The sequence below is a fragment of the Tetrao urogallus genome, assembly GCF_951394365.1.
Source record: "Tetrao urogallus genome assembly, chromosome: 6".
Lineage (NCBI taxonomy): Eukaryota > Metazoa > Chordata > Aves > Galliformes > Phasianidae > Tetrao > Tetrao urogallus.
Window position 1 is genome coordinate 9,728,952 of NC_136819.1, and position 66,904 is coordinate 9,795,855.

At 44.6% G+C, this 66,904-nt stretch overlaps 2 protein-coding genes across 2 annotated transcripts; both read left to right on the forward strand.

Moving 5' to 3' along the window:
- Positions 1 to 201: 201 nt before the first annotated feature.
- On the forward strand, positions 202 to 34,838 carry SCUBE2 (signal peptide, CUB domain and EGF like domain containing 2; the record flags this gene model as incomplete). The annotated part of the gene is made up of 22 exons (XM_079536789.1): positions 202 to 607; positions 1,870 to 1,992; positions 2,971 to 3,096; positions 5,742 to 5,876; positions 10,376 to 10,501; positions 10,868 to 10,984; positions 11,851 to 11,940; positions 12,950 to 13,066; positions 14,042 to 14,164; positions 15,419 to 15,535; positions 17,848 to 17,970; positions 18,437 to 18,553; positions 19,206 to 19,292; positions 20,002 to 20,106; positions 20,842 to 20,997; positions 21,342 to 21,545; positions 28,866 to 29,033; positions 30,624 to 30,785; positions 31,945 to 32,142; positions 32,924 to 33,076; positions 34,090 to 34,169; positions 34,686 to 34,838. 22 exons carry the CDS (start codon positions 202 to 204, stop codon positions 34,836 to 34,838), a joined length of 3,186 nt encoding a protein of 1,061 aa, XP_079392915.1.
- Positions 34,839 to 48,761: 13,923 nt separating this feature from the next.
- On the forward strand, positions 48,762 to 56,937 carry NRIP3 (nuclear receptor interacting protein 3; the record flags this gene model as incomplete). Its single annotated transcript, XM_079537077.1, has 6 exons — positions 48,762 to 48,935; positions 53,858 to 54,037; positions 54,284 to 54,366; positions 56,333 to 56,472; positions 56,694 to 56,746; positions 56,836 to 56,937. 6 exons carry the CDS (start codon positions 48,762 to 48,764, stop codon positions 56,935 to 56,937), a joined length of 732 nt encoding a protein of 243 aa, XP_079393203.1.
- Between the last annotated feature and the right edge of the window lie 9,967 nt (positions 56,938 to 66,904).

Below are 66,904 nucleotides of genomic sequence, written 5' to 3' on the forward strand. Positions count from 1 at the left end.
AATTTACAGCTCCCATTAAGGAACCGGGGACAAAGGCTGAGGGAAAGTTCCACTCGGAAGATTTACTAACGTGTATCCACCGCCCTTACAGCGAGACGGAGCCGGGCATTTCCCACAGAACAAAACAACGGAGGGCTGCAAAGGAGCACCGCCCGCCTTCCAGAGCGCCTCAAAGGTCGGAGCTCTGCTCATGCAGTTATAATGGCAGCGCTCGGCGCCCGGCCCGGCGGAACGGGCTGGGGGCGGCCCGGCCGAGACGCGACGGTTCCGAGAGCGGCCGCCGGGACACCTGCGCGCGGGGCGGCCGCAGGTGCTGGGAGGGCTTCACGGGGGCGGGAGCCTCGGAGCCGCCGGGGCGGGAAGGGCGGCCCGGCCCCCGCACGAGGCCCGCCCAGCCCCGCGCCCGCTGTCGGCGCGAGGCGGTCCCGCGGCACCTCCCTCCGCCGCCTCCTCCCGCCCGGCAGCGGCAGCCGCAGCGCCGCAGCCTCCGCCGCCGCAGCGCCACCGATGGGGTCCGGCGGCCGCCCGAGCGCGGCGGGGGCGCGGGCGCTGCCGCTGCTGCTCCTGCTGCTGCCCGCGCCGGGCCCCGCCGCCCCGCCGCCGCCCGGTGAGTGCCGCGCGTTAACGCCGCGCTCGCTCGCCGCCGCGCTCTGGATGGAGCCCGTCGGTGCGCTCCGGGGCCGCGGGCCGGGCAGGTGCGCCCTCCCGAGCCACGGGGCCGGGTCCCGCGGCCGCCGCAGCCCGTGTGCTGCGCTGCGCGCACCTGAGCCCCGCTGAGAGCCGCCCGACTCCGCGAGGGGTTAACGAGCGCTTCCAGAAGTTGGCAGCGCCGCGGTACCTACAGGCGTGTTCCGTGACTGCAAATGAAAGAGAGGGAGATGAATGCTGTGATTGTGAACGGGAGAGGTGTTGGCTGAAATTCCCAGCTAGAAAGCGATCCCCCTGTAGAAGTGGTTGGCTACGGAAGGAGTCACCTTCTGCTGATGTTCTGCAGCCCATCCTGCTGCTCCGGCAGCCGCTCTCAAAAATGCGTGGGGTGCGCCGGCGCTCCTCCCGCGGCTTTGCTTCTCTGCCGGCTGCTGGAAGCCTCCTGTGTGCGTCTGACCTATGCCGAACGGAGCCGATGTCTCTGCTGCCCGTGACGGCTCTTCCCCTCCTCCTTCTCTCTGTGCTTCTCCATCCCCAGGACTTGCTCCTGTCCGTGTTTCTCTCTCTCTCCCCATTTCCTCTGCCCCGAAGCTCCCACGCGGATGTGCCGTGCTCTGATGGCTGCCGGGCGACGGCGGTGCTGCTCACACACACCGCTTTTGTATTTAAAAAGATTGGCACCGATAACGGCTTTTACGCCTGTTCAATGGTAAGTCGGTGTTCCAGTGCGCTGGGGTCGGTGCCACTCAGATATCTCAGTTCTGTAAAGTCTTTCCATCGGTTTGAGGTCAGTGGCATCCTGAGAGCAGTGGCATGGGGGTGTCAGAGCTCCTCCAGCAATTGTGTTTGATGCCCAGGAGGATAACTGTGCTCCTCCTGTTCTCCATTGCTCCGTGAAGAGGTACAGCCATAGCTCCTTCTGCTACCTGTACAGTCTCTGTGTAACTGTCAGCTAACCCTCGTGGAGATCCCAGTGAAGATGTATTTATCCATGAGTACAAAATCTTAGTACAGACTGACCTGGGTTGCTCGCAGATGCATTGGTATCCACGTACAGCCAGCATACGTATGTAAGCTCAGATACAGCCTCTGCATGTTTCTGCCTCCGAATGCAAACACGTGCATGTGTGCATGCCTGCAGCCCGACACCACGTGGCCTGGATGTGTGCAGGCCGTGTGCCCCCATCCCTGGCACCCTGTGACCCTGCTGTCTCTTTGCAGATGTGGATGAGTGTGCCCTGGGGCTCGACGACTGCCACCCGGATGCTATTTGCCAGAACACCCCCAAGCTGTACAAGTGCATGTGCAAGGTTGGCTACACTGGTGAAGGGAAAAAATGCGAAGGTAACGTGACAGAAGCTCTGAGTCTGCAGTGGCATCTCTTCTCCCTTCTAATACAATAGCTGTCTTCTCCCTTATAATAGCTAAGGTTCTGAGGTGTTTTACAGAGCTATCTGGATATGTGAGAAACATTTCCTGCCAGCAGCATAGAGGCAGAACGTGGGTATTATAACTGTGATCTCCCACATTGTAGCACATCTTTTATGAATATTGCTGTTCTGAAGCAAATTATCCATGTTAAATGTGTGTTAACAGATGTGGATTTTGAGTACTTTAAAGATTTTGGTGTGAGTGTTACCCTTTAGCACAAAGTTCCCCAGAATAACTGTATGATGTGTTCATATGAGCTGTCAATCCATTTGAGTTCTGCTGCGATGGGCCAGTGATCTGGTGATACAAATGTTCTGACTTTTACTTGTGTACTGTCCCTCTTTGATCGTGTCATCTCACTCCCGTCTGCTGCAGGAATGCAGCCTTTGACTGTTCAGAGGGCCTTTAAATGGAGCTTTCCTCATCAGGCAGCCTTTTAAAGATGAGATCACTGGAACTTACTATGATGTTACACGTGAAAAAGTGAGATACTCCTAAGGCAAAACAGAAAATTAAAAAAATGTGTCTTAAAACAAGGAGGGTGATTTATTCTTCAGGATGGTTCTAAAATCGGAATACCTTCTCTGTTTCTTGATTACAGAATGAAAGAGCACCAGTTACATGGCTTTTAACCTAGCATTGTTGCTTGGTCTGACTGTTAGTTTGTTGTTTAATCAGCAGCCTTGAAACCTTGGGCTATGAGGTAAATCCACATGGCAACTGCGGGGTATTCTGTCACGTTTTGGAGATGTTCAGCGTGTAACGTGTTAAGCATGGTCTGTTTGCAAGACAGTGACAATTTAGGGCATCACTTGATGTTGACATTTATGTGGTCACGTCACAAACTGTCTGTAGCACAGCCGTAATAGTGACTTTTGCTTTGTTCATTAGACATTGATGAATGTGATAACGACTTCAATGGAGGCTGCGTTCACGAGTGCTTCAACATCCCAGGAAATTACCGCTGTGCCTGCTACGATGGCTTTATGTTGGCTCACGATGGCCACAACTGCCTGGGTAAGGAGTGTGCTTGTGAACGTGGTGGCTGGGGATGTTAAGGTAACAGTAACTGCATCTCTGGGAGGTGCACTTCATCAGCTTGGCAGGTGGAGAGTGGTGCCCACAGATCTAGGGCTTACGAGGCCTCGCTAGCACTGGCTCCAACTAAGTCTGCAACTCATACTCTCTCCCTTCTTTTTTTTTTTTTTTGGCTTTTTTTGGAGTTTCTCTCTCCTGCTGCACACCACACGTGGATGTTCCTTGGCAGACTTCCATGCCAACATCAGTTTTGGGAAACTTGCTCCCAAAGCATAGTTTTAAGACTGCGGTTGGCTTAGCTGTGTCATTTCTCACTGGTTAATGACACATCAGAAGAAGGTCAGACCATCCCTGGGTGACAAGAGAAAAACTCTGGAGTTTCCAGTGAGATTGTTGAGCTTTACCTGCTGCAAAACCACAGACTGATTTTGTTATGGTGCAAGCTGAGCAGAGGATGAAGCTGCCAAATCCCAAGTATTTCCACAAGAGAAGGCAGAGAGGGAGGCAAAATATCTGCTGATGCTTTAGCATATTAGGAAGGACGTCTTGTTTTTCTCTGGCGCCTTTGTGTAAACACACCGGAGTTCAGATGAGGTTACCAGGGAGGGCTGAATGTGAGCTAACGCATTGCCTCTTGCAGTGGCACCAAAGGGTGCCATTCTAGAACGTGCTTCGGCTGACTTGTTTGGGATCACTAAGGCACAGGCATAACTTAGACCAAAATCTACCACCTGTTACAGTTGCTGGGAAGCTGCTCAGCATTGCGTGGCAGACTTTTCAAAATAAAATGCCACTGACATACAATGAAGTCTTTACCACTGACTAGCCGATTTTTGAGATGTGATGTAAACTTTAAATAAATATTTTGGCATGCAGCAAATTGGATCACATCTTCTCTTAATCTATTTATTTACTTTGTTCACACCATGGTCGTTCCCCTCTCACCCTCATTTTTGAAGATCTCTGCTGTGTGCCTGGGTTTTAGCCAAATAGACAATTACTTGTTGGAAAGAGATGATATTTTGTAAGCTTTCCAAGCCCTGTAAGACAGAAACATCTGCTGGAGTTCAAAACCGTGGTACTGAAGGCTTGTGGTGGCTGTTTATTCACGATTGTTTGCACATTCACATCACTGTAGAGCTCTAGAATACTCTGCTTCTCTGTGATAGGCATATGTCAGCCACCGTCGATGCTGTGAGCAGGTCACATTCTTTGGCATCCAATTGGCTTACTCACTGCCTTCAGCAGAAATTAAATCTGTTGTAATGCTACATTATGCTTCTTACTAAAAGCCTTTCTCTTTCTCCATTTTTTTTTTTTTTTTTTTTGGAAGGCAGCTGTTTTATGCCAGAAATACCAAAGTGTTAAATTAAAAACATTGTGCTATTATCGCAGGAACAATGAACAGAACAGGGAGCAAACATGCTATTCTACAGGAACTTACAGATTGAACCAGTGCATTCCCTAAGCAATGCTTTGCCTTGTTGATTGTTTTTAAGATGCTGAGCGTTTTTGCTTCCTGTCCAAACTGGCATCTATGAAAATTGGGGTAGGAATTTTTAATTAATTATTTAGTTTTTACTGGTGGAGGTTACAAAAGCAGTAATTATGAGATAAATTGGAAGAACTGGAATTCTGATGAACATTCTGTTGTTCAGAAGGTTTTTCTACTCTTTGTTTCTCTTGGTTGTCTTGCAAGTGGAGCGTTTCTATAGTCTCTAGTATTGTTGAAATTCCACGTAATTTAAAATCAACATTAAATCTATTTTCAGAGCATATGCTTTTGTCCTTGACTATGGTTAGGCAGCACAACAGCTCCTTGATGGTAAGCAAATGACCTAAGTTTGAAGATAACAGATCAAACTGAGCATCAGAACTGATGTGATGTGTGACTTGTATCCAGAGTGAAGGTAAGGAGGAAGAAGAGGCAGGTTTTATATTTAAGCCAAATTGATTTTTGAGTCGGTGTTTGATTTTGTTGCACCTTTGCATCAGAATGAGGATTTTACTGAAAGCTACCTGATACTGCTTGCACCGTTTGGAGCTGAAGTTGTGTCCTGCAGAGACAGAATGATGCATGGATGCTCAGACTAGATGTAAACATGCTAGGTTCTTTAGTGGTAGTACTCTGCAGCTGCTGAAGATGAAGCATATGTTCTACACGGAGTATGGAGCTGTGCTGGTGCTTTTCTCCTGGCTGCCCTGAGACTGCTCTGCTGTTGGTTTGATTGGCCAGCCTGGTGACTTACTGGGCAGACTGCAAGCAGCAGGAACAAAAATATACTTTTGCAATGGTGCCAGAACAACAGACTGGTCTAAATTGTCTTAGGTGCCTGGTGGTAATGGCCTTAAGTTGCACTGGAGAGGTTCCAGTTGGATATTGGAAGATATTTCCTCTCAGAGTGGTGAGGCAGTGGCACAGGCTACCCAGGTAGGTGGTGGAGTTGCCATCCCTGGAGGTGTTCAGAAGCCATGCAGATGTGGCACTGAGGGACGTGGTTAGTGGGCACGGTGGGGATGGGTTGGCAGTTGGACTGGATGATCTTAGTGGTCTTTTCCAACCTAAAAGATTTTCTGATTGCTACAGGATAGGTATAAAGCTGATCTTTTTCTCTGTCTTCCAGATACAGATGAATGCATGTTCAACAACGGTGGCTGCCAGCACGTTTGTGTCAACACGGTGGGGAGCTATGAGTGTCGCTGTAAGGAAGGCTTCTTTCTCAGTGACAACCAGCACACGTGCATCCACCGCTCAGAAGGTACTGGCTGCCTCCCTCCAGGCACCAAGCAGGAGTTTCTGACAAAAGTTCACTGCAAAGTCTTTACAGCAGCTTCAAAAGTACTTTGAGTTTTTAAAGGCTGAGAAGGGTCTTGAAGTCCTAATTCCTTTTGAAAGGAAACGTGTGTCAGGATCTTCTAAGTGACTTTGAAGGCACTTCACATCCCTTCTGTCTCTTTGATCCTGTCTGTACGTCTGTATGTTGTACCTCTTAAAGACAGTACTACTGTTCCCAGTGTACCTTATGCTCCATTGGATAGCTGAACTACATCCTGATACAGGGAATGGCAATACACTGAAGAAGAGTGAGCTCAGGCCATTCTCACTTTGGTTCCAGTACCTACACTACCCCTAGGTACCTTCTAGATTCTCAGCATAGTGTTTAGGTTTCAGCTAGGAGATTTATAGTTTGTCAGCCCCAAAGGTATTCAAATCCTGTTCTTTGTTTTGAGTAAAACCTTTATGAAACAACCTTTGAGAGATCAGAGATCCTTGGATGTCTAATTAGATATCAGGTTGAACAAAATTATTTTGGATGCCCTTGAGGAATACTTTAAAGTGGTTGCTCAGAATGGGGATTTGTCCATTGAACTGTATGGTGAATATCTTGCTCAGAAGTATTTAAGGCTGGGAAGCTTTCTTTAATCTAAGACTTATCGTTGGCATGACTATAAGAGGAATCTGAGCATGAATAAACAAATCTCACTTTAAAAATCCCCATACTGAGAAGATCAGCCTTTATAGACATATATGGCCATCCAGAGATGCATGCACCAAGATGGCTGTCATCTGATGTAACTGAATTGATCTGTTGTTTGAATTTGTATTATCAGCTTTTCTGGTACCGGCTTGGTCTCATGGAGTTTGGCTGATACAGGATGATTTATTTCTCAGGCCATTGCTCCAGAGTAGCAGGCTGCAGTGGCAGGGCAGGGCTTTTCCCTTCATGTTTGCTAGCAGTGGTGTATGTTTATGTGCATAGATGATGAATGCAAGAATGAAAATCAGTTGCTTCAACTCCTCACCTTGGCTGATGCCAAGAGAGGAGAAGCTTCCAACTCTTCTTATTTGCTACTTCTTGAGTATACTCTACTCCCTCTCTTGATCTAACGGCACTAGTATTTCCTGTCATTAATAATCATACCTTTGGAGTTCTTGATATTGAAATATAAAAGTGGTGTTTTTGGTTTTTAAAACAACTTTTTTCAGGTCATAGCTCTGTGACTGTTTACCCTTTGCCCCTTCCTGCACTATTGTGAAGAAGCACTCCATGGAATTCCCCACTGTTTTTTCTCTTGGGTGGGCAGGGCTGCTGTAAGCCAAATCTCACTGCTGTATCTCTTCCCCTCACTTTGTTGTCTCCTTTTCCACTCATTGCTAAGTCTCTGCCTTGTGTATTTATCTCTCAGTGCATATCCTTTATTAGTCCTCTCTTGAGACATCGCAGCATCGATCTAAACAACATTTGCCACCTACGGCCTAGCCCACCTGTTTAGTTCTGTTTCTTATCTGTAATATAAGTCAGTATCTCCTTCCCTGTCTCTCAGCTCGGTTAAGAGTGCACAATCTTCTTAGAGGTTTGCAATATAGGAAAACAAGTGAACTGTAGATCCAAGAAGTGCACAGGCTTGAGGCTGCCGTATTTCTTCTGAGGACCAGGGTAATTAGGAAGCCTCAGGCCTACTAGTCCTTCTGAGTTTATTTGTTCATATCTTCTGGGTTCCCTGTCACCTATTCCAGGACTGTGACATGGAACTGAAGGTTAGGTAGCTATCAGAGGAGAGTTTGATAATTCACTTGACTTGATTTTCAGCTGATGTGTTGGTCTAGCATGTGGGATGCTCTGAGGTTCATGATGGTTCTGCCTAGCCCCTGCTTAAACTAGTTGAACTCTATGCCTTGAAGTTGTGCAAAATCATATTTTTCCCTGGGATGTCTGCTCTGAATGAGCTATTTCTCATTGGTGTGTGAGAGAATGGGTTTACACTGGGAGGCAGTTGCTGTGGATGGCGGGACAGCTGTACCATTGTAGCTTGTTTCTGTTATGTTTATGTTAGAGAATACAAAAAAGGAAAAAGGAAAAAGAAGGAAAGTGTAGAATTTTCACTAGGAAAAAAGTTCATCTTGAAGTGGCTATTGATACTTATGACAAATTTTACAACTGGGTAACATCCCAAAGGGCATCGGAAAGGACTGCTCTCACTAATGGTCCTCTGGATTCTGTTCCCTTGTCTAGGGTTGTGGCAGTCCAATGACTCACTCCTCCTTCTCCAGGTACTTCTTCCTTCCCAGGTGTGTCACTAGGGCAAGAACTGCTGCTCAAGAATTATGTGCCTGGGAAGTACGTGGTGTGGGACTGGACCACAAGCTGACATGAGAACGGATCTGGAACAGTGTGACCCAGGAGACTGTGCATCTGTGATGGAGTTTGCAGGCAAACGGGGCTTGGAGTTGTACACTTCTGTGATAGATCCTAGTAAAGTAGGGCCAAATGGAAGATGCACTTTTCTACCACCTTTGGAAATTTGTAGAAGATTCATAGTAAATGCTAGGAGGTGTATTTCTCTTCTACAAAATGCTCTCTTTCAGACCAGCTAGATTTTGGTGGATTTAGTCATGTACCTTGTTACATAGTGGGCGCTCTGATATTAAAATGTGTACTGGTTTGGAAAGTGCATTTCTAGCTTTCCGTGGAGACATGATTGAACTCTGCTAGCTCAGAAATGAGCAATCCCCAGATCAGCATTTAAACCATTTGTCTGATATCAGTGAACCTCACTGAACTACCTGCTTGAGCAATTTGCCCTTTGATAGCTCAGTTGAAACAAAAGCAAAAAATTCCGAGCCAAACAACAACAACTTTGCTAACAGAAATTAAGCCACTAATTCTCTTAATGCTTTCTGACAACACTGAGCTAATGGACCAAATCATTCTGCATGTTTAAGTACAGAGATGTCACAAAAACACAAGAGGTAATGAGGCTAATTTGTGGTCTCATGGATTGTCCCATTTCTTGAATGACAGCACTTAATGGATGGCAGCTTTCATGTGGGCTCCTTGGGCTGCGTCTGTATGCTGCAGGATTTAAGTGTCATTGTCTTGTTAGACCTCTAAGGAATCTCACTGTGGGAAAGGAATCAAAAAGCCAGTAGAGCAGAATAATCCAAGCTCTGCAACATCCATTCTTTTGTTACTTTAAGCTTTCTTAACAGAGAAAGGGTGCAGTAGTTGGCTGTGTGCTGAGCAAGGACCTAACTGAAGTGTAATGGGATAATGACAAGGAGCTGACCTCCGCTCGCTAATGCAGTGGTTTTATTTTCATTTAGGAGCTTCCTTGTGCAGTTTTGAAGCAATAGAGAAGGCATCAGCAAAACTGTGATCCTAACTATTAGTGGCACAAATGATGTGATGGTTTTATGAGGCGCATCAGGAAGAAGAAAGCCACTGGTGTCACCTTGTTTTTAATTTGGGTTTTAGCAGATACTGGGCACCAAATCGTGACCCACTGGGAGGTGTGCAGAAATAGAAAATGATGTGATAATCCCCAGTGGGATTATTTAGACAGTTTTTTTTGAAATAAAGAAACAAATTACCATACAGCGTAGGTAGAGTTTGCACATCTGCCTGGTCACCACTTGGTCGTTGCTCTGGGAGTCAGCTGTGTAGGACAGTGATTGAAGTGGGAATGATAGAGGAGACTTGATAGCAACCTTTCAGTGTCTAAAGGGAGGCTGTAAGGCAGAAGGAGACAGACTCTTTAGCAGGCTCTATTGTGACAGGACAAGGGGAAATGGTTTCAAACTGAAGAAAGGGAGATTTAAACTGGATATAAGAAAAAAGATTCTTACAATAATGGTAGTGAGGCACTGGCACACGTTGCTCAGAGAGGTAGTGGATGCCCCATCCCTGGAGACATTTAAGCTCAGACTGGATGGGGTGCTGAGCACCTGACTTAGCTATGGGTGTCCCTGCTCATTGCAGGGGAGTTGGACTAGCTGGCCTTTAAGGGTCCCTTCCAACTCAAACAATTCTATGATTTGTCTGACATCTTAAGATGTTCCTGTGACTGGCGAGCCTTCGTTTTAATCAGAGAATTAAGAACTTCAATTTAGGCTTTGAACGTGCCATGTACCAACTACCTTGCATTTTTTATTCAAGGTTTTGTGAACACTGGTATAAAGTGAGAGGGTTAGATGAGAATGCTGCACAAACCTAGGGCTGTTGCTTTTTGTCTTTGCAATCAAAGAACGTGGATACAGGAAAGATCACTGCTGGAGAAGCCCTTGGTGTCACAGGCTTTGCAGAATTGGACTTTCTGCTTTTCTAGTATGTAAGCTCATGCTTTTTGCTTTAATGCTGTGGATCCTTCCCAGAAGTAGCAAATGATGGCTGCCTACATTGGGCTGATCGTATCTGCTTGTTGCCCACACTTGGAATTGCTGAGGGTGCTGATGCTCTTGCCTTTGTCTGTTTTGCAGAAGGCATGAGCTGCATGAATAAAGATCATGGCTGTGCACACATCTGCAGAGAAACGCCCAAAGGAGGGGTTGCTTGTGAATGCCGACCAGGATTTGAGCTGTCCAAGAACCAGAGAAGCTGCATTTGTATGCAACGTTCTGCATATGGTTATGGTTTTCCAAAGTAAACAGTGTTCTCTTTGTGATGATGTGGGATTTGATATGTTACAGCAAAGCACACCTCAAGACTGCTTGTGGGGCTAAACCAGAATCAATAGCTTTGCTGAACACTCTTGCACCAATCTATAGTTTGCCAAAGAATACTAGTTTGGAAGTTGTACCATCATTTAAGTTCGGCTCCACAAGAGAACAGTGCAGTGCTTGAGTCAGAGTTTTTGAGGAAGTGGACATGATAAGAAGGTGTATTGAATGGCCAGATGGAGACAAAATGGGATGCTGTCTTTTAAAGGTGCTGGAAGTACTTGTGAAGTCTAATGTGTATTTTCTTCCTAGTAACATGTAATCATGGAAATGGTGGCTGTCAACATACATGTGATGATGCTGATAACGGGCCTATTTGTGGATGTCACCCCAAGTACATCATGCATATGGATGGGAAAACCTGCCTGGGTCAGTAGGAGGAGTAGTGTTTGCTGATGACCAACTCAAGAGTGGTTTGATATTACTGTATGTTCATGACTTACGTTCCTCTTACTAGTAGAGCTAGAAAACGTCAAGGAATCCAAAACTGAAAAACATGCTAGTGCATGAGTGAGCTGGTTGGGTCCAGGCAACTTATGCTTCTCTACTTAAGTAGCTACCTCATATTACTGCAGCCTGTAATTAGTACTGGTCCCTTTGAAGCACAAAGCTTGTCACTAACCAAAGAAGATTCCCTTCTTTCTAGGATTTTTAGATCAAGTTTCTTGACAAGCATGAGCCAGAGAGTGTAACTAAAGCAGTACATATGTTAAAACCAGAACTCTGAATTCAATTAAAGGACAATTTTTGAAAAGCAGTTATCCAGTAAGGAAAGTACTTGAGACCTATAAACCAGTCCCTGAGAGACTTTGTTGCCTGTTGATTGAAATCAATAGCTCAGTCAAAACTGCTTGTCCTTGCGTTAGTCTGTAATGGATGATGACAGCGTGATCATAACAGAGCAGCTCATGACAGTTCAGTTAGTTCTTTCATCTTGTTACTGTTCACCACATCAGTACTGCATTTTCTGTTTACCAAACTTGAGGATACTGAAACAGGCATGAGTTACATGGAAGCAACTGTATATTCCCATGGCTTTGGCTGAAGGGTCTTCGTGGTTTTCTTTCTTACTTTTTTATTTTCTTTTTAAAAATTTTATTTCTGCCTAATTGGATCCAACTGTCTCCGATAATTCAGTGCGTGATGTTGCCATTTTCTTGTCTGTACATATGGATATGAAGCGTCTGGTCAGGCCATATTTGCTCATCTGCTTTTTTGTTGTTGCTTGCTTCTAGAGAGGGAAGAGGCTGCTGTTGAAATTCCAGAAGGCAACACAACAGCAGGAGCTGATGTGGACAAGCGAGTTAAGCGACGGTTACTCATGGGTAAAAGTGCTTATCCAAAATAATTCTGCTGTTTGCTGAAACTTTTTACATTGAATATTTGTTCTTTTTTTTTTTTTTTAATTTGGCCAAATCAGTTCCGGGCTGAATTCTCTGTTCATGGAGGTGTTAAAGGCCAGCATGGATAGGGCCCTGGGCACTATCTAGTAAATGGCAACCAGCCCACAGTAGGGGAGTTGAAACTGGCTGATCTTTAAGGTCCCTTCCAATTTGAGCCGTTCTGTGATTCTGTGAGTTCTGCTCATAGTGGCACAGCACCCTTTAAGGACAGACTATTATTACATAAACCATAAGAAACTTTGTACGTTGTTTGTGATTGTCAGCAGGAAGATCAGGAACTTGCCCTCAAAGTACCATGAGTTTCCATGGTTCTACTTCACCATGGGAACACAGTGCAGTCACCTGTTTCTCTTCAGTTAAAAGTACACTTGTGCATGGAAGAAAACTGGCCCTAGTGATGAAAAATCCAGAGGCAGTACGTCAGTCTGTGGAGTCTCCATGAAAACCTGTACGAAGCTGAGGCAGCATATAGATTTGGCAGTTGCTTGTGTACAAGGGCTGCTCTGAAAGTATTGCCTCCTGTTCTGTGATGCTGGCCCTCAGTGTCAGAGATGGATATCAGTGATCTGGCAGTAGAGGTCAAACCCTCCCACCAATATCCCATCACATGTTGTTGCTGTGCAACAGATGGCTGCAGAGGGGCAGTCTGACAGAATGGCGTCTCAAATGGAAGTGAGGATGAAGCAAAGTTGTGTCGCTGAGATCCTTCACGAGGGGGAAAAAATGGCACACATTCATCAATGATTGTTCAATTGTTTCTGGAGACCAAAGTGTGGATGTGAGCAGAGTGAGGCTTTTGGAGTGAACTATAGGCTGAATGTGATTGAACGTCAGTGTGCTTGGAACTGTGCCTCGTATCGCGTGATGTTTCTTACCATTATGATATCCCCGAGCAAACTTTAGTAGGTTTTTGTTTGTTTGTGTTGGCTAGAAACATGTGCAGTTAATAATGGTGGCTGCGATCGTACGTGTAAAGATACATCGACTGGAGTTCATTGCAGCTGTCCTGTTGGATTCACGCTCCAGTTTGATGGGAAGACATGCAAAGGTGGGTTTTGTACTCGGATGTGTGTGTACTAACAACGTGCCATGAGGTACTCGTCTCCAAATGAAGGTAATCCAGTGTGTGGAGGAAGGCTGGTATTTGTAATGTGATCCTAGGAGACACTGCAGCCAGGAGCGATGCGCAGTTGCCTTCTGAGAGCAGTGCAGAAATCATGTGCAGAAATCCACGCTGCTCTCCCCTCACCAAGATGGCCTCATTGTAGACCTGTGAGGGTTGGGAGGAATAAAGCTCAGAGGTGTAGGTTTGTAGGTTCTTAGAGGTATACGGTCCCACTGTCTGCTATCCACATTCAACAGGCTATTACATAAATCCGTAAGTAAATATTAGAATGTAGTTCAGAGCAGCCTGAGTAGAATTATGCTGGTTCAAGCAGCTCTAAGGATAATTAGAGTACTGGCAAGGAGAAAAAGGGTGTTTGGTAATATATTGGAACATATTTTTCTTTAATTAAATGTTAAGATGATAATTAAATGTTCTGCTAGGCAAAAAATGATGGAATCCCCATGCCTGAGTCAATTAACCTTAGCTAAAGGACTCATTTTAATGTTAGCATGGAAAACACAAATCAGGAATTCCCTCGAGTCACATTTCTGCAGGGCTTAGGAGGAGGAGAATTAGGAGGAGAGAATTTTGAAAGGGCTGAAACCTGCTGGAGATCATTTAAGTTGAGTGTTTCCAAACAAAGCTTGGGGAAGTGGTCTTATGTGCATATATGTACTGAAACGTAGCTGACAGAAAAAAGGTGAATGAAAACAGTAACACAGTCACGAGGCTGAATGGGCCAGGTCATTCTTAAGAGCCAGACCTAACTTCAACATTTGTAATAGGTTGGTTAGATTTTGTTTCCAGGCTTCTCCCCATCAACTGAACGTGACTATTTTCTGGAGCTGACAGTGGGAGTATGTGGAATATATTCTGCTTACTCATGGTTTTTCTGTTTGCTTGTTTTTGTTACAGACATTGATGAGTGCCAATCCAATAACGGAGGCTGTGATCATTTCTGTAAAAACACTGTTGGCAGTTTTGATTGCAGCTGCAGAAAAGGGTTTAAATTATTAACAGATGAGAAGTCTTGTCAAGGTATGTATGCTGGAGAGAGGCAATAAAAGTAGGACAAATCAGCATGGTTTGGACATCTACTACAATGATGAAGTGATAATGGACTCCAGAATAATTTCCATTCCTCAGTTTTTGGTTGTTTTTAAATACATATTTTTTAATTTCTGAAGAAACTGTTAATACAGTTGGCTTGATACTATTGTAGGAGGTATTTTTAGTGGCATAATGAGATAGCATCATGTTAAAAATATCCTTGTGAGGATAATTCTTTTTTTTTTTCTCCCTACTGCTAATGTTCTTAGTATAACTTACAGGGAGAAATAAGCCAGTATCTCTCCGTCCACGCATAATCATAGAATTGCTCAGGTTGGAAAAGACCTTAAAGATCATCAAATCCAACCACAACCTAACAGTACTACCTAACTCTAACAACCCTCTGCTAAATCATGTCCCTGAGCACCACATCCAAATGGTTTTCAAACACATCCAGGGATGGTGACTCAATATACTGTCACAAGATCTTTAGGTGCCTTTGATTAATGTAACAAACATTTAGTGCCCTAGAAAGTGATGGAGATGTTATCCTATTACCATTCAGTTTACTGAGGTCATGATTAGACATTTTTACTAACTATACAAAGAGGATGTTATGCAAAGTGGTTGTAATGCCAAGGAAAGTTTTCACTGGAAAAAACAGATCTCAGCAGCCTTTGGAAACCGACATTGAAATCTAAACGTGTGATATAGTGGATCCATGGAAAAAATAATAGAATCATAGAATGGTTTGGGTTGAATTGTTCCAGTCCTCTCTCTTCAGGTGTATCTCAGAGAACTCTGTGGTTGTCAGCAGCCTTAACTTGGGCACTGCGTATTAGTGCAGAATTAAGGATTTAGCCCCCACTTTCACCTCTGGGGAAACATGAGGACAATACTTTCATTGGTAAATCTATTTCTACAGATTGCGTGCGGACTTTTCTTAAAAGGGTTTCTGCCAGCTTTTTTTTTTTTGTTGTTCTTCCCCGTGGAGAAGAGGAGCAATTTATTTTATAACATAATTGTTAAAATGCAGCAACAGTTGTCATATTTGCCAAGAAAAAGCTTGTTTGGCAAAAGTAACTGTTCTCTTGAAAATTGTTTCATGTTGCTGCATTGTTTACTTTAAAAGAATTTGCTTAGTTTACATAATCCTACACATCTTTCTGTCCAGCTTTATTAGCTCATAAGCTCTCCCTGCTCAGGCTGAATGGTACTGATGTGTCCCCTTAAAACTCACAGACATCGACGAATGCTCTTTTGAACGGACGTGCGACCATACATGCATCAATCATCCGGGCACGTTTGAGTGTACGTGTAACAAAGGATATGCTCTCTATGGCTTCACACACTGTGGAGGTGAGGTACAAAAACTTAATACACTATGCTGCCAGAGTGCACTTAGAGTTTGCACTTAGACCAAAGCTGTAATTTGACAGATTCTTCACACGCATAAGTGTCATTGACTTCAGTGAATAGGCAGTTGGGTAGGACTTTAAGAACAGGGTTCTCTGGGTGATTTCAAGAATTACAGTTATGTGAGTTATCCTTGTGTGTGTCAAATCATTACATGATGCAGATTGGAGTTCTAGCTGATGTTAATTTACATTGGCCACGAACAATACTCCTAAATGTTCTGCTGTGTGAAAAGTTCAAGAACAGATGAAGATGGAAGCTTAGTGTGTGTAAAGCATTGATGTTTCTGTGGCAAATTTATCGAATTACCACATGGAAGCAGGAGTAACTGAGCACTAAATAGAAATGAACCTATTTCACATAAATTTTTTAGGCAAGACCTTGCTGACTACTTCTGCTTACTTAATTCTGAGTAAGATCTATTTATTTCTGAGGTGAAATGAGCACACTCGTACTTGAAGTTAACAATTCAGGGGTCTCTTTATGTCTGATCTGTCCTAGCCTCTGCTTCTAAAAAGCCTGTGGAGAAGATTAAAGGGTTGCAGCATCGCTGTTTTATACTGGTAATCAGGGAATCTATCTGAGTAGATAGGGAGTAAAGCTGTGTGTTCTATTTGCAAAGGAAGTCTTTTCTCATAAACTCCTCTGCACTAATTCAAGTTCTTTTGAGCACCAGTGGGGAAAAGGAACTGAAGTTTATCTCTTGGGTGTTAATTGCTCCTTCATGCCATATTCCTGTGCAGATGTTAATCCTTGTTACCACACCAACTCCTCCATTTGCAGGCAATTACCAGCTGTTGTCAGTGCCGTTAAGTGTACTGAGTTTGTACCTTATGACACATATGGAAAACATTAAGTTCTGGACATAATAGGATGTCAGTGTCTCAGACCCTACCTAGAAGTCGATCAAAACCAAAGATTTGAGCCAATTTTGTGGTATCATTGGAAGCAATACAGATTTCAGGTGTAGCCTTTTTTCATTGTTCCTCACCTGCTCGTTAGTGTGCCTGCTATCCTCATTCTGACAGTAGCATGTGTTTACACTGAAACCAGCTCAGTTTGGTAATCTATTTCATAATGTTGTCTCCAAATGATTATTTATCTAGAGGAGGAAACAAATAACTGGGGAAAACAGCGTCACGTACTCTGATTACCATTGAGAAAAGTAGAACTGAATATATTCAGTTGTGCAAACTTTCTGGGACTCTTTGGGACTGACTGGGAATTCCATGGTGACGTCTTTGTAGTTTTATATATAATTGCCATAAAGATACTGGAGATGAGACGAGCAGGCATCAGAGTGGATCTGAGAAGCAGAAACAGAACTTCGCATTTCCCTTTGTTGAAATTCATGAGATTCCTGTCAGCCCATTCCTCTAGCCAGTTGAGGTGCCTCTGAATAGTGGCACAACCATCTGGTGTATCAGCCACTCCTCCCAGTTTTGTATCATCTGCCAAGTCGCTGGGGGTGAACTCTTGTCCCATCATCCAGGTTTAATGAAGAGGATAAATAGCATTGACCCCTGGGGTACACTGCTGGTAACTGGCCTCCAGATGGACTTTATGTCACTAATCTCAACCCTTCCAGCCCAGAAATGCAGTCAAAAGTCCAAAAGTCTTCCTGAAAGTAGTAAAGGAGGGAACTGCCAATCCGGTTCCAACAGAGCTCAGGGTTACACAATGGGAGTAATTTTATGCATCAGCCAACAGCAGCGCACCAAGAGCAGTATGTTGTGCTGTTGATAGTTCCTCTTTCTCTATTGGCAGTTACTGAGCTGGGCAAGGCTCTGAAATTGGCTAGTTGGCCAGAAGGGGTGGTGGTGATTATCCCCTTGATATTAAATAGGGTTCTGTGATTGACGTCTCTGAACACTTAGTAGGATTGTCAGTATGAATCCTGTCTGTGTTATCTATCTTTATTCCAAAACAGAAATATTAATTATAATTATTATTAAATATTATTAAACACAGAGCAACAAACAGTTGATTTGTTCTCCTTTTCATTAATTTGTTAACTTATTGCTGAGGCTGGATGTATCTTTTTCTAACGTGTGGTTTAAGAATCAACTCTCCCCAAGCATTTGATTCATTTTGACATTCATTGAAAGATTTCCATGAAAACAAAACTGTTTCAAGATGGGTTTCCTAAGAGCTTTTCCAAACTCTACTAAGCAGTATTTTTTACACGTTTATCTGGTGGTCTTAGTATGCAGCAGAAGTTACTTCCTAAATCTAGTACTTCCTTTCCTCTACAGACATAAATGAATGCAGCATCAACAACGGTGGCTGCCAACAGCTGTGTGTGAACACACCGGGAGACTATGAATGCCTGTGCCACTCTAACTACAAATTACACTGGAATAAAAAGGATTGTGTTGGTAAGGTGCCTGGCAAATGCATTACTGCTCCTGATGTGTCTGAAGGCCACGTGGTTGTAGTCAGATCTGAAATATTAGTCTGTCCAGTTAAGTGGTAGGAGTCTTTGTTCCCTGCATTCTGTTTTACTTTTTAATTAGGCATGATGGTACTGATGATGAAACGGGTAAAAACAAACAAACAAAGAAAAAAATCCCAAAAAAACAGGAGATACTTTGAGGGACTTTGATGTTCTTTCATATGCTTTTATCTATTCATTCCCTGTTGTTTCCCTGCATGAGAAAGTCTGCTGATGGACACTGTGGGATCTTTCAGTGATGTTTTCTTGCTTTCCTTTTCTGTCTAAACAGCCTATTAATTGCATGGGTGCTCTCTGGTACCAGCTGCATAAGAAGCTGCATGTCCTTTTCTTAGCAACGTGTGTATACATTCTACTTCTCCCATGAGTGTTTGTTTTATCCTGTTTAGAGATAAAGGAGTCCTTTCCTGATAATATGTCACCCAAGGTATTGCTGCACTGCATGAAGAGTGGCAGGAGTGATAGATGCTTCTTAAGCTGCTCTTCAGATGTTCGGATAGTTTCTGGTAAGTCCAAAAAACAACAACAACAAGGAAAAAAAAAAACGGCAACTAAGCACAAAAGCAAAAAAAAAAGCCCAAGCATATGATTCTATAGATAGTGAAAGAGTAGCAAAACTCATGACTCTCATGGATGCCCCAAGAAACAGACAATCAAGAAGGACCTTTCCTCTTTTAGTACAGATAAAGGGCTGTATCCCAGCCAGTGTTCCAGGAAAGCCCCCCTTTCCCTGTTCTTTATAGCCACTCTACCCTCAGATTCCCTTCTCATGACAACCGTCTTTTGGAAACTGAAGAGCACAGGGCAGAATTCTCTGTGCTCCCTGGGCCATTCCTTAATTGGCCCTGAGAGCCACGGCTCAATGGCACGGAGGCATTCCAGCCCTGCGTGGGGTCTGAGCTCTGCCTGCACAGTCCTTCCAGCCTCAGGACACAGCACGCGGTCTCGGTTGGTGCTTTTGGGACAGATGATTCTTTCCTTCCTGAGTCTTTTCAATCACTTAGGAAAAAACAAACTATTGTCAAGTATTTTGTGAATTACATGGTTGAAAAAGATGATGATGCAGATCAACAAATTAAGAATGCCTCTTATACGACAGCAGTCTTCAGTCTGTGCACAGAGCCTATGTCTTTACTGTCTGTGTCATCTGTCTGTTAGGAACACAAGATGCCTACACTCTCACCTGTGGCAGCTCATCTCAACTTAAGAAAAAGCAGCAAAACACAAATGCATCCACTTGGCTGGGTAATTACTAGATTTACTGTTGCGTGATGTGACTGATTTCTTTCAGTAGATGACAGTGAAATAAAGGCGTTCTGTTGGTTTTCTTTCTATTTTCGTGCTCCATTTTGCTCCCTCTGTTTTCTTTCCTCGACTTTCTGACTGCAGATCACGATTGCAGTTGAGAGTTCCCCTTCTACTGCTTTGTCAGCATCACCCAATCTAAGATTTAAGTATAAGGAAAGAGAAATGGACCAGCAGTGAAATGAACTGTGAGGCCAGCAGTACTGTAGCTCTTTTCAGATAAACTAAAGGCATTGGCAACTTACAGATTCTAGTTTGAGTTATTGGATAGTGGAGTTTAGAAAGCATCTGAAGTTAAACAGATAAAGTGCTGCTTTGTATAAGCGTAAACCACTTTCTGAACTGGTTTTGTTTGAAGTATCTCTTTTTATTTCAGCCAACATTTATTTGATTTTGCCCAGAAGCAGTTCTTGATTTGATCTCGTTCTGTCTCTTTTATTTTAAGTGAAATCTATCACACTTTGTTCCAATTCCAGTTGAGAACCAGCTTCACAGCAATAGGAAGCTGCCATCTCTTTAGATTCTCTGTGATGACCACTTTTCCCTTTATGTCAGTATATTTTTGATAACATCATTGTGATGTGATATTAGGTTTTTCCAAACTTTCCATTCCCTTTCTAAAATAACATATAATTGTTTCTTTCTGAAGATATTTCAACCATCAAGATAAGTGTAACCTTTAAATTAAATGAAGGAAAATGTAGTTTGAAAAAGACTGAGATGTTTCAAGAAGGTCTGGAGCAGATGATACCAGGTATGAATATAAACATGCAGGTAAGCAGGTGAGAGTCATATCTGTGGGGTTATTAAATGTTTCCTTGATAGGAAGCACACAGAGGGCTGCAAACTTTCCATTCCTTACTAACCTCATAAATCATACTCCCTCCCAGCCAAGATTCTTGCAGTAGGTGTTTCAGGTGAGAGGACTTTCCTCTGATAACCTTTGTTTGCAAGGAAAGTCCTTCTTTTTTGTTTGTGTCACTGTCAGTAAGTTCCCAGTAAAATCAGCCATACTTCTTTTGATTATGTCCTTTCCTTCCTTTCCATCCTTTCTTTCTCTTCTTTCCTTTATTGCCTACTCCTTCCTCTCTGATGCCTCAGTGAAGATGCTCCAGGCCTCTTCGCTGACTTCACTGCTAAAAGTTTATTCCTCTTTTCTTTTCCTCTTATACTTTAGCAGCCCCAGATGGACATAGTGAGGTCACTATGAGTGCTGCAGCCAACCTCTAATCCTAGCAGTGAATCATGCATGCCTCAAAGCCAGGGCAGCTCTAGGGGCTCCACCTCAAAGTACATCCATAGGTGCACTGCAGTCACGATTCTGCATGAGGGGACACCCAGTGAGAAACTGGAGAAAATGTTTACTGGCATGTGGAGTGAGTCCTTTGCTCCCCTTGAAGGTTTGGTGATTAAATATGCACCGAAGACTAGAAAGTATCTAATAACATAGCTGGCCAAGCTTTTGCTTCCTTTAATTTTGTTCATACAGAGAGACATAACTCAGTAATGGAGAGCTTCCACTATGTAAACCTAACGTGCAGCTCTGGCAAGAAAGTCCATGGAGCCCTCAGTAGACTACCAGCAACCAGAGAGATTTTTATCACTGCGGACTTTGAGCTTGAAACGAACCAAAAGGAGGTGACAGGTTGGTTGGAAAATAATCCAAGGTGCGATTTGAAGCTTCTTACGGTTTGCTTCTTAACTTCTGTATTTTTCACTTCTATCTTTATGCAAAATGATAATAAAAAGTATCTCCTGTTTTGAAAATTAATTTTCATGCTTCAAAAAGAGCTGAGAGATGAGGATGGTTTCTAAGATCAAAGAGCTGCCCATGGATTAAAGTCTTCCGGTCTGTTTAATTTTCTTGAAGCCCACTGGTTTTGGCCATTCCATAAGACTTGTTCACAAAAGCTGTATCCTCAGTGAGCGGCACTGGGTGGACTTTTGTGCATAGTCACTTCTTCAGGTTTCACCCTTGGTACTTTTCAGATACGTGCGATGTGCGCTGTGCCCGGAAAAAGACAGAGAAGAGGTTCCGAAAAACCATTCGAACCTTACGGAAGACAGTCAACAGGGACCAGTTCCGCGTCCGTGTCTCTGGCATGGACCACGAAGTGGCCAGGAAGTCTCTCAAGCTGTCGGAGCCACAGCAGTCATGTGGTGTGGGACAGATGCATGTGGGTAGCAGATGTGGTAAGTGAGTGTAAATTAGGAACGAACCATCGTGAGGTTTTGCTCAGGTCTGGCAAGTGTGGAGGTGTCATAGGATGCTTCTCCAGGAGGCAGGAGGGCTGTGTGGGGTGTAGTAGGGCGTACTGTTTGTGCTGCTGATACGTGTGCCTATGTGTTTATTGCTGGCGGTTGCTGTAGTACAATGGGATAAGTGCTCAGCACAGTGTACTTCGTTGTGAGTGATGCAAAACCTACGGTAAACTCAAAGGTAGAAAACCTGAGAACTTAAAGGCGGGCACCGTTGCCTGGGGATCACCAGTGTTACTTACAGGACACTGCATTTGCCATCCATAGCTCTGTGTTTCTGAACTTGTGAACGTTTTATATCTTGCTGACCATTTTCTCTTTGCTGGTTAAGCTCTGATTCTCAGAGAATCTTCATGTCAGAGTTATAATTGCAAAGAGAAAAGGGGTTTTCTAGGCCAGAACTGAGAAAAAAAAATCTCAATTATCATGACACTAAAGGGCACCGCCATAGTGAAACCCACAATAAATACTTCCAAAGCACAAAAGTTAAGGAGAAGGGTCAGATGTTGTCTTAACAGGGGTCTAACAGCCATGACGGTTAGCTGAGGCTGCATAGGGTGTGTAGCATGTAAGTGGTTTTGTGAATCAGCAAGCCTTTAAAACGCTTGTCAGACTGAATTAGTACATCTTCCAGCAGCATCCCACTCAGGCTTAGGATAGATTTTCCCGTCTAGTTTTGCTAACTCTGGAAAAGCTTGAATGCAAATAACAGAAAAATGCTTTTTTGTTGTTTAAAACATCTGTTTAGGGGAATTAGTTGGGAATTCTATCAGAAAGAGCTGTGCATTATGATACAATTTTTTGTAGCATTATAATAAGCCTGGAAAACTTTGGAGCCTTCATCATGTTGAGGTTAGGTGGATTTTTTAAAGCTGTTGTGTCTGATGCTGCAGGAGTGGTTTGAAAATGTCTCAGTCTGTTGTATGGAGTACAATGCTTTCAAGCACATCTATGACTTAATCTGGAAAAAAATCAGCAATGAGTAAACTAAAAACACTACAGGTAGATGCACCCAGATGAAGACATTCTCTTTGCATTTGTCCTCAACTAATGTGAGTTACAATCAGGAAGTGGAACAACAGGGAAACAATTATTTTTAGGTAGCCATAGAGCCAATTTATTTTCTTATTACTAATGAGCTGCTTACATGGCATTTCTGTGCTAGTTCAGAGAGCAAGGGACCTTCAGGAGAAGGTCAGTGTCTGTAGCAAAAGCAGCCAGAGACACTGAGCACATGAAGTCAAGTGTTTTGAAGAGGAACTTGTAAAGGTCCGGACTCTTCTTTTGCTGAAATGGTGCCATGGTTCACCCTGCACATCTTGGCAGGGTCTGATGGGAGCACCGAATCCTGTAAGATATGATTCCCCGAGGGCCTTATGACTGAAAAGGTGCGATTACCAAATGGATGTTTTTTTTTCTTTAGCTGAGTGATTCAGAGTACGTCCTTGTGCAGATCTGCTGTGATCAAATAGGGTGGAGCCTCCACAACACCTTTTACTTGAATAGATGCTAACATCTCTCTTCTCCGCTTTAATGTTCTCCACCTATTTACACTAAGCTTACAGAAACCTGGTACTTTGAAACCTCTCCTCATCTTTTGTCACATTGCTGGAAGCTAAACTGAAAGTTTGCTGGTTGCTGAGGGAACCTAAGAGTACATGCAGAGGCAGTGCTATTACGTATGCCTCATTTCCTTAGAAAAACCAATTGTGTTGGTAAAGCAATGCTGGGCGACTGCTGCTGCTGTCTGACTGCTGGTCAGAAGGAGCTGAGAAATAGAGCAGGGAGGAGGGAAAGAACCGAGCTCATGGGTGTGTGTGAGAGCAGGATTTTTTTCCTTTTGTTTTGATCTGACTGCTCTGCAGAGCTGCTGAGAGCTACTGGGAAGGTGGTAGCCCTTTGTATCCAAGCATGGTAATGATTCTGGTGTGAAAGTGACTCTATAGCAAGAGATACTGGGTCAGCAGATGAACCCAGGGCCACTGGGGCATGTGTTCTCAGGACAGGCAGTGAACTTTGGCAAAAGGATTTTGCTCAGTCTGACCAGAGAGGCAGAAAGCAGTGGTGGGAAAAAAAATATGGCTAGGGACTAACAAGTCTTCTGTGATCCAGATAGTGAGTGGAGTGCAGTTCACTGTTTTTCAAACACATGTTTTAAAACAAGATATTTGGAATCTGTAAATACAGCTTTATTGAATCAGACAGTCTTGTTCTGGCCCTTTCTGCAGTAGATATCTGCTGACGCAGCACTGTCTGTAACATTGAATCTGAGCAGTGTAAGAGGAATACCTGCCCAGTGCCTGCTCCGACCCACTTGTCTCAGGTAACTGGGGCTGCATTTGCTTTGCACTTCAGCTGAAGTGATGCTTTTCCTGGTTTTCCTGCTCTAAGTCCTGCTGACCATAGTGGGACATGCTGCAGAACAGAAGATCTAGAAAGGCACCAGGAACAGATTAGATGCAATCATCCTTAATGGGCTGAGTGGTTATACATTTGTCTGCTGTTCTTTTAACAGCTGTTGATATTAAGAGAGAATTCACAGTGGATTCCAAGGAGTGGTGTATTTCATTTCAAGTTTGCTGTTCAGCATCAAGTCCTGTTCAGGCTTTTCTGACGCCTTTGTGGCCCAGATGTTGTCGTTTCCTACCTTGTGTGCAAGCTCTGTGCCAATGAGGAAGCGTATTTAGTATTGGCTCATTAATTCTGTGAAATCCTGAGAATGACCTACATGGAGCAGCCCACTGTAGGTTTCTATTAATGTGTATCACGGGAAATGGAACCTGAATCAACCTTCCCAGAGAATTCTGGATTCTCATGGCAGAGTGTGTATCTTTCCACACTGCAGTAAATCTTATCATAAAAGAACTTGCCTGTTTAATTGGTGGTGCTTCAATACTGGACCATCTGAGGATGCTGGAAGTGCTGTGTGCTGCTTTGAGAGCAGATTTGTCTTGGAAGGGAATGCGGTTTTCATTCACCAATCAGGCTACACATAGTTATTCTTCAGTATGAGCTGGAGTTGAAACAGGTGGCCAAAGACCAATTCTTCAAATACTGACAATTCCTTCCCTAGTCATGATCTGATTAACAGTGACATCCATACAGAAAGAGAAGAAAAAGATCGCTACTGTGGACCTTTTGTCTGCAGGTGTTTTCCACTGAGGGAGAAGCAACAAGCAGTTCATCTGTTTTTTCCATCACTTAAAGTGCTGTCATATGTTGATTGCGCCCCATGGAGCTGAAAGTACAACTTTCTGTGTTTAGTATTTTTTGTGTTCCCTGTTCATTGCAGGGGAGTTGGATTAGATGGCCTTTGAGGGTCCCTTCCAACTCTAAGGATTCTGTGATACCTGTGCTAGATACATGAGTGTTTTAACAAATGAAGGGAGGCAAATAAAAGTAATGTTCCCTGAACTGCTGAGTAGAAGGATATGTCAGCACAGCATTGCTGCAGTTACAAATGGATTAATCCAAAGAGCTGTCACTTAAGGGAACAGCAAGCATGAGAACAGCAGTGGCATAGGTATTGCTCTGATATAAACACTGGGCAGCTTTATCTTGTGTGGGAGATGCTGATGCCTTTTTCTGCTCAGCATCCAGCAGTTTTGTCCCCTTAATTTAGAGGATGCAGACAAAATGTTAACAAAATAGTCTTAAAGCTTAAATGTGGTAAGATGCTGACGCCATGGAAGTACGATGAAAGATATAGAAAGAGGAAAGTGCTGACTGCCGTTGCAGTTGTTGCAATTGGTAGTTGTATTTCCACACAATGGAGGACTGAATTGCATTTATTTTTTATATTTTTGTAAAACTGACAAGAAAAAAATACGTGATTAAATGTCAGACTGCCTTTTGCTTGTTAGCCTGCTTGCAACCATAGGTTTAAGACACAAATCCTTAAGACATAACTGTCTCATGTGCCTTACGTGTGTGAACTGCTACAATGCAATAACATAAAGGATGAGGTTTCAGAATTGATTTGTGCCCGTTGTCAGTAATTATCCTTATAAAGTCAAGGCGTGATTCTTAAGAAAATAGGAAAATGGTGGATCATGACCTCCTTTATAAGGTTCACCTTCTTATCCACTGAAATACTGCAGCGTTTGTCTAGAGGAGCAAGCACTCAAAGGCCAATGATCTGAAAAGGGAAGAAGAGCCTCTAAGTGTCTTTGTAACCCTTAATCCCGGTTCACTGTGCCCCCTCTTCTTTTCTTTTCTTGTTTTTGCATCAGAAAAGCTTTCACTCTTTTTTTTTTTTTTTTTTTTTTTTTTTTTTTTTTTTTCCCCCCCTTAAAACAGCTGCATGAGATTCAAGACCAGTTTTTTAATGGGCATTGAAGGCCAACAAAGACAGTGGCTGCAGAAATGAAGTCTACTAGAGGCAATTGGTTCTTTTGTTCATTTGGAGAAAAACAATCCGGTTTCTGAAAAAAGAGCAAAGCCAGCAAGGGGGATTCTGATTTATGCCATTATTTGCACATCCTCAGATCTTGTTTTGAGTGGGTATTTCCCGTGTGTCAGGAGGGAGAGGCGCTGTGCAGGAGTTCTGTGAAACTCCTAGATTTGGTAGAAACTCCCAGAGGTTCATAGGCAGTTTTAGTTTCATTGAAACGAATGCTGTGACAGGAGAAGTTTGAACTCAGTTTTATTTTGTTTTTCAGAGAGGGTTCATTTGTGCCAACCTAACTTCACAGTCCTGCAGGTTTCTGTGGGATGATATCTGTGGTAGTGATGCATTGTTCCCACAATTAACGATACTGTAATTGAACCTATTGACACCATGTCTGTCTGTTATGCTGAACTGAGTCCTGGTGAGTGCAATGAGTCTCTAAACACGCTTTCCTCATTAGCCTTGCTCAGTGCTCCAGTGGCATGAGGTGCCTGGACTGGGTCTCCTCTTGGGGGGAGGAACCAGGAGCAGTTTACAGGGAACGCATCTGCGGCTCAGATTGTCTGGGGAGCTGTACTGCTTAGGAAAGCTTGGGTTGAGGTAGTAGTGTAAAAAAAACCCAATGTATTTCTTAGACTATAAACTACAAAAAAGTGTGGGGTATCCTAGTAGGCCTCTCCATCCAGATCTGAGCTCCCTAATCCCAGAAGCCACATCACAAACGCTAACTAATAAACCAATGATCTTTGTTGTGAAAGCAGCCAGCGTTCCCATCACCCACCCTGTCTTAGAAGGCAGCTTCATGTGCTAGGGCCCTGACAGCAAGTAATTGCTGAGCAGGGGGTGGCCAGCACCTCCTTCCTGGGGTGATGTTATCATACAAACGAGAACTCCATGGACAAGCCAATTGCTTGTCCAATGGGACTGAGTCTTCTGCTAGCCTGGCTTGTCTGCCAGCAAGCTGCTCCTGCCTCAACATGGATTCTTATTTTTCAGTAGCAATTTCTGATCTACTACTTCAGTAGTTTCGCTGCTTGGCCTTCTGATTTAGTGTTGAAGCCACAAATGCAAAATGTTAGTGAACTGATATTTTTTATTGTTGCTAGTGAGCTGGAGTGTGGGAACGTACTATGATGAGGAATGAGAAAGCTGTTTGATGCCCTAATGGAACTCACAAGGATGAGGAAGCACAAACAACTTGTGACTCTTGCCACAATCCTCAGAATCCTGGGAACCAAAAATTAGCTGGAACTTGCAGTGTGTCCCAGTGTGGTGGAAAGGCGCAGAAACAGACCCTTTGATGCTTCTGCCCCTTTTTCCCCTTGCTCTCAAAGTTCAGTTGTGCAGTGCCTGTAGGGGTGTTCAGGGTCTCACTGAGTCCAAGGAGAACCTTTAGGTTTTACTTACTGAAATGCAAATTGCCTGTAGAACCAAAGAGCTTTTGTGGGGAAGGAGGTTTTCACTGATCTTTGCATTGTCTCTTGGTTCCTGAAGCCAGTAGCTGTATCTCAAAATCACCTTTAGTAACCTTGATTGCATCTCCTCATCACAGAATTGTAATTGTCTTTCCTTACCTTACTGGGATTGTTGCAGTGGAAGCCTTACTTCATCCGTTTTTTTGTTAAGTTGCACAAGGAGTGATGAGTGTTCTGTAGGAATGTTTATAAAATGAAGAAAAGCTTGGGAGTGCATGAATGTGTGTACTTATGAGAGCAGAAGTAATGTGTGGTGGAAAAAGTTACAGTCTCCTTCTGCACTAGCTTTCGTTGATAAGCAATGGAGCATTACTTAATTCTGCTGTATTTTATTATCAAGTGAAGGAAAAACACTCACGACTCCACTCTATTTATCAGCAATAAGCAAAATTCTTCATCACTGATCATGACCGGTGGTTAATGCCCTGCTTGTTGTTAGTCATATATCCTGAAATGAAGCCAAGGCCAATTTAACTTCCTAACAAAACAGCTATTCACTGAGTGATTTATTGGAGCTATAAACTAAAACTAACAGTTTGTTATTGTAACAGGTCTTTTAAAGGACAGAATTTTTCAGCATGGCTGAACAACTGCAACACTATTTTGTACCTTCCAGAACAGGGTGTTATTAAATACTGGAACTGAAATCAGTTCTTTTGTGAAAAGTTTCAAGCACAGATTTTGTCAATATCCGTAAGTATTCGTGGGTTTATTGGATAATATCATACTGTGTTCAAGTAAAATCAGTCTGGTTGATGTTATCTAAGCATCATACAGAACACAATTATCCTGTGCACAGGTGATCATTATCCAAGAATCACTGCTGGCAAGAATATTTCTGCTTTAAAAGTCACATCTAATGCTTAATGAATTTGCATAATTCCTGATTGCACTTGAGCTTTTAGGACAATTTAGTAACCTCAGCAGTTATGAAGTATAAGAATTTACTAATTACTAACATGGAAATACTTTTAGAAATCTGGGAGTACATTTTTGATGTCTTAATTTCAGTATGTATTTTTTTCTTTTGGCAAGGGTCTGAGAGTTCTTTAGAAAGAAGAGTTAATCTCTATGTTATTGCTCTGTACAGATTATCGGAAAGCAGTGAGTGGACAGGCTTAGCGCCCAGCGTAGCCTTGCAACAGTGTGGAGGCTGCTCCAGTCCACCAGAGCTCATCAGCACCACAGGTTATCAGTGTTCATGTCAGATATGCAGGGTACAGTGTATGTATTGAGTTCTTCCTGTCATTCACATTCAGTTCTGAAACCTTGGTCCTTGCTGTTGAAGAGGAAAGCAGTTGCACAGTGGAGTTTTAAGTCCTGTGTAGGCGCACTGCTTACCTCCATTATAGTGTGTGAGTTGAAGCTCCTGTGTGCTTCTTTCTCTAGATCAATGCTCTCCAGGTGAATATTCCCCTGATGGCTTCAAGCCCTGTTTGCCGTGCCCCGTTGGAACATACCAGCCTGAAGCTGGGCGAGTGTCCTGCTTCCCCTGCGGAGGGGGTCTGACGACGAGACACAGCGGTACGTCCTTGTTTCAGGACTGCGAGACCAAAGGTAAGACCAAGAGTTGGTGAACTCTACTGCTCTGATGGAAAATCTATGCTGCTGCTGCTACATGCAGGGTGTTTCAGTAAGGGTTGCTCTTCCAAAGAGTTGGTGGGCCTGGTCGGTCTGCAGGGAAGCTCAGTAAAGCCTCAATCATTTTTACAACTGACTTTTACACAAGACTTGAGGACTGACTGAGAGATGCTTGGAAGTTGGTTAATGAAATGGCTGATGTGAGAGTTTTGTATAAAAGAAGAGTAAGAAGATTCCCAGGAGAAAATTTGGGCCAGTGTACTGTATTGAGGTTTTGGGTTTAAGTAGTGACTTCAAAATGTGAAGGATGGAGCTGCAGTTCTAAAGTGTAAACAAGAAAATAATTTTTCATGTTAATAATGGCTAAAAAGCTAACTACAAAGCTGTTACTCATTCTGACTATGCAGTACTTCAAATGGTCCTCTAAACTTGAGTGCTATGGAGCTGCCATGCGATCTGCTCCCAAGGTTTTCCTCCAGGAGTGGAAATCAAGGGGGCGATCAGACCTTTAAGAATGAAGAAATTTCTTGTGTTCTATTTATATAAAAAGCAGAAACCTGAGAGCTTTGAAGCTGTCTTTGAAAATGTTGATGAAAAATATGTACCCGTGGAAAAGATGAAATGTTAATGATTATAACTCAGTGTCTTAAAGCACAGATAAAAGAACATTACTTACATCAAGATCACCAAGAAAAAGTGTTAATAACAAATCTATTGTAACTGAATAGAAATAAGGGCTAGATATCTGGTCCTGATGCAAACATTTAGTGGTGGTTTGAATAAAGAAATCTCTTGTGTCAAAGACATGTTTACTGCTGAAAACTGCAGTGTAGTAGATGTATCTTGCAGTAGTGTTGAAGAATTACTGATAGTAAAGTTGTAGTTCACTGATTTCTCCAGTGAACTGATTTCTACAATGAAGGGTTATTAAATATTGTTTTGTATTTGATTTTGCAAAGTTACAGTGCTAAAAAAAAACAACTAAAAATTCTGGACAAAGATGGGAGGACTTGATTTTAGTTCTATTTAACGCAAACAAGAACAGGTCTGTAAACAAGGCCGAGTTTTCAATTTAGAGTATTCAAGGAATTTTTTGTATCAACTAGAATGAAGAGCTCATGGTTTTGCATGTGGCCACATGAGATGTGGAATCACAGAGGCAAAAAACTGTTTGGAACTTGTATTTGAAGTGTTTTGAATTATGGAGTGGCAGTAGATCATGTAGGGGAGGACTCCAAACTGAGCTGCTGGAATAAAAAACTCAACAAGGGTAGTTATATGGTAGTAAGCAGATCCTGAAAGGAACGGGGGGGAGGGGGGGGAAGAAAAATGAGAGCCTGTGCAGCACAGAAAGCTACATTTTAAAGGCAACGTAATAAATTATTCAGAAGTTAAGCTGAGCTGAGAGAAGTAAACTTGTCAAATGATGCAGAAGGAATAGGAAAAGATTTGTTTGTAGTCTTATGAATGAAAAGAAACAAGATGGGGATGGAGTTGAGAGTGAAGATAATATATGGCTTGTGCTCTTGACTTGTCAATCATGCTGCCTATTTAAATACTCCCCAGTTCAGTGTTCACCTGGCCATTTCTACAATACAACAACTCATCGCTGTATTCGCTGCATGGTTGGGACGTACCAGCCTGAGTTTGGACAGAATTACTGTATTTCTTGCCCTGGAAATACCACGACAGATTATGACGGATCCACAAACATAACGCAGTGCAAAAGTAAGTATAGCAAGATAGGTTTTCATCATCTGTCACAAATGAAAGGTCTGGGCCATCAATATTCAGAGTGGCCTTAAGGGCAAAATATAGCTTTGCTTCAGGGAGCTTGGAGAGAAGGCAGAGGTGTTGGTCTTTTTTTGCTGCCTGCTTGCATCTCATCCCACATGACTTACTAAGGCTCATGGGAGACCTTTTCTGCAGACTGGTTTCATCATTCCTGAGAAGGTGAGTGATGGTTGTGTCTTGCCAGTTGGTGTTGGGTCACCCTGGGTCATGCTGTTAAATCTTCTCTCCCAATACACAGCAGAACAAGTTTGTGTTCTTGGCATCTTGATTTATTTCCTTTCTATTAAAAGGAATAGAAGTTGGCTCACTAAAGTTAGTAAGAATTTCTTCTTAATAGCCAATCTTTGAAAGAGGCGATTACAAAAAGCCACTCTTCTAGATTATGGGAGCTGTAGTGTGGGAAGCTGAGGGCAAATTGAGGGCAAATACAAAGCAGAGAGCAACTCTCCGAAGAATCTCAGAGCTGCGTATATATACAAGTATGTGTATGTGTATATTTGGGGAAAGGGCCTGCAGTACTCCCTGTTGGTATTGCTGCAGACATGGTGCCTCAGCAGAGCACAGCAGGCTCCTGTTGGACTTCAGCTGATGCTTCTGTGAAGGTGTCCTATCTGGACAAGCAGGTGGAGCATCCTTGCTTGACCATTGCTATGTCCTTTTAAAAGTGCCTTTTTTCTTGACTGTGGCCTGGTTAGTAGCACCTGCTATATTAATAGAGGATAATCTATATTTTGCAACAGGCTGCACAGGGAGGTGGTGGAGCCACTATTCTTTGAGGTGTTCAAAGAAAAGAGTAGATGTGGCAGTGAGAGACATTCTTTAGTGGACATGGTGGTGGTGGGTTGATGGTTGGGCTAGATGATCTTACTGGTCTTTTCCAACCTTAATGATTCTATGATTCTATAATTTCTTAACATCGATTAAAGCATAAAGGCAGAAGTGAAGCTTGTTGAAAGAAACTGCATCAGATATAGACAGAAAAGTTTGTGTGCTGTCAATCATTTACTGCCTCTGAAAGTGTCTGCATGAAGAGCTGAAGGATGCCCTCACTTTATCTGGTCATATATGCTGTTTTCTGGGGTTTTTTTTTCAGATAGGCAGTGTGGAGGTGAACTGGGAGATTACACTGGGTATATTGAATCACCCAATTATCCTGGGGACTATCCTGCAAACACTGAATGCACTTGGAACATTAACCCACCGCCAAAACGCCGCATTCTGATTGTGGTTCCAGAAATATTTCTGCCAATAGAAGATGAGTGTGGGGACTACCTGGTGATGAGAAAAAGCTGTAAGTCTGAAATGGATGTTGAGGCACATGGTACCTATCTCAGTGTGCAACACAGGCTTCTCACGTGCATTGCTGTTTGCAAAAATTAAATGTAGTGCAACTGTCCTGTACTTAAGAGTGGAGATCTCTTTAAATAGCAGTTGGGAAATTCTATTTGGCAGTGCTGCTCAGGAGAAATGGGAGAAATATTCTTGAGAAGGGGTAGATGGTTCAAGCCAACTAGTCATGGATCATGCAAAGCAGTTTTAGCCTGGGATAGGAAGAGGGGATGCTTGCTGGTCCCTACAGTGCTTGATTTGTGCGTAAATAACTTCAGTTTCTAGAATGAGCACATCCTTCAAGCAGTAGGCCGTTTTTGTGCTTTTTTTTTTTTTAGAGAAAGAAAAAATATTCCTGGACTAAGAAGCTAGTCATTAGTGACTTGCCATCCCTTCTTTCCCCAGAGAAGCTGTGGAGGTGTTCATGGCCAGGTTGGATGAGGTCCTGAGCATCCTGATCTAGTTGGTGGCAACTCTGTCCACAACAGGGGGTTGGAACTGAGTGGGCTTTTAGATTCCCTCCAACCCAAGCCGTGCTATGATTCGATGATCCACTAATGGCCTGCCACAATATAAGGAAGGTTGTTTGTTTTGTTTTTTGTTTATTTTATTTGTTTGTTTTAGCAGTGGCATGCATTTCTTGTCATGGTAATTTAATCTAATTTGTATACACCTACTGGCATAAGGCATTGTCAGGTAACTGCCTATTGTGTTGTTATTGTTTTGTTTTTTTTTTCTGAAAGCTTCTTCCAACTCAGTGACCACATATGAAACCTGTCAGACCTACGAACGCCCAATAGCTTTCACTTCTAGGTCTAAGAAGCTGTGGATCCAGTTCAAATCAAATGAAGGGAACAGTGCCAAAGGATTCCAAGTTCCTTATGTAACATATGATGGTAAGTGGATGTGAACAGCTGAATGTGTGTGGAGCGGTGCAGCTGCAGCAGTGCAGAACTCCTTGTGGGCTCCTTGACCTCACTAAGAGGCAGGGTAACCCAGTGCTTTCAGCAGTGTCACTGTTAGAGCGCTTCCAGTAGCTCTTTTATTTTTTAGCTGAGTTAAGGATCACTGCATTGCATTACAGTCTTAAGTGCAATCATATTTCCAGCCTCTCACAAACTTAACCGAACAGCTGAGATTCTGGGCTCTGACTTGCAAAGGCAAAATGCAGAGCTTAGAGCCAGCATCCAGATTTTACATATATTTATGCCTTCCCAGCTCTGGATTACTTTGGGTGGCAGATTGCTCCCAGTTAAGAATTGGGCAGAGCCCAAAATACCTCTGTGATTGATTGTGTTGCTGCTATCAGATGTAATTTGGTGTCAGACAAGTCACTGTCTGCATCCACGTTCTCTTGCATTTTGCTCCTGAATCTTAAAAGCTGATTTAGAGAAATGTTCTAGTGAAGCAGTGGTGGTTGTAGTGGAGGAGAAACATATCTGTTCTTGAAACTCTGACTCTTCCGATCCTTGTCAGAGACATCAAGAGAGAGACTGTAGCTGAGGTTTTGTCCTTCAGCATGAGTGATGTGAATTTAATGTGGCATATCTCTGTTCATGCTGGAGTAGTGAATGAGTGCCCCTCCATGGTGAGCTGGAGAGTTTCATTAATAGTGGGTAGTTTTTAGGTGATGCTTTTCCTTTTGAAGCTTTTCAAGTTCTGATTGGCCAGGGGATTTGTCTTGTAAGAAAGCTTCCTCTTACCTTTTCTCTCCTATAGAAAGAAGTCAAGAATGGGTTAGGGGAATTTGCAGATAAGTTCCAACTGTGCAGCACTGGAATAACTGCTGATATGAGAGCCAAATACCACTGGTTATTTTGGGGGTAGGGCTTCATTGTATAGCCAAGGGAGGTATCAAATATGGAAATGAAATGAACGTGCAAAGGACTCTCTTGTGCACTCTCAACAGAGGATTACCAAGAACTAATAGAAGACATCGTTCGGGATGGTAGACTTTATGCATCTGAAAATCATCAAGAAATACTTAAGGTATGTTCCTTCCACTAAAATCTTGGTTTTGAATGAAAATGACACCTATATGCTAGAAATGTTGTCTCCTGCTCTGCACCTGATCTGCTCCTTGGTGCAATAGACACCTGCCACTTTGGTAGGTGGGTAGACTGAGTGGATGTCATTCCAGGTAGACTTTTCTTTTGCTGGGTGTCAGCTCCAAGGTGGTATAGTTTTTTTGTGGGTTTAGATTTTGGGTTCTTTTTTTTTTTTTTTTTTTTTAATTGGTTTGTTCTGTTCTTGTTTTATTTTTCTTTGCTGTTTCTGAAAGTATGAGAAAGGAAGAAATCCTGTTGCTAATTGAAATAAATGTGAAATTCCAGTGATTTTCTGGGAGTCTGAATATCAGCTTTGCTCTACTGGACTGTGAGCTCCTGAGACATTTTTACTTAGAAAGTAAAAAGTCTGTAATCTTTTACCAGTCATTAAGCTTTGGTGATATTGACCCTAATTCCCCTGTGGAATTACTGTAAAAATCTGCTTTCATTTTTCTAGGACAAGAAGCTGATAAAAGCATTGTTTGATGTGTTGGCACATCCACAGAACTACTTCAAGTACACAGCCCAAGAGTCAAGAGAGATGTTCCCAAGATCCTTCATTCGGCTCCTGCGCTCCAAAGTTTCCAGATTTTTGAGGCCTTACAAATAGCTGGCACTGTCCTTAAAATACTAACCAGCCCTTGGCATGCACAGAGGGGTTGTGGTAGGTGGGCCTGCTTTCTGTGCTGTCCACACTGGCAGAGAGACTCTGGGGAAGCTTGCCAGCTCCATTCTTGGGAGTGTTTGGCTTTCTCAGCTAATATAAATATTTTGGTGAACAGAGTTTTGATTCCTTTCCAGATAATATCTTTTGGGTACCAAGGATTACTTCATGGATCTGCGAATTAGAGACTGACCATAATTTCTGTAACTGAATGGTGCCAAGCAGACGTTTGAGAGCTCTGCCCCGATGCTTCATTCGTAACTCCAAGAGCTAATGAGGACAGACAGGCTAAGTGGTGTGGTTTGGGTTGAAATCTGGGCTGCCGTTACTGCATATTACCTCAACAAAGCTGGGTTCATGTTCAGTCTCTCTGAAAGTGGAAACAAGTTTGATGTCTCTCTTAACATTTGCTACAGAGGAAATTCAGAACTAAGATTGAAATGATTAAATCCAAGCCAGTGAGTCCAAGAATTGCAGAGTATGTAATTTTTCTCCGAACTATATGTTGTATGAAGCAAAGTATGAGCAAAGGGTTGAATATTAGCTCAAAAGCTCTGGGTCTGGATCACCTTGTGTTCATGCTAGTGAACTGATAATCTACTGGTTTGAATGGAATGATACCAGGGCATCAAAGGAACGGGAAGCAGACCCTGGCCCTCTGGATGCCTCCAATTTGGACTGACTGCAAATGTTACAACAGAACAAATTCTGGGCTAAATTCCAATTCTCTCTCCCTGTGCATAGGCCTGGGACAGCATCGTGTGTTGGCTTTTCCAAGTAGTACAAAATTCTATCCTCTGAACACCTGCAGCTGAGCATAAACTCCATTTTAAATGCAGTCTTTTCATAGATGGTGTTCTTGTATGTCATGATTTACAGCTGTTTAAGGTTCTTAATCTCCTATGATTCTGTGATTCTGCGATTCTGATTCTTACATGACCCTCAATCCTCATACCCCTTACCTTGTCTGAGCACCTTGCAGTGGCCTTGTAGAGCAGAGGAGGGCTGCTTTCCCTTTCTTGTTGGAGCGAAGCAGATCTGTGAAGATTTTTTTCAGCCAGATCACAGATGCAGCTTTTTATGCCATCCCAAATTCTGTAATTTTCCTCAGCTTGTGCTTCTCACTCGAGCAAAGAGTATTCTGAAAGAGCCTATGAGGAGAAAAATGTTGATCAAAATGTTTTTTATTGTCTGAGTGTTGTTCTGTCCACTTTACTATTACATCCTTGTCCTCTGGCCATGCAAACCACTTTCTCAGTGTAATGCACCTTTCTGGGCATTTGGTCTTTAAGGAAGATGGCCTCAGTCCCTTTTGCTTGAAGATGGACTGGTATCTTTCTGGATTGTTCTTCTGGCAGTGCTCTGAGTAGCACAGTGCCCACTGGTGATTTCTGTCTGCCCCCTCAGGAAAGATACTGACATTTTGCAGTGTGGCCAGGACAAAAGCTCCCTTTTCAGTTGTGAACTTGGATCTCCCTGGTTTTCACTGCACTTGTACGTGGTATTTAACTGTTGTATGTGAATAATACCACATCCACAGTGTGACAGATGAAATTCCCACTCAGAGTCAGAGTCAGAGTCAGAGTCAGAATCCTTTCCCTACATTGTTAGGGTGAATGAATACTACCAAATGAATCTTGCTGAACTGCCATGCTGTAGATGCCCCATGTGGTAGCATGTGAGACAGTGTGGCCTTTCACATGGTAAGGATGTGTCCTGATTATGGCACGAGGGGAAGGGGCAATAGCATTATGCCACTGACGCCATGTTGCCTAGAAGGAATTGCTGTAGTCTGAGAGGAAGGGGGAAGTTGCTTGTGTTGCTGCCAAGAGGGTGAGCTGTGTCCTAGCTGGCTTACTTGGGCTTCTGCTCTGGCTCAGATATCTGTGGCACATTGGTGAGTCTTTGTTGCAGGGATGGAGCTGTCAGACCTGCTGCAAAAGGAGCAAATGAGGCTGAGGGGTGAGAGGGGAGGCAGGGGCGGTAGATGGGCAGAACAGAGGGTAGGAAGCCAGGGCCTTGTATTTTGCTGGTGGGTACGTTTATCGTGAACCAGCCTCCCTGCTGCCCATCCTGGGAGGGACAGCAGCAACTAGAACTACAATCTAGAAGAAAGAATGTGGTAGTGACATGTAAGGAGTGGCTAAGGGATGCTAAGATAAGGGCAAGTGTGATGGGAAAAGCTTGCTACCTCTGTGGTGAAAGTACTGCTGTGCTGAGATCCAAGTGAAGAAGCATTCCAAGACAGCTTCCTACTGGCAGCACAACCCTCTGCCATTTTGCTCTTCATGACTACATGTGCCAGATGCAGCGTGTCAGTGAGCTGCAGGGACCCACCAACCATTTCCATATGCCAAAAGAGCACTTTGAGATGAATGACATGCTGCAGCACTGCCCAGGGTGCGTGGATGGGTATGAGGCTGCAGGTGGGCACAAGAGGAGAGGGCCGTGGTGTGCCGGCTTCTGAGCACCTTCACCAAGCCTAGCAGAGTGGCTTTGCTGTAGGTTGGAGGCTATCTGCTGAGGGGCGCTGAATTCTCTCACAAGAGGGCTGCAGGTTTGAACAGTTCCATGTTGCTGAGTGACACGCAAATCATAGCAAATGGTCTCAACAGGGGTTCAAGGAAACAAAACAGTGTTTTCAGACATCCACATATTGTTAATTGGTGAAATTGGGCTTTCCTGCTTTGCATGCGAGTCACCGACTCGATCTCTGGGTTTGTTGCGCTGCGCGTCATCTTGTGGGCATGCTGATGTCCTTGCTCTGCACAGCCGCTCTGGGAGTGGTGTCTCACCTCTGGACCATATGGTGGATCTCAGCTTTGCTTCTCTGTTACTCTCACGTGCATGGGGTGTTTTCTTTGCTGTCTGTGGAAAGAAGGAAGCACATCAGCATGGTGTATGGCCCAACACTGAGCAGAAGAACCTACCTTTGAAGAAAAATCCTTTTTGCTCCACATGCACCGCTGTGTTCATTTTCTACATAACAAGTGAAAGACTTGGAAGCACTCCTGTTACTTTATATCTGAAACTACGAATGAAAGTTCTCCCATTTATGTAGGTCCTATGTGCACAGCAAAAAACGGAGAGGGAATTATTGCCACCTGAACTACTGGGAGAAGTGGTGACTTGCAGAATGCTGGAATATTTGGCATTGTAACTTCATAGAAATGATAGTGGCTCTGTAGAAGTTGAGTTTCTACACTCTGTGTGGTTGTAGACTGAGCTATTTTCTGGCAAGATGTAATTCCAAAGTGTTTAACCTTTTAAAACAGGATTTAACTTTTGAAATAATAATTAGTGTTAAGTGGATGACTTAATGTCACCTACATGAGATATATATGTAAGGATCTTTTTCTTGATTGTAAATTAACATGAAATGTTTCAGACTTACTTTTAACCAGAGAAATAAACCAGTGACCATTTAGTTGCATGAAAACCTTGGTTAATATTTTTAGTTGTCTTTGCTGTGCTAAATAACAGTTTTGTAACCAAAAGGAACAAGCACACCAGCTAGACTTCATATCCTGGGAATAACCCCTCACCATAGCGTTCTGTTTGCTGTAGGATGTTGTTAGCCTGCGTCTTTACCCACAGAGAAATAACTGTTGGTGTATTAAGTAGAGCACCTATTTCTGGCTGCTACAAGACTAGAATTATCTTGGTGTTAATACTAATAATTGTGCCAAAACCAATTTGTGTATGCCAAGCTGGGGTTGGTTGACCTGTTGTGAATAGCTGTGTCAAACAGTCATCTGCCTGAAGTAACTCCTCAGTGTTTTATTACTTTGTAGATTAAGCTGACTTTTTTTTCTAAAATAACTTATTCAAGCTTACAATATAAAAAGCAGAGGTGAAAACCTGTGCTAAGACATAAGCACCCGGAATATTTTTAAGACAATTCCCTTAGTTTTGTTAGAGATTGTCCTTAAATCCACTGACTTCAATTCTTAGAGTTAAAAAATAAAATTAGACCATTTGAAATTATGAACGAGTTGCTCAATAATGATTTTAATACTATTTTTTCCATAGTCATTTCTGTGTTATCCCACTGAATAGTTGTAATCAATCTGTCAAAATATTTTATGAAAATAATCTCAATGTCGTCTTCTTAATTTATTATTATTAAGGCGTTTGTTTGATCCTCAGCTTCCTTAAATCACAATACAAGGACTGATTTATATTAAAACAAAGGTAGCCATCCAGGTTCTTTTAGTTCTCGTTTGGAAGAGATACAACTATATTTCAGCTGCCAGCTGTGGGAAGATAACTCAGGTTGATGTGAAAATACAGCAAACTGAACGACATATAGGAATACTGAGGCTGTGGAAGCGTGTGACGGCTGCAGGCTGATTGCAGCTGAAAAGAGTGTTGTTCAAATATTCTTCCTGATACTGTGGATGCTGCCACGAGTGGGGTTGCAGTGATGGATAGGTGAGCACTTAGCTTCCAGAGCATGGAGTGTCAGTATGAACTATCTGGTGTAGTCCCAGAACTGGAGCTGAAATTCTGGCTGGGACGTTGGGATATGTGTGTAATAGAAGTAAGTTGTAATGGAATATAGAGAGCAAGATCTGAAGGGTATCAAATCAAAGGAATCAGAAGAGGTCTGGTGTGGGTGTGGGGGTAGGAATGGTGATATGGTAATCCTTGGGAAGATAATGTGACAATAACAGTATGTAAACGTTTCTGCATTAAATAAACTCAGAAATGCAAGGGATTTTTTTATTATGTATATAGATGACATTCTGTAAATGATAGATGCAGGATATAAAACCTTTCACAGCTGGAATATACATGGACTTCCTCTATTCCTTTTAATGCTGCTCCTTTCAAACTCCTCATGTGCAAGGCTGTTCTTAGAGGAGACAGACGTACTTCTAAATATCTAAAGGGAGGTGGGAGGCAAATGGGTGAGGCCAGGCTCTTCTCGGTGGTGTGTAGAGATAGAACGAGGAGTAACGGCCTAAAATTTGAACACAGGAAGCTCCATGCTATCATATAGAAGAACTTGTTTACAGTAACGGTGACGGAGCACTGGAGCAGGTTGCTCAGGGAGGTGGTGGAGTCTCCTTCTATGGAGATTTTCAGGTCCCATCTGGGTGCCTACCTGTGTGACCTGTTGTAGGGTACTGCTTTAGCAGGGGGTTGGACTCAGTGATCTCTTGAGGTCCCTTCCAACCCCTGCAGTTCTGTGATTTTGTGGTTCTTTAAAAACACCTGAGCCAAACTTGGGGCTGGTACCAGCAGTTTTGTTTCTAGGCATCTGTGGACCCAAACCGTCCTACGACAGGTTTTGCTGCTTCCCATTTAGTCTGAGCAGTTCTTTTGCTTATAGAACAGATTTTCATGCTCTGTATTTTTTGAGGTGCATGTGTCAAAACTCGTTTAGTACACAATGCAAAAAGATAAGCTAGAAAGCTCAACTTTGAGGTGTTTTTTTCTTATTGAATGTGTCTGTACATACTGAATTCAATAAGGAAATCCTCTCTCACTAGCTGACTGCTGTATTTGTCCTAACAAAATTAAAATTGAAGCCTGCTCTTTTTTTTCTTCTTTTTCTTTTCTTCTTTTTCTGGCACAATTCCCTTCAATAGGCACTATAGACTTACAAACATGTATTTTAGTAATGTGCCATGAAATGTCCTATCTGTGATGATTCTGAGGATCAGGAAATGAGTTTCATTGTTTTAAGGAGAGAGAAAATCACATTGAAAACTGAAATATCCTGAAGTGGTCACTTGAGATGCAATTTGCTTTTCTTAGTTCAAGTGTTTCATATTGTACTTAGATCACTGAATATTTTTGAGGTGTTTATTTGGTGTATATTGTATGATGTATATTTATGCCTGACTAGGTTTATAGAGAGTTTAATCTGTAGGATTCCAGTATAGCAGTGGTAGCCTCAGCATGTTTTGTGCATTCTCTCCCAGTTGCTGTGCTGGAAGAAATAAAGCAGAACACTAAGCATGGACATCAGCTTTTAGATGTGCATTGGATGGGCAATCTTATGTGGAAATAAAATCAGGAGATAGAAGAATGTGGAAGTATGTTAAACTTGCACATTATATTTGTGTCTGTAGTGTCATGCACACGTTTGATGAGAGTAAGATGGGTACAACAGCTGTCATGAAAACAACGCTCACAAATACAGCTCACAAGAAGAAAAAATGAATGGCAGTTGGTGCAGGGTGTATGTGTTGATTGCAGGCTAAGGTGTGTGTGAGTGCCTGGCAAAGGTGAGAAAAGCCTCTGGGCTGATACAGGGAGCTTTCGAGGTGTGTAATAGGGCAGGTGGGGCAGGGAGCTGGCAGTGTGGGGCTAGGCTTTGGTGTGGCATTGCTGGCCAGCACTGCAGTTGAGGAACCTGCTGGCTTGTCCTTGATGTGCTGGCACCCTGTAGGACCTGCATTCTCTGTATGTGTTCTTTTACAGATTTCTGTCACTGCTTCCTGGCTCACAAACCAACAGGACAGAGTTGGGGTTAAATAAAGGAGCAAAAGAAGTTTCCAAGATGCTTTATGCCTGCATTTGGAGGTACTGAAAGCCCTTTAGTTGTGCAGTATTGACTATCCATTTGGTGCCTTGGATTTAGAGCCAGAGATTAGGAGTTCCTTGTTGCTACACCCTCCTCACACGCTTTCCATGACCAGGGTTTCTAGCTACGTGTGTCCTGTCACCAGCTGAAAGACATGCTGCAAGATGCCAGCTGCCTGCTGGAGGTGCTGCCTGGAGCAAAAGCCACAACTGCTTGATCTGAGCAGGCTGGCCATGAAGAGCAGCCTGGGGTAAGACAGGGTCATGATTTATCTGGGGTTTAATGTGGAATTCAGAGAACAGTCTGGAAAGCTGGGAACTTGACACCATGTGTCCCACAAGACAAGCCTGTGTAAGGCACAGCCCTGCTCATGAATGTGGGTGGCCCCCCATTAGCTGTTAGTGATGGAGTGCTGGTGTGAGGGTTGTGTGGAAAGCAGAGGTACCCGTTAGTGAAAACAGGGCTGGCAGAAAAGTGCTCAGGAGGCTGTCTGGCTTACATAGCATAGCTACTGTGCCCGGGCTCCCATAGGTGCTAATTCTCTCAGCAAACTTACAAAAATAAAACCCTGAAAAGGCTCATCCATGCTGAGAACAGCAACTTCATTCAGTGAAAGAAGGAAACTTCGGTCTAAGAACTGTAAGCTCAACACTGCAGGCATTGCTGTCATCCTCAGCTAGTGCAGGGAGCTCCCCAGGCGGCACCTGGAGCACCGGGTGGACGTGGCAGTTCTGAAATTCCTGTCCCACCTCTGTTCAGGATACAGCCTGACCATTTGCTCTTAGCTCATAGCTCTTCTGCCCAGCATAATGTGTTTCTACACATCGTAGCGGTAAAATTCAGTCTGGCTTAGGGATAATGTAAGCTCATACTGTGGCACGCTTTCATTTAACCTGCTACAGCCTTGCGTCTCCCTCTGCACCTCACAGGGTTCATTCTTGCCTGGCATATTCTCCAACAAGGAGATTTTTGAGGAGCTTCGATAATGAGGTGTAGGCTGTAGTGGCAGCTGTTCCTGTGAATGCTAGCCTCCTGCAGCTCCCCGTTATCTACCCCATTCACACCATGGAGATCAGAGCATTGCCGTGGGCAGTGGTGACCCTGTGTACCAGCACTCCCCAGGAGAGGGCAGCATGTGGACCTAGGGGGAAAATGTAGTTAAGACCCATGCTGCCCAACAGTGGTAAGTTTTGGTTTAGGTCTTCTGTAGCAGGAGAGAGATCTAAAACTAAGTGTCTGCAGAAACCTGGGGCCGCTTCATTGCACAGCAGCTCATGCACAGATGTGTTAATACAGTGAAGGAAAGCATCTTGCTGTTCCTGGGATGGCTGCAGTTGCTCTGGCAGCATCTAGATGAGTATTTCCTAGTCTATTGAAAACTCTACAAGACATGCCCCAAAAGGTAAAATGTTCTTTAGGGAAACTGGAGCTCCCAGGCAACGTACTGAGAGCAATGGCACCATGATCCTGTATACATTTTCTTTGCTTAACTGCTCTTGGTCCCAGCTATGGTAACCAGTCTACCTTTTTGGAGAAGAGAGATTGATTGAGAGAATGAGCTTCTATTTTGTATCATTTTGTGTTCATAAAATGCAAATATGGGGCCTGGAAAATCCATGTCACTGGGACAGATATTGCACCTCTTCAGATCACAGTGGGAGGAGACTCTTCTGAAATGAGCTCTGGCAGTGGGTCAGGATTATTCCCCTCTTTCTCCCAGTTACCAGCAAAAAGATGTGCAGGTTGCAAGTCATAGATTTCCAGACAGGAAAGAAAGCTGGAGGAAATGGTGGGAGGTTCTGATGCCCTGCTTGAGCTGGGCAGCACTAACCCTGCCTGCGGTAGGGGGTTGGAACTTGATGATCTTTGAGGTCCCTTCCAACCCAAACCATTCTATGATTCTGTGTCAGCACTGGACTCTGAACATTTGTCTTTGGAAATACACAATTGTGTGTACAATCAGCAAAATATTTTTCCCTTTTTTCAGCTGCTCAGCTTGATTAGTATCTGTAGTTGGACAGATGATCTCGCAGTGAATGGCAGCCAAAGTAGGGCAGGAACACCTCAAAGCACAGGTAATCAATAGCACCATGTCTCATTGTTGGTACCAGTCATGTACATACTCTCGCCTTCTTTGCTTTCCTGGGGCAGCTGGCTTCCTATACAGATTCAGCACAGGCTGAAGTATCTCAGTTCAGTAGACTCGAAGGTGGAGATATTTAACTAAACCACAACACGGCAAACACAACCGCTGTGTTCGGAGAGCTACATTGAAGTACTGTTGGCAATACTGCGTGATAGCAAATATTAGCACTGAGTATATCCAGTAATGTGTCTCACTAAATCTTAGCAGTTACGAGTTGTTGCAATTTTGCATGTGCCATATGGAGGGGGATACAATGGTGGCTCACTTATGCTCACAGTGCTTGAGCGTGTTGGAGTTGTGGCTTCGTAAAATAAACATAGGAGCGCCACAGAGGTGAGAGATCCTGTGTTTGACTTACACCGTGCTGACCTCCTCTCCGATGCTGATGTAAATCAGAGTTGTATCTGAAATGAATACAGTAAAACATCTTGGGCTCGTGTTTTGATTTGTCTTAAAGCTCCAGAATAAAGATGTTTGGATATAAACATAGAAGTAATAATAATTTTTTTTTAAATGTATCCCAAGTCCCCAAACATCTTTATTTTGGGTGATAACTTTTCTTTATATTGGAACTTAAAGCACTGAAATTGAGAGTTCATCGATTATTGTTTTTGCTCCATGGGGAAATCAGAGCAATTTCAGACTTGACAAAGGACCATCACAAAACAGCCCAGTCTCTCTGCCACTCTCTTCCTACCCTCTGAAGGAGGAAATATTTGTCTCATGAAGTCCTTCTGTGAGTACTCCTGTAAGTGGGAGAGGCAGAAGGGGCTCTCAGTCTCCCTTTTTAATGATATAGTAAGAATATTGTTCCTTGATGAGTCCTACACTGGCATGAATTGAAATAAGCACCTCTTCTGGGTGCTTTTGCAGAAAAACTTGGAAATTCTGATGCTGTTAAACTCATTTTATCCCTGGAGATACTGCAATTTGTGTTGCCATCGAAGGCAATACTGTTTCAGAGATGATCTGTTTTAATCCTGATCAAGAAATAGTGATATATATTTTTTTATTTTACCTCATGTCTGAGATCTGTGTTCTCCAGGCGGTACATTTCACAGACCTTGCTTGAGGAGCTTACTCCCCTTCCCCACAAATACTGCTCTTTGGTAATCATAGACTTCCAAAGCATCTAGAATGAGAAACATCTCTGCAGCAGATTTATACTTCAGCAGAGGAAAATTCTCTAGCTAGAAAGCAAGAAGAAAGAGAGCGGGTCCAAGATCTGTGTGAGTCCTTGCAGGACTAGGAGCTCCACCGTGTGGCAAGGAGCTTCCAAATACCCTGTGCTCCACCATGGCCGTGCACTTCAGCGTCCACTCTCAACCTGTCACCCAAAGATAGGGCTTAGGATTCCTTCTGCTGTGTAATCTGCTCCTTGTCCTGCCTACCTCTACTGCTCGCTGTGAGGAGATAGGTGTTGTTGGACTATCCTTTTCTAGCTGATGTACTTAGGGAAGCTTTTCTCCTGGTCTTCTGGTCCATTGTGGGCACCTCCTTGTGGTGCCAGTTAATTATGAGAATAGTTCAGTAGTTTAGAAAGAAAGGAAGAGGAGAAAATAACAACCTATTGTTTCATGCCTACAGTAATCTATGGGTAAATATTTAAAACTTCTTGCTGCCAAGTTAGAATCAGTTTAGTAAACTACTTCCATGACTGTAGCTAGGCATAGATGTCATTCTGGGTGTCACGTATCCTCATTCTATCTCCACTAATGTTCAAGGTGTTGACTCAAGGAAAAATTTGACCAGCTGAGTTATGATTAATTAGCCCCACAGATCTAAAAGCAAACACTGATTTTTAAGTTTCCCATGTATACATTAAGCACTGAAAAGGCAACGCTTCATTGCCATTGCTTTAGCAAATACCCCAAGGGGTTTGTGTGTACTGATATTTTGTGTACAAAGGAGTGGGTTTTCACCATGCTGGGAAGGAGTATTGCCCAGGGAACCATCTGCTTGAAATCCCCCTTCAGCAAGGCACGGTGCTTAACTGTGCTTCACCAGCAGGTGCTTAACTGTGTTGGTGGACAGAAATGGATTGCTGTATTGGAGTATTTAGATCAAGAATGGACTCCTTTGTATTCAACAAACACAGAAAGATTGCTGGCTGCTTGCATCACTGTGGCTTTGTAATGGCTGCTGTGCAACCCTTTGTCCTTTGGGCTGAAGAAGGTGAGAAAATCACTGACCAGGCGTGGAAAATATGTGGGGGTGAAAACAAGGCTGCCTCTCTGTTGGAACAAATGCTGTGCAGTCCCTGCTGTTGCATTGGCTGTTTTTCAGCATCTTAGATACTCTGCTGTGTAGGCGTTGTTAGCTCCAGTGATAGTGAAATTATCTCACAGCTTCAGGTTGGATATTAGGAATAATTTTTGCTCATAAACAGTGGTCAGGCACTGGAATGGGCTGCCCGGGGAGGTGGTGGAATCACTGTCCTTGGAGGTGTTCAAGTAACGTGGAAATGTAGCACTTAGGGATGTGGTTAATGGGGAATATGATGGTAGATGGGCGGCTGGACTTAGAGGTAATTTCCAACCTAATGATCCTGTGATTCCCCTGGTGTGGGAAGTCCATAGGCCCTTTGTTGGGTGACAGTAAACTCCTTCAAGAAATCAATCAAAGCAGACTCGGAATACTGCAGTATGTGGATAGGGAGAATGCTGTTCAGCCCAGTCACTCCTGCAGGTGCACTCTGAAGCTTTGGGTTTTGCAGGGTGTAGCAATCTCTACCAGGTCAGGGCCTGATGAGGTGCAAGTCAGTGCAACAGCCTGTGGTTCTTCAGTCTTCATCAGCAGTGGCATTCCTGCATACCCTGCCGCTCCTTGGTCCCTCTGTGTTAGAGAGAGAAAATCGTGTTTGTGTGCTGTGCAATGACTCGCATGGCTTTCACCTTAACAAGATCCCTCCTATATCTTTAATGACCTGCATGTAAAATTTATGGTGTGGAAAGCCCCGGCAGCAGAGGCAGCCTTCACACCCAAGCAGCCTTTGGCAGGAAGGGGGAAGTGAAATCCACTGAGATTTGGGAACTATGAATGATACAGTTATGGCTAGCACTCAGAATATACATGTAGCTTACTTCAAAATAAATATTTGCAGCTCAACTCCAGCATATATGTGGGAGGGGGTATGCTATGTCTTAAAATTGGCCCTTTTGAAATTTTTGTCCTGCAGTACTCATTGCACAGCATAGCTAGAGCTGAGTGCAACACCTGATGGGGAGAAACGTCTCCTGCTCCCTCCAGTTTCCTGGCTGCCTGTTCAGGGGGTGTTTCCAAAGAAAGCAGTGTGAGGGATACTGTGGGAGAGAGATATGGCTTTTTATTTGGGAAGAGCAGGAAAGCAAAGTTCCATGGTGTCTTCAGCTCCACAGAGAGCTTGGAAAGACCCAGTGACTAACCAGCTCCTTAGAAAAAAAACTATTTTTTGGTCTCCAAATCAGCACAGAATCGTTGGAAGGGACTCTTAAAGGCCATCTAGCCCAACTCCCCTGCAATGTGCAGGGACACCTACACTAGATCAGGTGATCAGAGCCCCAACCAGCCTGACCTTGAATGTATCCAAGGATGGGGCATCCAATGCCTTTCTGGGAACCTGTTCCAGTGCCTCACCACCCTCCTGTAAAAAACTTTGTTTCCTGTTATTTGCATGTTATTTACATGCTAGAGCGGGCTGTTATATAGCCTAAATTGATGGATGGGATCATTTATTTTTCCACATTAATTATTGATTTCATTTTCTTAAGCTCTCTGTGGCCCCAGTCCATCCTCTGGAGGGGACTCCCTTTCCTCTACAGTTTTGTCTTTTTTCTGGGAATATATTCCTTATTCCAGGATTCTTGCTTGCTGCTTCCTCTGTTTCTGTTGCATTATGCCACTCTGTCCTCTTCCTATTCAATTTTCTGGGGCATGGCAAAGACTAACAAATCACTTCTTTTTAAGGAAAGATGAGAAATAAATAAATAAACAAGCAGTGGAGAGGGCTGGGAGCCGACCCACTTCTTGCTATGCCTGCCTGTTCCTTGTGTTTCATTGAGTGAGGAGAACAAACAAGGGTGTAAAACAACTCAGCAGCTCTTCTTTCCTTATACTGGTGAAGCTGCAACTGTGACTGGGTTCTAAGCCCATGCGAACAGCTGTAAAGTGGGATAAAAACACTTGTTTGCTAACTTTATACACAGGTTGTAATCTTGGAGCTGTAGCGTGAGGGATGCTTTCTGTGTTCCACCTGCTTTGCAGCTTCACTCTTTGTGCTGCAAACCGGAGCTTTGGGGGCATTTGCTAATAAACCAGGTAGGGTGCCCCTCCAACATGGAGCCTTTATCTGATTTATTCTTGTCCCATCCTTGGAGATGCTTAAGGCCACGCTATATGGGGCTCTGGGTAGCCTGATTTGGTGGGTGGTGACTTTGCCCATAGCTGAGGTTGGGGCTGAATTGGCTTTAAGATCTCTTCCACCCTAAACCCTTCTGCGATTAAAACCACCCCCTGGATTTAGTGGAAGTCCTTTTGTTTTCTTCTGCACTTCCTTGCTTTTGGAAGAGGGCCAGCATGGTCATACATCTCTATTTAATCAGGTGAGAGAGTGTCAGGCAGCTCCCCCAGTGACAAATCAGGTGTGTTTAACTCCTTGATGCACGTGCCCATAGCAGAACAGTGCTCCTGTTGCCTGAAGAGCCAAGTCAGCATAAGAAGAGAAAAAATCACGGCTCCCTGCAACCTGCCGGCCTCGTTGTCCTCCTGCACGCAGACTGTTCAGCGGGTGCTCATGTCAGCTCCTGCGTGAGCCTGCGAAACAGTCCTTCTGTGTTTGATTGCATCCTGCGCTCTCATCTGCTCTCTCCCCACCTCGCGGAGGTGCTGTGAAAAGCGGCTGAGCTCCGATGCAGCCGCTGTCACCTTTTGCTGGCCCAGCGGTGGGGCTTCCATCAGGAGCCCGGAGCGGTGCTGGCAGCACTGCCTGCGGCTCATCCTGCAGTCAGGCGGGGAGGAACGGCACTCGTTATTCCCCGAGCATGAGCTGCCCGTGCTGCGTGTGCAACGCATAGCGCTGAGCCCCAGCCCTCCTCGGCGGGGCCGGAGTACCTGCTGGGCTCCCCACGTCACGGCGCTTGGGCTATAAAGCGCAGGCAGCGCATCGCCTCTCGCTCCGACTCTGTGGGAGCTGCACAAAAGCAGCAAGATGTTCTATTCAGGCGTTCTGACGGAGCCGACGAGGAAAGAAGTGGAGATCCGGGAGGCTGCCTCGCTGCGCCAGCAGAGGAGGATGAAGCAGGCAGTGCAGTTCATTCACAAGGACTCTGCAGACCTCCTTCCCCTGGATGGACTGAAGAAACTGGGGACTTCCAAGGACACTGTAAGGTTTACCACATTTCCCCAGAGCAAATGAGGGCACTGAGAAAGTTTTAGGGCAGGGGGAAGGCTTTTTTTTCATGCTGTTTTACTGTTAACAGGATGAGTTGCTTGCTTGGGGAAATTGGTATAGGAATGTATGTGAAGGAGAGGGAGTGGGAATGCGATGATGGGTATCGCCAGGGGCTGCTGTTCGCCAGTAGTGCTTTGAGATGTCTGTGCTGGGAGCTGGGAGCTGAGATCTGTTTAATTTTTGGCATTTACACAAATGTCGGAAAATGGGATGCTGCTTTCCTTACAAAAATCCCTTCAGAAGCAGAGTAAATCAAAATGGCTTCATACCATACATACACATATATTGCTCTGTGGTGCAGATGTATGTGCAGCATGATGATAAAAGGCTCCGAGAGGTGCAGCAGTACTTATGGATATAAAACTGTCAGGCTGCACTTTGACGGCAGCTGATGCACATCTGCTGATTTTTATGAGGAAACTCAGTTCTAGGTTTTAAATATATACATATGTCATGATCCCTGTGATCCTGCAGCTGATATACCACATCCTCCTTCACGTCCAGGGGCTGCAGAGATCCTGTGAATACTGATGTGCGCAAATGTTGGAGCTTTTCTTCATGGGAATTGTACTAAAATGTAACAGCAAAAGTTCTGATGTAAGAAGCAAAGTCTAGGAAATAACATCCTACTGCAGAAATCTCCTCTGCTTCTTTAAATGTTTGCCCTAATTCTTGCAAAATTCTTGCTCCCTGCAAGAAACTATATAGATATTTATATGTTATATTTCTGTAGTAGATATATGTTCATTGAAAAAGGTGTATCTTTACTTTGAGTGGATTGATATTGTTCCATCACAGCCTTTCTGCTCAGCTGGCTCAGTCTCAGCTCTGGATGAGTTGAGCTCCATGAGCGTGCTGTTCTCTGCATTGCTGCCTGGAAGTGATTTTTGCCATCCCAAATGCTCTGCAGTTGCAGGGAGACATAGCTTCTGGCTGGAGGAGGGCTTGAAAGGAGCTATGCCAAGTCACATAGAGCTGCAGTTATCTGTCGGGGAGCTACGCAATGACTTTCAGAGCATGATAGCATGGTTATTGCTGTTATCTGCAGAGTCTGAACAGCTTGTCACAGCTCTTGTGGGGCTGAAACCCAAGCGTTTCACAACAGGTAGCAGGAGGCAGGGGTGCTAAGACATGAGGTCATTGTCCCCACTGTCACCAGGGCCAGGCTTGGCCACAGCTCTGCAGTCAACACCAAGCTCCTTGCTGTGGCTGCCAGGGTCCCACCAGTGTCATGGCTTTGTTTTCAATGCAGAGAGGCACCATTGCTCATGTCAGATATGGGGCTGAGAGAAGTGCTCTTAAGTGGCCCCAGGGAGGTGCGTGGCTCCTGATCCCCTCCATGTCCTTGTAGGGAGTACAGCATAGTGGAGGCACATGGCCTGTCCCCGGCTCCTCTGTCTGTGCTGTCTCCATCCAGGATGGGATGAGAGCTGAGCTGACATGGGTCACTTCACTGCCAAGCCACCTTGTCTCATGGCCAGGGGACACAGCAGGGGACAGCGGCACTTGGCTAGGGATTGCCCTAGCCACCGTCTTAAGTTCCATGCCACAGATGAGGAATCTGCAAAGTGACAGCATCAGCACATGCTTGGCCTATTTGCAGCACCAGAGAAGACATAAGGTTGTGCTGGTGCCATGAGCTTCAGATTACTGCCATGGGTCACAGCAAAGCAATGCTGCCAGCACTGTACGTTGCCAGGTTGGCAGTGAGCACAGCTGCCAATGGCTGTTACAGGAGATGTCACAGAACCATTATGGCTGGACAAGACTACTAAAATCTTCTAGTCCAACCACCAACCCAACACCACTGTTCCCACTAACCCACATCCCTGAGACACACGTGTTTCTTGAACATCTCCTGGCAGCCTATGGCAGAGCATACCCCTGGAGGAACAGGGGATCCCTGAGGCTGGGGAAGCAGTGATGGAAGCAGTGGAACACATCTTGCTGTGGCACTGCTTTGGGAAGTGGTCTTCCATCAGCCTCAGCAGGAGAAAGGAGGCAGCATCTCACAGGTGTGGGGATGGATAGGCCTGTCTCTGGGGTGGCTGCATGCAGTCAGGGCTGGTGATGGGTGCCTGGAAATGCAGAGCTGAGGATGGCTGGCCCTGCATGGGTAGTGGCTGGGGAGAGGACAGGCTGAGGAGAGCCAGGGAAAAAAGGGGGAAGGGAAAGCTGCTTTCCTGGTATCTTTTGTGATTTGTTTTCTTGTCCCAGCATGCTGAATTTTTCCTCTCTGCCCTTCCAACTTGTGTAGATTATTTTCTGATTTACAGCCCTCCTGTTTCTTGTCCAAGAGGCAGCGGCACGTTCTGACGCAGGAGGTCTCTCCTTTCCCACGGGGCTCAGCAGAAGCTGTCTGTTTCCTCCTGTCATAAGCAGAAGCACAGGGGCAGCCAGCCCCCAGGGCCAGGCATCCAGATTCCCTTCTGTACGAGGCAGGGCTCTGAGCCCTGGCCATCAGCAGTGATCCACTCTGTCCAATGCAGACATCACTGACCTAATGTCACCTCCTTTCAGGGTGAGCCTTACACTGGCCAGCAGTGGTGACGAAGGCTCTGTGGCCTGCAGTGGCCCCTCAGAGATGCACCTCCTGTGCAGATGTGTACCTCTGACTGGTGAGGGGAAGGGGGGGCTGGCATCTGCCTGACTTTTGTCTTCACCTGAGTGAGACTGCTGTGACAGCCCTTGTCATCTCCAGGTCCCAAAGCCCAAATAGTGAGATGCTGCCAAAGACACGCACACTGCGAGCTGCAGTGACGTACTTGTTTATAAATTAGAGAGGAACAAAGCTGGACTGAGTTATTTATGGTTTCAACAGACAGTGGTAAATAGGTTCAGCAACACCAGGTGTCTTCGCTCATTTCTTTTGGGTTTCTACTCTGACTTTTCTGGGGATTGTAGGTGTTTTCAAAGTCTCAAGAACGGAAAGGGAGCTATTTTATGAAAAAAATCCTGGTTTGTATTTATATTTTTCTGAATGACAGTAGGAACCAACCTATATTTTTCTATGTGCATAGTGGCATGTAACACTTTATTCTTCTATAAAGATCTAAGGAGCTTTGTGCGGCATGTAGAAAGGCAGCACCAATAACCTGGATGACTTGGCGCACTGGTCCTGTGTGCACTGCTGACCTGAGCTAAGGGAGCATGCTGCTGGCTTCCACATCTGTAACTAAGGAGGTCTTCCCTCCCATAAAGGGGCTGACTGCAGGTTTTCAGCAAAATGCACATTTGCAAACGTCCCCTTTGCACATTATCTGTTCGCCATGTTCATATCCATCACTTGAGTCATCTCTGTGACTAACACCCCTCGCTTTGCTGCATGCAAGATTCGAGGGAAACACAAGCTAAAGCTAACTAATTAATAGCCTAAGACAGAACGGTGCTGCAGGGAACCTTTTCAATCCCTTCTATGAGATTATTTATGTAGTGGAGCACAACGAGGCCATATTTGCCCTCCCTTGGAGGCAGCATGCACTGCAGCTTTCAGAAGAAAAACGTCAACAAAATTGGTGGTGTAACTCATGTTTGCTGAATGTTGGGTGTTTTCCTTACAGCGATGGACCCCAGATAGGCATCATAAATCTAGGGCTTAAGAAAGCCCAACAGTACACCTGTAGGTGAACTTGGAGTAAAAAATGTGTAGGTTGAAGTCAAGGGTAGATGGCAGTCGGAATAGCAATGAATGCACTTTCCAGCATGCTCTGTCAAAGGGCTCTGGCAACATGAGTCAGGCTGGCCATGTCAGAAGAACACCCAGACTGTTCTGAGTGATGGCCATGCAGAAATGTTGGTCAGCCCCAAATACATCTGGCCAGGACAGAGTGCGAGGCAGTGACCAATGAGTGATGGGCAGGTTTCCATCCAGTGGGCACTTCATCCAGGTATTTGTCCATATATCTTTTATGCAAGATACGCTTTTGAATGTGCCAGTCAGACACAGCATCTGCAGCTGGAAATGATAAAGAAATCTCGTGTCAAGTGACAGACTATATGCAGAAAAACAATAAAAAGGAGCTTATGTGTCCCAGTAGCTACTGATGTTTTTAATGCATACCTGTTCTCATCACTCAAGTCCAGCCTGACCACTGGTGCTATGCCAACAGTGGGATCTGAAGCACTAGCGTGCCTGCAGTTATTTTAGGAGACGCCAAGTTGCATTAGATTCCTGTGAGCACTGTTATTTAACATGCTGCCTGAGATATGTTACAGATGAGGCATTGCGTGAGGGCGCATGCTGGCTAATTTGGGGAACTACAGCACCAGGCTCTCAAAATTATCCTAATCCCATTGAAATTCCTTCAGAACTTGGGGTTTGCCAGTTTAGATGCATCTGCAGATGTCTGTAATATGGGCATATTTAATTTGAATGCAAAAAATTCAAGAATGAACGAGTAGGAAGGTCTAACGTGGACAGACGAAAATGACAAGGAAAAGAAAGCATAAGGGGAGAGCTCAGCCAGGCAGAGAAGTGAGCAGATAATCAAGCGGAGTCATTTCACCTCCAGCAGTGTGTGTGCATCCATCCATGATGAGCATTAAATATAAAACAGGCATTTGGGAAAGCAGTCAGAGGAGGTACTGAGAGGCAGTGTGCTTCTCTCCAAAAAAGAGTTTTCTTTACTCAAAGCCAGACTAGCCAGGGCTGGCACAAAAACAAATGGGTGCAGCCCAGCAGGAATCCACGTAGTCTGGAAGTTTGGAAAGTTCCCAGTCATAGTGAGAAGAGACTTTGGGGCAGCCCTACTATGAGAGTGGGGCCCACAGGCGCTGGAGGAGAAAGCAGGCAGGTTGGCAGTGCATACCTTCCCCCTGACTTCGCTCTGCTCTTTCTTTGTGTGTCCTTAAAGCAACCACACAACATCCTGCAGAGACGCCTGATGGAGACAAACCTATCAAAGCTGCGAGGCAGCCGAGGCAGCTGGGCCTCCAAGAGTGATGCCCCAGCACAGAGCAATAGGTTGAACCAAGCCAAACTGGGGAGCTCCAGGAGCGTCGAGGATGAGGAGCTCCTGGTGGTGAGCTGCCAGGTAACATTCCCCACCCTGTCGCTTCCCCCTCCTCCCCACTTTAGTTTTGATAGCCTCACAGCTGGCTGTCATGTCCTGGGGCTGATGCCGGTGATCCAGTGGGTCTTATGCATGTGGCAAACCGTGTCCTGAGCCATGGCTTGGAGAGAACAAGCAAGGGATGGGTTGATGTGAGGAAACCCTGGTGTTTCTGCAGTCTTCCTTCCCTCCTGCACATTGTCTCCCATCTTTGCTTGCTCTTTGCAGTGTGCTGGGAAGGAGCTGAAGGCTGTGGTGGACACTGGCTCACAGCACAACCTGATGTCAGCAGCCTGCCTGGACCGGCTGGGGTAAGGACCTGCTACTGCAGCACCAAATCACAACCTGGTTGTATTTAAATGGCCTTGCAGGGAGCTGGGATGGAAAGGTACAGAACTGATCAGCTTCTGAAAGCACCATTCAGAGCTCTGAATGCACTTGTATTTTTTCAGTGTCTGTTTGTGTTTCTGGTGAAAGAACCAAAGTTCTCTCTGGCCTTCTTTGTACTTGGAAGACAGTGAAGCTCTTGGGGTCCAGCTTAACTCTGCAGCACTGCTAAGTGAGGGCCTTGCTACTGGCCACACTCACTCCAGCACTGATTATAAAGCAGATACTTGGCTGTGCGCTCTGAATGAGGTGTCTGGTGTTGCTCCCAGGAACAGACTTCTCCCTGCTGAAAGGAAAGGAAAGGGATGTTAGGAACAGACTGATAGCTGTTGGCAGCAAAGCTCCTGCTGATCTCAGAGAGTGGAGACAGGCAGTTGGGGAGTTTTGAGCACTTAATTCCCATGCAGTCACTGCTTTTTATCACTAACTTGCAATGACTGTGTAAAAAGCAATTGCACTTGCTGCCTGAGAACTGCTGCACAGCCACAGGCAAAAGACACCTCTTCTGTCAAAGCAGTAATTACTTATTTGCACAATAGCAGCTGGAATGTGACTGCATTCACTACAAACTGTGAAGCAACTCGGCCCAGTTTATCAATTAATAGCAGTGTAAGTGGAGAGGTCTTATCTCTGCAGGATACCACATGGGCTGCTCAATCTGCCCCAGCTGTGTGCTGGTGGTCTGTGATGGCCTGCATGCTGCCCACGTTACTCGTACAGATCCTGCGACGTTTTTGCAACACTGCTGCCTTTCCCCAGCTTCCTGCTGCTCTCTTGCTGTTTATATTTTGAGGTGGCAGAAGCTGAAGGCAGATTAACTAAGCAGCTTAAAATCAGAGCTTTGATGCTGGGCTTTTCTGCCTTTGCTGTGGTGGGCCCTGTGTGACACCAGGCATTGCTCCAGCACGCCTTGCTTCAAAGCGGCCCAATGCATGCAGCAGTGACAAAACGTGAGTCCAACTTAACTCCAGCCCTGGGGCACAGCAGGAAGAGATGTGCTGAGGCCATAGGGGGAACAGAACAAAGCCAGAGGCTGTGTGCCTTCCCTGGCGCTTTAGAGAGGCTCAGGGAAACGACTGCCCCCATAAAGACACTCCAATTCACCTGGGGCCAGAAGAAGCCAGCTTAGGGTCCAGGAGCTCCCAAACTCCTCCTTGATGTGCTCCTGGCAGCAATTACAGACAGCCTTTAAGTGAAGAGACGGAGGGGATCCGGACTGTTCTCTTGGCTCTCTCCTGGTCCTAGTGCTATCTATGCTCAATGATGCAGGTGATCCCAACCTCAGTGCTGGCTTCTCTGCCTCTGAACAGCCAGCAATAAACACAGCCTCTATCTGAGAGAGACATTGCTGCCTCCGACTGGTTCTCCATCAGATTCCAGATCAGTTTAAAAGATGAACTAAAATAATCAGTGTTGTCAGCATAGTTCTTGGGGTGTAGAAAGAAGAAATCTCTGTTCTTGAGATATCCCTGACAGTTCTTGTCTTCTTTTATTGGGCTGAATGTGATCTATGTGTTGCACTGCAGAGAGACAGGTGTACTATCTGCACATAAGAGTTACCCTGCCCTGGCTGTAAAGCATGGGGACAGTGCTGTTAGCTCAGCTGATGGAAGGAAACATGGAGCATCACTTGCTTTCACCAACAGTAAATTAGAAGCAATTTTAGATCAGGTATTTCTTAAGTCTTGGAGAAACATAGAAAAAAGATTCTTCAGGTAAGGAGAGGCAGAACAGCACAGCAAACCTTCTGAGAGTACCTTCGGACAGCAGGCTGCAAATAGGAACAAGCTGAGACCACTCCACAACTGAGTACCCTTCAAATGCAGTTTGGTGCTTCCCGGAGGGGCTGACCCATGACTGTTTCACGTCAGAAGTGTTTTCACCATGCAGGTTAAGGGAACGCCTGGAAGTACTGCCCAGTGAGGAGGAGGAGATCTCATTGCCACGCAGCGAGAGGGTGATCGGCCGCATCGACCGCCTGGTGCTGGCAGTGGGAGCGCTCCGTGTGGAGTGCGCAGCGCTCGTTGTGGGTGAGTGCCATTTTGGGTATGGGCCCCGCTGGGTTAACTCAGGGAAAGCACGGAGCTTTGGGAGCACAACACAGTTCAAGCAGAATTGAATTGCTTCCTTTCAAAGTAATTCAGTCCGCTTCTAGAGTGGGGCTTACTTAGCAAGGCAGCCATCAGGGAAGGATGGAGTTACCAGGGGAGATGGTTCTGACTGTATAAATATGAATGTTCCTATTTTTCAGAAGACAGTGAGAAACCCTTCTCCTTTGGCCTGCAGACACTGAAGTCCCTGAAGGTAAAGGTTTTCCTGCAGGGCTTTTGCCCATGTTGGAGACCACTGAACTGTGGCTTTCCCTTTTGCATTAAGGTGTTTGTTATTTGCAGTGTGTCATAAACCTGGAGAAGCACCATCTTGTTCTGGGCAAGACGGAGAGGGAGGAAATCCCATTTGTGGACAGTGTTGGTGCTGGGGCAGGAGAGAAGTAAGTGTGCCAGGGAGTTGTGCTGTGGGAGGAAGGGTCCTTGCTGCAGGGAGCAGGGCTGCCCAGAATCCCATCCAACCCAGCCTTGAGCAAATCCAGAGATGGGGGACGCACAGCCTCTCTGGGCAGCCATGCCAGCATCTCACTGCCCTCTGAGTAATGAACTCCTTTCTAACATTCAACCTGAATCTCCCTTCTTTTAGTTTAAAGACGTTCCCACTTGTCCTATCACTATCAGACTGTGTAAAACATCAGTTCCCCTTCTGCTCATAAGCTCCCTTCAAGTACTGGAAGGACAGAATGAGGTCTCCCCAGAGACCTTCTCTTTTCACTTCCCCTTCTCTACCAGAGCCCGTGGGTTTTCCAGCAGCATTTTCCAGCTTCTGCTGCTCCAGTAACTATTACACAGTAAAGGGGCTGTCTGCAAAAACATGCATACGGAAGTGCCTCTGAGCATGTACTGAGGTCATTAGGACGACTCCTTGAGTGCTGCTTTGAGAGCATTCCCAAACAAACATTTTTCTGGAAAATATTTATAAAGCACAGCAAACAAACCCAGGTGGCTATTTTACAAAACACAGGAGAGACCTTGCCTGGAGGTAGTGGCATTGCCTCTTCTTCTCACTTTGCCCCTAGCTGCTGTAGCTTCAGTTTTCTGTCCCTCCAGGAAGATGAATCTGTGCTGCCCACCCTGTGGGTGACTACTCTGGTGTGCCCTGGGCTGGCTATGGTGCACAACGTGGGCTGCTTCCCCATCTCCTTTGAAATACAAATGAGAGAGGATTCCAGCAGTTCTGTAGCAACTGCAGCTATGAATAATTATTTCTTGCTGCTGCATTCGAGGCAGTTTTTTTTTTTTCTCATGCAAAACCAGATTATATTAAGTATATTTTCCTTCCTGTTTCAGCACTTTGGAAGCATAGAGAAAAATGGAAATGCCATCCCCACACGAGAGCTCAACATCAAAGAAATTCTCTGCAGCTGTTCCAAACGAAACAGCAATGCGCTGCTTGAAAATATTTATATGAGGCTACGGCTTGAGTATAGCTAAATGAAACCTGTTCAGTAGCCAGTACCTTAGAGATATTGTCATGTTTATCTTTGGGTTTTGAGAAACAAATGTGTGCTTATTTTCTGGACTTTTCTATAGTGCTCTCTTTATTACGAACAGTTGGGAAAACCTTAGAATTTCTTCTGATGAGAAAAATAATTTTTATAGTGGCCTCATATGAGTAATTGTACTTAGCAGTGATTAGAGGCTATCAGAATGAAATTTTTATTAATGATTTTTCCAGAGGCTAAGCATTTATATTTGCTTAATTGATACTGTCCCATTCAAAGGGGTCATTACCAAGAGGTTACTCATAGTACAGTAACAATGCTAATGCCATCTATGAATTATAGTACATCCTGTTAGCCATGGCATTGCTGCTGTGTAATTGGGAACACAACTGCTGGCTTGATGAGAAGGAGCAATCACTAAATTACCCTTGGGTAATGCAGGGCTGCATTGTTGCAGCACAGAAGTGCTGCTTGGAAGGGCTCGGGGTATGCTCTGCAGCTACCTGCATGCATGGGATGAGCTCAGAGCATCTTCCAGTATCTGCTGCATGGCTGTCCCCTCCACTGGGAAAGTCCCTAAAGGGTTTTTGGCTGCCTTCCCAGTGGGAGTAAGCAGGGAAATTAATCATTGCACCGTGCCCCAAAGAAACAAACGAGCACAAAATCACGTTGTCACCATCCGTGGAGGTGTTCAAGAACAGGGTAGATGTCATATTGAGTGGCATGGGTTGGCGGGCATGATGGGGATGGGTTGATGGTTGGACTAGATGATCTTAGTGGTCCTTTCCAACCTTAATGATTCTATGATTATATGGAAGAGAGCAGATGGAGTGCCTCACAGGTCCAGTGATGAACCACAGCTCTGCTGGCTCTCTCAGCCTGTAAAACATCAGCACCCTTGCTCAATGCTTCTTTGTGTTCGGGGCTCCAGTTGTACTTCAGTGTTGCTGACAGGAATGCCACAGTTTTATACCTATTTACAAATCACCTGGGATTCTACAACACTAACCTTGACTTCCCTCAGGGCAAGTGGGAATTACTGTGGGACAAGTATTCCATTTGGCATTGCTATGCCATAGCACCAAAGTTGGTTGCTACTTCATGGGCTGCTTGCTTGGAAACCAGAACAAATGTAGCGTACTGCTTGGAGGAGCTTGACCTACTGCAAAAGCAGCTTTCTAGATTTTAAAAAGCTAATGGGAATTAACGACAGCCATCTGCTGAAGGGGCATCTTTAAAATGCAGTAATACCCTTGTGAAGTTCTGCACCCACTCATGTGGGATGGTGAGCCCACTGCAGGCAGATCTGCACTGGTTGTGTGCTGTGACAGTGGGAGGGCAGATCCTGCAGCACAGTCCCTCTGGCCAGTCCTAGCTGTGCCCCGTGGCACATCCCAAGCCTGTGGTAGCATTGCAGCTGGAGCTTAACCTCCTGCAGTGGGCTCAAACCTATTTTCAATATTGAGTATTACTACCAAATCCAGAGTATCTGAATTTTGAGCTATTTTCTATTCTGGTGGTAAGTTTCAGTGCTTTCTCTACATACAGTATTTTATATAACACAGCTCTATGTACATACATACATGGTTGAGCTGCCCAGGGCAGTCCCACCAATGTGCTGCAGAGAGACTTCACTAAATATGAAATATATTTGATTATTTTATATGCTATGAGTTTGGTATTTTGGTACTTCTTTCTGTGCTTATTACTGTGCTAAATGTCAAATTAAATCTAAATAAAGTTTAATTGTTATTGCTGTTTATTCGCTTGTACCCTGGATACGGCAATTATTTGCTTTCACTGCACTTATCTACTGAGAATAGAGTTCATTTAAATCTTTTCCTGATGGGGTTCTGTGGTGCTTTTGTGATTGTTGGGAATTGATTGGAGACCAGCAGTACAAAATGAGCGGGTGAAATGGCACACAGCATGTTCATGGTGAAGCAGGAGTATTTGGAGGTACGCCTTCTGCTAAAAGGCATCTCCCTCCAGGGGATGTGTGAAACACAGCAGGTGATGGTCTGTCCTTTGTTTGCTTCTGATGTGTTTGTCTGCTTTTTGGGGTAATACAAGCCACTTTAGGCATAGTAAGGTGGTGATGGGTCAATTGTTGGACTAGATTATCTCAGTGCTCTTTTCCAGCCTTAATGATTCTGTGATTTTATGCCTTGGTGCTGCCATGGCATGTCCTTCCCGTCGCAGTGGGATCACTGTGGACACTACCAGAGCAACTCTGCAGCAGTGCTATTTGCACTCATTTTGTACCATGATGGGTTCCACCAACAGCTTTCTTCAGCCCCTCCCAAGAGAACAGCTGATGAGAGGAGACCCACTGGGGCATTTCTCCACAGCTAACCGAGGCACAATCTGTTCTCTAATAGTGCTCTAGGGATGTCCTTCTGATGGGCTTCTCTAGTACTTTTTTGCTGATGATACCATGATGATCAATGTGTTGTAAAAAAAAAGGTGATTCATGTGTCTCAGAAGCAAATAACAAGATGACTTATTTCCATACAAATGTGTTTTAGAGCCATTGCTTGGTTTGTTTTATGCGGCAAGTGTCAGTGGAGGTCTGCACTGCTTTATCACCTGCTTGCTTAAGAGCTGAGAGTGGTACTGGGTTTCCATCAGCTTTTCTCATAAGCTGAGCATTAAGTGCACAACTCTGTCATGCTGTGAATTGCTCTCCAGCCTGAGGATGAACCAGTGCCAGCGGCCCTCTTTTTGCACCAGACCTGCACACAGAGTCCTACCCATTGAACCGAACATCACCAAAACTCACCCAGTTCCTGTGGAAAAGCATTGCAGGGGCTGCACCAGGCTTGCCTGGGGTACACTCATATCTTACTCAAACATGAAAGGCTCCACTTGACTTCACTCTCAGGTATTTTGCACATTGCTGTTCTGCTTTTCAACACATATGTATCTTCCCCTCAAACCAGGTTTCCCGATTCTCTGGCAGTAACCAAGTGTGTCACCGTGTGCTGATCTCTTCCTCCTCTGTTAATAGCCACATTGCAGATGGAAAATTAAGACTCCTAGAGACGGCGCTGCCGGTATCAGTGACATTTCATTAGAAATGCTACAGCTGAAAAGGAAATCGATTTATTGATTTTGCTACTGGAGTGGTGCTGCCACTCCCTCGGGATGTTCTCAAAGTGGGAGGGAAGGCAGTCAAGAACTTAAAAATACCAGGGTCTCACTAATAACGGGATGTCACACCAGGAGAACCACTTGGAGAACACAAGAGGAGCTGGCAGTGGCACCCATGGCCTGCAACTTCCACCTTGTATTCCAGGTCTTCCCAACTGCAGAGTGCCTTCATGGCAATGCAGGCCAAGGCAGTGAGGAAGCAGACTGCTTAAATGGCAATATGGAGAATTATGTTCTCAAAGAGAAAAAAAAAAAAAAAGCATATTTTTGTACTTGTTACTATAAACCTCAGCGCTTTGTTCTTCCACAAACAGCTCAGAGTTATCAGCACTCAGTCACTGCAAAACACACTGACTCACAGGGAGCACGTGAGAGCTCCAAGGGCAGACAGTTCTGTGTGAGTAACTGGGCCACAGCGGGCGGCTCTGGCTATTAATTAGAAAAGAAAAAATGTTCTTGGGAATGACTCATTGCTCTTCCCTACATCCAAAGGGTGTACCTGAGCAGAGTATGAGGGTCAGCATAAGCATGGTGAGCCCATCGACCTGCTTTTATTCAGTCCAGCAGAGATCTGGATGCAGGCAAAGATCAGGGTTTTGTTGGTCCCTGTGCAGATTACAGAGGAAGGGAGAAGTCCCTAAAGTGGGCAAAGCATGGCTCAGGGCTGGTGTTGAAGGGACATTGGGTACTAGTGGTGTGAGGGGCTGGGAACACAGTTCAGCAGGACACTGTGCCCCTGTGTGTTGTCCCGGTCTGAGGGTTCAAAGAGGAAATTTGTAGATTTTGAACTCTTTCACAGTATTTCTGTACTGAAAGCATTATGATGCCTCCTGGTTCAAGCTTCAGTGACATTTCAGACTCATAGAAGGCAAAAATAAGACTTTATTCCTCCCAAAGGAGATGGCCATGTAGTTTTAAAAGCAAATTATGTATGAGGGTTGATCAACTTGGCATTTACAGCTTAGCATTTTCCTAGATAAAAATTTGTTCCACCCGAGATTACATTGTGTTCTGCCCACTGCTTCGTGTGGTATTACAATCATGAGCCACCTTCCAGCAACCTGCTCAGTGCCTTCCAATTAATAAAGAGAGAAGATCCTGTGTAGGGGATTGCTCCAGTCAGGTCTCCAATAGACACCATATAAACAGAACTGACTCACTCTCCAGGCTGATGAGTTAAAATTAGGGCGCTGTGGATAGAAAAGGCAGACAGGAGAGCAGAACGAAGGAAGTTTGAGCAGAAAAAGCTGTGTGCAAAATAATCCATCTGAAAACACTGTCAGTAATTAGCCCTGCCCTTTGCTCCTCTGTGGGCACAATGCTGCCTGTCTGACACACCAGCTGTACTTGGGTGGATGTAGAAGCCACATCACTCAGTCTGGAAAAAGCTCCAAATTTTGATCTTTTCCTTGAAGCTGCAGAGCTGCTTTCTGCTCCTGATGTAAGGGACCTTTTGTGGGTGCTCTCAGCTGGCAGAGGACGCCCAGAAGCGCACGATGTACTGTGTTCTCTGCAGACTGCTAATGATGTTTGATTAATATTTCATTACCAGTGTGAGCAATCTTTGGGCTCTCTCTGTGTCTGTCTTACTTAGCGCTGTCTTTTCTTAGTTAAGTGGCAGCTCCTGCAGACAGTGATCTAATTGTTCCTCAGCACCTGCTTGAAGTTGGACATTGTGTAATTTGCAGCACACGTGATTTGTCCTTTGAAGCTCAGATCAAATAGAACAGCATAGCAGATTACCAGTAACTGAATTAAGTGAAAGGTAATGTGCAGGCTACTGCTGAGCCCACAGAGATGCTTGGGCCAGACAACACTGAATAATGCAGCAGTCCAAAGTATGTGTGCTGCAGTGACCAAGTGGCACAGGGGGCTGCCTGTGAGCTTGGGCACCCTGAGCTAACAGGATACAGGATGCTTTCTAAGCACCTAGCCACAGCAGCCACACTGAGCTTGGCCACTGCTGGTGGAGAGTGTGCTGAGGAGAGGCAATGTGCTGTCATACAAGGGCCTTCCAGTGCCCTCTGATGTGGTGCAGGAAATATCTTGTGCATAGCTGAGAGAGGTGAGGGCAGCTTTGCACTGGGTTTATGCAAGGCTTTTGGGTTACACAAGGGATGCTCTAAGGGCTGCAGCATGTGGAGGGCCTGGCTCACTGCTGCAGCTGCAAAGCCCCTTCGTCTCATTATAGCACTGTGCTGGACTTGCAGACAGGAAATCTCAGCTTGTTTCCTCCGCTGCCACCCAGATTCAATGCCCTGAACTCACCTGTATGCTCCCCATTTCCCATTCCATGAGTGTCAGCTCCTGTCTCGCTCCAATTTATAGGAGGGAGAGGAGGTTCTTTTATTATCTATATACCCGGCGTGAGATTAAGAAGCAACGGTTCAAATGTTGGTCCGACCAGTTTATTACAAATCTTAAACAGGGAAAATGGGGAAGGGGAGGACAGACACTATTATGAATTAGGGTACTGGGGAAGGGAAGGAGGGCGGTAGAAAAGATAGGAAAGAAGAGGCAAGGAGTCTTTATAGGCAGCAAGAGGGACATAGTCACCACCATGGATCCAGCGAGGTTCATAGTTCAGTCTTTGATCTTCAGTAGCGGTGGGTCGTCGGGCATTGTTGTTCTATTGACAATGACGACGAAGCACAACAACCATGGCAATGATGGCCCTTTTTCAGTGGTTTCAAAGTGGTTGAGTCAGCTGTTTTTGCAGTGACAGCTCAAATCCAAAGTGGTTGAGTCAGCTCTCCTTTGAGTGGCAGCTTCTGGCTCTGGGATCTCAGCAGGAAACTCCTTCGTTCTTATCTTCCTGGCCTTGCCAGCAGATAAGAGGGAGCAGGGAGGCGCCAACTTGTATCTTGCCTTCGCAGGATACAATGGCATTGTCCCCCAGTCTTCCATAGCAAACAGGAGTTATTTGGTAACAGGCTAGATCTTTTGCCAGTAAGCAGTCCTGAGCACTATCTTCCAAAGGCAAACAGCTCCAAAGATGTAAAATTGTCCACACAGAGATGTTGATTGCCACACAACATCCATCACTTGCCTCCTCAACAAAATACCTAAGGAAGCAAGCTTTGAGCCAAAAAAACAAAGAAGGATTCTCACAGCTCCCCAGGCTATAGCCTGCAAAGCCTGTGGCCTGACTCACCTGTGTTTGGCTCTTTGGGCTTCTGCTGTGCTCACCATGGCCTCATTGCTAGGGACAGTCAGGGGTGGTCAGCAGGGACAGGGAGGTGATTGTCCCTCTCTACTCGGCTCTTGTGAGGCCCCATCTGGAGTACTGTGTCCAGGTCTGGAGCCCTCAGTACAAGAAAGACATAGAGATTTTGGAAAGGGTCCAGAGGAGGGCGACTAAGATGATCAGGGGGCTGGAGCACCTCCCCTATGAGGACAGGCTGAGGGATTTGGGCTTGTTCAGCCTGGAGAAGAGAAGGCTGCGGGGCGACCTCATTGCAGCCTATCAATACCTGAAGGGAACCTACACCCAGAAGGGGAGTAAACTCTTCAAAAGGGCTGACAATAGCAGGACTAGGGGAAATGGATCCAAGTTGAAGGAGGGAAGATTTAGGTTGGACGTTAGGGGGAAGTTCTTTACAAGGAGAGTGGTTAGGCCCTGGAACGGGCTGCCCAGGGAGGTTGTGGATGCCCCGTCCTTGGACGTGTTCAAGGCCGGGTTGGACGGGGTCCTGGGCAACCTGATCTAAATGTGTATGTTTGGTGGCCCTGCTAGGCAGGGGGGTTGGAACTACATGATCCTTGAGGTCCCTTCCAACCCAGGTGATTCTGTGATTCTGTGTGTGACTTTTGGGATGATGCTCACACCTAATAAAACCAGACTTTCCTCTCTGCTATAATCAATCCAGCAAGTCATTGCCTTCCAGTATATGAAATCAGGAGTTCCCTGAAGTTCTGCTATATCTTAATTCACTTCAGCACAGATGAAGAAATAGGCACACTGTACCCAGCACCAATGAAAACAAATGCAGACCCTGGAGCAAAACCAGAAGTCATTCCCAATTACCTTACTGAATAACAGTGCACAGCGTAAAGCAGCAAACTAAGTCCAGTTGTGCTCTCTGTGGTGGTAGGGAGCTTCAGTGTTTTGTACTCTGACAATCAGAACACCACTATTTCAAACAGAATTTTTTTTCCTTGTAAAACACTTTCTGTTAATTGGAAGGAGAGGCACTGACTGGAGTTGGAAGTCGTTCTCTGGCATGGCTGTCAGATGTAATGAAGCAGCCAGGGAAGCCGGTAGGGAGCTGCTTTGCAGAGTGTTGTCATGGGAACGATGCAACTAGGGCACCTCGTCTTCTACCGAGCTCTGGCAATGTGGTGGCAAAAAATCAATGCTGTTCAGCAGCACGAGGAGGGGCAGCCATCAGGTTTTCCATGGCTGAGATCTGATCTGAATGAAATCCAAAAGGCACAGTCTCTATTTGTGTAAAAATGGTGTCACTCCTTTTGAGCTGAATGAAGGCAGAATTTACATCAACTGAGTGAGCACCTAGACATGGACCTCAGAGGCTGATATTAAAAATATTTGGTGGAAGCACATCCTCATCTAAGAACCCTCTGAAACAAGGTAAAGGAGCGGTTACTGGAGTCCTTGCTTACTTGGATGATTTCACTTGATTTTCGCTGTTTCTGCACATTTTAACAGCCTGTTAATTTGGCATCCATAATGATTAGCAGCAGAAGGCAAAGAGTGTAGACCAATGTTTACATCACCCCACTGTGCAAGTTAAGAATACGAAATGCTGCCATAGTGCCAATATTTGTGGTCTTCTGAAGGATCTGAACCCCTTTGCATAATGCTCCTTTGAATGTAACTTACTGCTCCTGTGCAGGACCACATAAGTGGAGTTATTAGAAACTTCTTTATGGCCGTAGAAGATACCTTATGTGATGTTGTAGTTGCTGGGGATAGACAGTGGGTGAGAAAGAATGCAGAGATTCCTCCTCTTACAGTTACATACATTGATATATGTATAAATAAACAAATAATATCATTAATGCTGCACCACAGAGACCACTGAAATAGAATTACATGTAAAAGGCATGACCAGATCTGTGAAAGGCTGAAAATCCTAGCTGAAAAAGGGGTAAAAAAGCCAAATGCAACTCATTGCCTCCGAGCTTTCAATTTACTTGCTCAGGTCTGCTGACAAAATAAAGATCTCCTAATTAAAGCAGGCATCTGTAGAGTAACTGCATTTCTGCTGCTGGCCTGGTCCAGCAAGGTGCTGAGTGTATGCTCCTCATTTCCTATTGACACCGAAGTGTGAATGAGGGGCCACATCCATCCAGGGCTCGCTTGATGTGTGCACTGGACAAGTGACCAAAATAGCAGGCAAAGGAAGAAAATGGAGCCAAGATGTGAAAGGGCTCCCTGGTTATGTGTTGAGGTTATTGATTAAAGCCCCTCTACTTAGCAACAAGTTTGAAAAAAGCCATGACAGTTTACTACAAAGTCTGTAACTGTGTTGCCTCTTTAGCCTTACATTATCTCTAAAATATTTCTCACTGGCTGTGGTGTTTCTATGCACACTGTGCAGAAACACTGGATTAAATAAACAAATGCAGTAGCTGGTCTTCATGCTGCGAGGGCTGCGAAGTCAGGGTTGTGGATTTAAAGACTGTGGTTAATCAGCTGAAGCCCCTTCTCATCCACAAGTCGCTACTCCTTGTCTTTGCAGTATCTCCTTTGCTGAAGGAAGGCCCACACACCATTAACTGCATTGATAAGA